The 70,485-nt window shown below is 39.6% G+C and overlaps 7 protein-coding genes across 12 annotated transcripts in view; 6 read left to right on the plus strand and 1 right to left on the minus strand.

Annotated features, from left to right (window-relative positions):
- The first annotated feature begins 9,348 nt into the window (after positions 1-9,348).
- LOC111603826 (odorant receptor 59a-like) lies at positions 9,349-10,560 on the plus strand. Its single transcript, XM_023321586.2, has 2 exons — positions 9,349-10,088; positions 10,146-10,560. Exons 1-2 carry the CDS (start codon positions 9,349-9,351, stop codon positions 10,558-10,560), a joined length of 1,155 nt encoding a protein of 384 aa, XP_023177354.2.
- An 813-nt stretch (positions 10,561-11,373) lies between these two features.
- LOC111603824 (odorant receptor 59a-like) lies at positions 11,374-12,562 on the plus strand. The gene is made up of 2 exons (XM_030225509.1): positions 11,374-12,086; positions 12,148-12,562. The coding sequence occupies exons 1-2, from the start codon at positions 11,374-11,376 to the stop codon at positions 12,560-12,562; spliced, it is 1,128 nt and encodes a 375-aa protein (XP_030081369.1).
- Positions 12,563-22,655: 10,093 nt separating this feature from the next.
- Positions 22,656-37,891, plus strand: LOC111603818. 3 transcript variants are annotated; one of them, XM_023321578.2, is made up of 4 exons: positions 22,656-22,912; positions 36,371-36,502; positions 37,022-37,261; positions 37,326-37,891. In XM_023321578.2, the coding sequence occupies exons 1-4, from the start codon at positions 22,883-22,885 to the stop codon at positions 37,536-37,538; spliced, it is 615 nt and encodes a 204-aa protein (XP_023177346.2). In that variant the 5' UTR covers positions 22,656-22,882; the 3' UTR covers positions 37,539-37,891. The 3 variants fall into 3 exon arrangements, with proteins under 3 accessions (XP_023177346.2, XP_023177345.2, XP_023177347.2); XM_023321577.2 differs by lacking the exon at positions 22,656-22,912 and adding an exon at positions 30,525-30,696; XM_023321579.2 differs by lacking the exon at positions 22,656-22,912 and adding an exon at positions 36,255-36,287.
- A 1,866-nt stretch (positions 37,892-39,757) lies between these two features.
- Positions 39,758-49,833, plus strand: LOC111603815. Of its 2 annotated transcripts, XM_023321572.2 has the most exons (7): positions 39,758-40,027; positions 40,409-40,478; positions 47,743-47,911; positions 47,969-48,246; positions 48,769-49,002; positions 49,454-49,579; positions 49,663-49,833. In XM_023321572.2, the coding sequence occupies exons 2-7, from the start codon at positions 40,416-40,418 to the stop codon at positions 49,762-49,764; spliced, it is 972 nt and encodes a 323-aa protein (XP_023177340.2). In that variant the 5' UTR covers positions 39,758-40,027; positions 40,409-40,415; the 3' UTR covers positions 49,765-49,833. The 2 variants fall into 2 exon arrangements, with proteins under 2 accessions (XP_023177340.2, XP_023177341.2); XM_023321573.2 differs by lacking the exon at positions 48,769-49,002 and having other exon boundaries at positions 39,759-40,027.
- LOC111603816 lies at positions 44,108-46,276 on the minus strand. Its single transcript, XM_023321574.2, has 3 exons — positions 45,700-46,276; positions 45,440-45,639; positions 44,108-45,322 (listed from the first exon to the last, which is right to left on the minus strand). Exons 1-2 carry the CDS (start codon positions 45,952-45,954, stop codon positions 45,442-45,444), a joined length of 453 nt encoding a protein of 150 aa, XP_023177342.2. The 5' UTR covers positions 45,955-46,276; the 3' UTR covers positions 44,108-45,322; positions 45,440-45,441.
- Positions 49,834-57,363: 7,530 nt separating the features above from the next.
- Positions 57,364-63,433, plus strand: LOC111603836 (focadhesin). Of its 2 annotated transcripts, none has more exons than XM_023321601.2 (8): positions 57,364-57,576; positions 57,849-58,136; positions 59,655-59,873; positions 59,937-60,975; positions 61,040-61,251; positions 61,315-62,387; positions 62,447-63,105; positions 63,162-63,433. In XM_023321601.2, the coding sequence occupies exons 2-8, from the start codon at positions 57,865-57,867 to the stop codon at positions 63,309-63,311; spliced, it is 3,624 nt and encodes a 1,207-aa protein (XP_023177369.2). In that variant the 5' UTR covers positions 57,364-57,576; positions 57,849-57,864; the 3' UTR covers positions 63,312-63,433. The 2 variants fall into 2 exon arrangements, with proteins under 2 accessions (XP_023177369.2, XP_023177370.2); XM_023321602.2 differs by lacking the exon at positions 57,364-57,576 and adding an exon at positions 57,661-57,686.
- Positions 63,434-63,538: 105 nt separating this feature from the next.
- LOC111603837 (myotubularin-related protein 6) overlaps positions 63,539-70,485 on the plus strand; it is a 15,240-nt gene continuing 8,293 nt past the window's right edge. Inside the window, exons 1-2 of one of the 2 annotated variants that reach the window (XM_023321604.2) lie at positions 63,539-63,827; positions 67,701-67,817. In XM_023321604.2, the coding sequence (XP_023177372.1) occupies positions 63,804-63,827; positions 67,701-67,817 (141 nt within the window). In that variant the 5' untranslated portion in view covers positions 63,539-63,803. Of the gene's footprint in view, positions 63,828-65,442; positions 65,933-67,700; positions 67,818-70,485 lie in introns of those variants that run through there. The other variant, XM_023321603.2, reaches the window with a different exon arrangement.

The following is a 70,485-nucleotide window of genomic DNA, read 5'->3' on the forward strand; positions in this document are numbered from 1 at the left end:
CTTTTTGGGCATGGACATTTTCTTTTATGTGTTGATGGAAATACTTAGAAAATTAACGTAAATGCGACAAAACGAAAATTCGCTTCAATTAAATGGAATGATTTTCTTTTATTAATGTCAATTTAATTAAATGTCTTTTTTCATTTGCGACCTAATAAAGTGGATTGCTAAGCTTGAATTTGATAAAAGATTCTTATCCATTTTATGCTCATATGTTATATACCTCACCGCCCGCCTTTCCGCTTCAGTTTGTTAACTTAAGCCAAGGCTAATCAAGAGCCAATTAAATTACCGCACCAGTGCCCATTACGTAACACTCTACACTGATCGATGAGCTACGATCTCTTTAAATGATGCGTGTAATTGGAGGAAGTGTCCACAGTTAAAGCTGTTTGGCAAGTGGGCTATAGGCCAGAGTGGCGGCCTCCTGTTGCTGTTGCCGGCCCATCGAGTGGGCATTTAGGTCCGCTTAATAATAGATATGTTTCAGCAAGCCGCAATCAACCAGGTTAATTAATGATTAACACGCAGCAGTCATAACTAATTTACTGTGAAACCAAAGAGCAGCCAATTGCACCCGCCCGTCCACACCCACCTTAGGCAGGCATGGCGTGTTGGGGGCGTAAACTGGCTGAACGATAAAATAACTAAATCGTTTAACAAACGGGCGTGGCGCCAGCTGACCTCCGAGCCAGCTCTTGATGACTGTTTAACAGAAATTTCGCTTTTTAATTGGACGCTCGAGGCTTCTAACTGAAGGACTACACGATAGAAGTACGCAGTCAATTAGATTGATTGGCTGACGGGTCTCTGCGAACGAGGCCAATACAGGTAATGCTCTTATGGCCCAAATGAGCCATAAACAGTTCCTAATTAATTGGCCACCCTTTTCAACTCTTCAACGAGCGCTACTCGTTGCCAGTTTGTACTTCATTTCTAAAAACGCGACGCCCACACACACACGTGCAATTTGTTACCTGGCTTTAGCTCAAATTATATTTCCACAAACTTAATTTTCAGCGTGCGTACGGAAGCTGCGTCTCCATAATTAGTGGGCATTACGTTAATTGCAAAATGTTTTGCGGCAGGTTCGAATTGAATTAAATAGTTGCCCATTTTTTTACTCGTGATTTACCTGGATTTTTAATTACATTTGCTTACGCAAACAATTTGACGTATAAAGCGCTTATATAAAATAATAATTAAGTTGAGCGGCCACACGGCGTATACGTAACACGGCTGCCGATTAAGTAGTTATGAAATAATTATGCAAATTCTCAGCTGACACCCGGACGGCCCCAAAAACCAAATAAGCATTGAGCAGATCGCAAAACTTTGCATAGGTAAGGGCCAGCAGGTAAATATCTAATCCGAATATAACAGAAGATTGAGTGAGCGAAGGCAAAAGTTTTTGAGCGTACTAAAGCGTAGCATTAGCTCCGCTAGCAGCAGCTCGGCTTAGCTGGGCAAAAACTTAAAACAATTTCTTGGCCAACAACAACGACTGCCAAGTGGCACGGGTCATGTTCAGGCATTTGCTCAACTTCTGTTGAAAGCTGTTCGCTGTTCGCTGTCCGCTGTGCTCGCCAGGGCCCAGCTGTCAGGCAGGTGGCGAGCGTGTGAATGGGTCAGCCAGAAAGTTGACTTCATTTGCATGCACAAAGCATGGGGCCTTGTCTGTCTGCCTAGCTGTGTGTGGTAGGTGCCACATAGTTCTCATGCGAATTCATGCAATTGTGCGTGCAACAAAGCGCTCGCAATTAAAACCATAATCAGAATCAGCGTCGGAAACAATTAAACCGAATGAAGCATATAATTATTTATTCTGTGTGTGCCTGCGAATGTTCTCGCTCTTCTGCACGAGCGAACAAACACACAGACACACTCACAAAGAGGCACACACACAGACACACACATGCGCGTAGTCATTAAACGCAAGTTAGACAAATCTTCTTAATGGCATTAAATATGACCATTTCCTGGCTGCCTTGTTGCTCTCTGTTCGCTCATTTCTCTTATGCAGCAGGAGATGGCCTGAGTGGCTGCGGCCGCTGCGACAACTGATGAAAGAAATTTGCGAAATTAATTAGGCGTTAATTGTAATTTCGAGCAAACAAAAAGAGTTTAATTAATTTACCTAACAACGGAATGGAACGGAATGTTGAGCCACAAAAGTGTAAGCTAAACTTGGCAACGCACTCAACTTTAGCCAAACACAATTTCACACTTCGTCTGACGCGCAGCATTCAGGCCAGTCCCGGCCCGGCCTACGAGTCGTATGAGCCATTTTGGTGGCATCTGCCAACGCCTGCTTCGAGCGCCTACGCCACGCTTTGACTTTAATGTTGGCTTGACTCATGTTCACTTTTCGACTGGCTCCTCTAGCCGCCCTTTTGTGTCCGGGCCAGTTTAATTAATTGAGCCGCAGCCAGTATCTGGCCTGACTGCTGCTTGAAAATTAACTCTCTGCGTTGTCAGTTCGCTTTGTGCGTGCTCTGCCTGCTGCCCTGTTGTTGATCTGTCCGTTTCCCATTTTCCCTTTGCTTCTTTGAGGGCGTGGCACCGAGTGCAACTGCCAATTGGCCACACAAACGTGTCAAATCCGTGTTTCCCAACTTCGAAATGGAAAAAATTCTTTGGCTTACAATGCACAGATGTCAGCAAAGCATATATAGTATTGCAACATATACATATATATATATATATATATATATATATATATATACATATATATAAACAGTTGCATTTCATTTAATTAAACGCACAAACAAATTGTTTTTTTTTTCATCTTATTCGACTGAGGAGCTCAGAGCGAAACGCTGCGCATGGCTTCGCATTTTATACAATTATTTGATTAAGAATCCAATTAATTAAAAGCTTTAATGCTGTACGTTCAAAGTTAAAATTTTTTAAATATTATTATTTATTTTGAGCAGTTCATTAAGATGAGAGCCAAGTGTTGGCACACCAGCCATGAGAGCTCAAACTCTACTCTATTACTCTGAGCTTTGCACTCTACTCTACTCGCAGAATTTTAAAAAATATATTTTTCATTTATTTTCTTTGCATTTAATTAATATATGATAAAAATTTAATAATTGTTCAAAATCTAGTCTAATCTGAATCGCTCCAATGTCTTTAATATGAATATTCCTAAAGCAATTTTACTCTTAGTTTATTTCTTAAGCTAAAGATCGATTTGCTTTACAACTGAAAAACCTACGATGTCTTCTATCTGACACGCCCCCAGTAAATGTAATTCCAACACTTTAAGTTAATCTTAAGAGGATGCTTATACTAAATTAACTGTCAAACTTTGGTTCGCTAGAAATGTGATGGATAAATCTGCTATTTTGACATGCCCACAAGTAGCGTATAAATATTATAAACAAAATTATATATATTTAAATATGTATATATATTTTGTATAAGATTTCATATATATATTTCACTTTTTTATTTCATAGCAATATATTTCATTATATTGCCAAGACCAAACTTCACTTCCTGCAATTGCCAATTGCCATTTGACTGCAATTTGGTATTATGGAAATAATTAGTTATATTAACAAACTATGGCATTTGTAAGTTCATTTGTTAGCTGTGGCTTGAAAGTTTTAGTCATTATAAAAACTTTTGCTTTGTCATATATCGTGCTTAATTAAAACTTCAAATATATATAAATCAAAAGTGAAAGTGAACAACAAAAAGTTTAAGTTGCCTCAACTTATGCCAACTAATTTGCATTCAAGTTTTTTCTTATTAAAAATATAGATAATATAGATATGTAAATATTCCTCTCGAATAGCTCTGCCAACATTTGCAGGAGAACTTTTAATTAAAACCATTTTTTCACCAACTCAAAATACAAGGAAAACTCCTCATTTAATATGCGATATTTCTTTACTTAACCTTTTTTGTTATAACGGGTGTGATTAATTGGAAAGTGTTGAGTTCATGTGGCTACAGCGTTGACCCGCTTTTGTATTTGTTTAAACGGAAGCTCTCAGCTCTAAGTGAATTGAATGGAGACCTGTTTGCACCATGTAAGGCACTATTCAATAGCACTCCGTGGGGCGTCCTGAGAGATGTGCAACAAAATGGCGACGTGCAGCAGCCATTGTTTGGGGCAATAACAGCGAACTGCGTCGCCTTCAAGAAGCGTATTATTTCCTAATGAGTCGCAACGCGTGTCCTGTTCTCAATTCAGGGAATAATCTGCTGCATGTCAATATTCATAAATTCCATTTGCTGCCATTGTTTGTCTATGTAAATGAATCAATCAATTGCAAGCCGCTTAACAAGGTCAAAAAGCCGTAGCCGTAGCCGTAGCCTGCACAGTCCTTTAAGGCTTAAGTGAACGCGGCGCTATTGAGGCGGATCGGCTTAAATCTTATCAACGTTTGCCCTTTATAAATATTTTTTTAAAGACATTTTTATTATAATTAATCAATTACTTTTCTTCCCACAGATATTTACTCACCGTTCAATATAGTTTTTTTTTTAGTTATAAAGCACAAATTTCTTTAGTTTATTTTCAGAGATTTTTAGCTTAATTTTATTTTAATATTTTTTGGGCATAACGATACATATTTGTTTTTTTTTTTTTTTCTTTTAAAAGAATCTTTGAATATTTTTTAAAAATATTTTTTCACTTTCACTGCGTTTTGGAAATTTGGTTTTTAAAGTCTCGCGCCTTTGAAGTAGTCCGTGAGGGTCTGAGCCTCTGGCTGTTTGTCAGTTCCACGCTGGATGCTCCAGCTGCCACACAACTACGAACCGCCGCGTTTCAAAGCGTACTGCACATCGTTGGCCGGAGTCCAAGTCCGAGATTCGTTTGCGCCAGACTCGTGCACGGAAATTCACCACGGCAAAGCCGAAACGCCACGAACGCATCGACGGCTCGGCTGTGGGTCTGTGGAGCAATGGGGCAGGCTGAAAGCCGAAAAGTGAAAGCAGTTGCACGGATTGTTATTGAGGCAGGTTAGTAAGCTCGTCGAATCACGCTCCCTCTCTCTCTCTCTCACTCGCTCTCGCTGGCGATGTTTTTGATTACACTGGAAGTGCGATGTTATTGGCCAGTGATAAGAAGTTGCTGGCTTAAAACTAAACTGTTGCGTGCATCGGCTTAAAGGATTGAGAATATCGGCTTACTGCTAAGTCTTTGCATGTCATGTCTTGTTTTTAGGCATCAATCTGAAGGAAAACATGTCAAAGTTATTTGTGCCATTTTATAACTATGCAAAGTCCACATTCAGCCAAAGACAGCCAACGTCGGCTTGTCGCTTTTAATATATTTCATAGCCACATGAGGTTTTGATAGGGTTTGGATATGCAATTTGATTCTTGCTTGGTAAATTTAAATAGACTTTATTGGCCTATGCAATCGAGACTGAGCTATGTACAGTGATAACCGTCTACGGAGTATGAAAGAAATAATCATTTGAAATCGATTGCATCTGAGCTGACAGATTCAGACATCATCTGGAAATTGTTTCTAAAACAAAATGCTTGCCTTTGACAAGCTGACAAGTTTGTCTAATTGTATTTCAGGCTTAAGTTGAGCTCAGCCCTTAATCTGACTATAACTAGACTCTGAACCTTACATAAGAACCAACTTCCTTTTACAAGGGTCTGATTCTGTCAGCTCAGATGCAAATGATTATTATAGACAAAGATGAGGCCTGGTGAACTAACTAAGAAATTCAGTTTAGCTCTTAATGAAACTAAAAACATAAGAGGAGACTCTTAGGTATACATGCTTGTTGTACAAACTTGACTCAACTGAGTGTTTTCTCTGACTTTCTCGTTTCATGCCTCAACTGAACATAAACCAAACTAAACTTGAAAGCATTTAAGAACGGAGTTAAAATATAAAATAATACTTGGGCCAACACTCCCTTACCTCTTTATTCAATATATACACATACATATTAAATCTTTTCATATCTACAAAATCCTATTTAACTCTCCATAACCATCAAATTTAAAATACAAGAATTCGAATTCAAATCATTCCAGTCAGTGAAATGCTATGTTTTATTGTTTATTTGAAATGCTTTGATTCCAGGGCATGCGCAGCGCCGTCGATGGGAGAGGCTCAGCTGTTGAGCAGGGTGTCCGGCGTGGTGAGTATTGATCCCACTGATAAGAGCTGATAAGAAGTTAATGCAAGCGCAGCAGCTGCCGCATCAACAATGACGAGCTGGCGCTCATTGCAACTGCAATAAGTGGATTATGATTTAATCAGCGTGACTGCCTCAAGTCCAATAAGACAGTGCAACTCGGGCTGAAGGTAGCATCGAGTATGTCGAGGGCTGCGAGGGTGCCAGTGTGGCTGCAGGGCGCCCAAATGGGGCAGTGGGGCCGAGCAAGCAAACTACTAAATGAGCTTCGTTACAGACGCAATTAATGAGCAGCGTTCCACAATTAGGGAACTGCCTCAATTATGCACTCAGCAGCAGTCGTCGGCGGCCCTCCCTCTTCCACTGCCCGCCCAAGCTGTTGTTGTTGCTGTTGCATGCGATGGGGCCGCCTTTAATAGCGAATTTGTGGCCGCTGTGACCGTTTTTTGGCGCTGGTTAGACAAGGCCAGCTAAGGACAGGGGCAGCCTTTTAATTATGATAATTACATTGTTGTCGAGCTCATTTGCTGACAGCAAACGCTGCCCACTTTGCCCACTAGGCCAGCTGCTGTCTCCGCTTAGACATGCATCCTGCAGCTGCCCCACCTGCTTGCTAAGCTATAAAATCGTGTTCTGCATTATTTGTTATTGTAGAAAATGCAGAGTGTAAAATATATTCTGCATGCTTAGGCAACTAATATAAATTTCTATTAATATAAAGTAAGGTAATAGAGAGATATTTTACGTATGCTGAGACACGTGTAATGAGAATATGTTTAATGAGTTATATATAAGTTATATTAAGGTAAAGGAATGAAGAAGAATTTTCCAATTAGATAAGAAGCAGAGCGTCGAAGAGCTCTTCATAACTTGTTGTAGCTCATCGATCCGCTCTGCGTATACCTGTGGGGGGTTACTCAGTGCAGTGCAGCATAGATCACCGTAGCTCACTCATTTCAGTGCAGCTCAAATCTTTTTTCTTATCTAATATAATATTATAATTATTTTGTGTTAAGCTATAGTTAAGTTTGAAAACGATGAAAGCAAAAGCAATTACAATTTTAATGAGAGTTTCAAGTTTTAAAATTTATTCATATTAAATAAAAGTCTTAATTTTTAAAATAAATAAATTTGTATAAAAATATAGAAATAGAATATAGAATTCTGAACAGTTTACTGAATTACAGTTCATTACATCACAGTTCATAAAATCTTCTATAATCTAGATCTAGATCGTTATATATATATTATGTATGTCGGACAGTAGTTGACTTTAATGCATTCTCTACAGGCAAATGAGATTTCATTCTATGTTCTGTTATTTAATCATGCTCAGCACGCAGCAAGTCGCCGCTTCTCTTATCATACGCAGACTCAGGCTCGCTGCCCTCTGTGTTCGTGCAATATCTTCAGTTCGATCGAACATCATCACACTTACTAGAAGCAACTCTCGCACTTACAATACTAGCAGACTTCCATATGCATTTCTCACTCATTTCCCTGATATAACATTTAAGGTTTATCAAATAAATTGCTGCCAACTATGTGAATGTATACTTCAAGAGATCGAAAACATCGACTTCGAAGCATCTCAAATTCTTTGAACATATCTTTAAACTTTAGTTGACATAGTTCTATGAATTCATTTCCATTTTAAGAATAAGTATTTTAAGTGTAACATTGTCGATGCAATTCATTTGTAACTTTTTTCTGTTTAAAATTCCCTCTTAGTTCTTTGTTAGTTTTTAAGTATAAATTCAATGCAGTGCTATGCTTGTTTCAATTGTGAGTTTTTATGACAAAGAAAGGCCACTGAGTGGAATTGTATTTCTGCTGAAAATTGATACAATTTCAGTTGTTGCAGCAGGCAAGCAAAACAAACAAACTCTTTGGCACTGACACACTGTAAATGGCTTTAAGCCAAGTTTAAAACGGCCAAAACGTAAAGGAAGTGACGTGTCGCACTAATTAAGAACACGCTTTGGCAATCGGGCAGCGCGAAATATAAATATGTATATAAATATAAATATAAATATACATATATATATATATATATATATATATGTGTGTATATAAATATATATGTATTTATGTGTATGTTTGTCTATAACATATAGTATTTATTTATTTTGTATTTTTTTATTACTGGCGAACTGCCATTTTGAACTGCATGCAACAATTTATTGCGTCCGCCAACCAAATGTTGCAACATGCTTTTGGTTGACACAACTGTGACTGCATAAATGCGTGTGTGTGTCAGTGTATTCGTGTTTGTCTGCAACATGCTAATTGCATATGCCATCAACGCAATTGCAGAGCCAGCCGGAACTTTGCATACTTTAGTTTTTCAAATTCAACCGTCAAATTATCAAAAGGGACAGAACTTTTGCCGTAGTGAAAATGGGAAATGACATGCGAAAATCGACAATGAGCGCATGTTAATTGTGTAGCATAGTTTTGAGCGCAGCACAGACTCTAAATGTGACAGGCGCCACAACCGCTGACAATGGCAGCACAACATAAACAAGCCTTTGTGCGTTGTCACAATGTAAACTTGTCATTCGAAACTCTGAACTCTATGAATTCCAAATTGTTTGAGTGGAATAAGCGTCTAGCTCAAAGCGTTGATAATAGGCTTAACGCATTGCGCACTTTCTGCCTTTATTCAATTTGAATTCGTAGTTCCGCGTTATAGTCCATTCAGTAATCTACTAAAAAAGCAGTTCTAGTTAAGCTCACAACTCAACTCGCTAAGCACTGCTTCATGAATAAAACTTGTATAACATAATAAAGCCTCTTTACCTCAACTCTTGACTATTTGGACGTAGGCGAGTTTAATTATAGTTCAAGTCAATTAACATAATATAACAATTATCGGTTCAGGGAAGGAGCTTCTAAATTATAAATAAGAAAAGAAAAAAGAATAATTACTTAAGTGTAAAACCATCGACTAAGAAATACCCTAGAATTAAAGCCATATGATTAGGTGAGAAAAAGAAATAAGCTCAAGCAGCAGACGAGGCTACTTCACTATACAATTTTTTTATCACATAGCGCTTCATATACTCTTCATTACAAGGCCAGTTCAGAGAGTATTTGAAAAACTCATGCCAGCTCCAAATATAATAATATTTATAATTATATAATTACCTCATAGTTTTCTAAAACCTTCTTAACATACATATAAAAGGGAACTACAAAATGACAGCTCAATCAAAAGACTATGAATCGAAGCGTCGCCAAGTCGGACAATCTCATCAATAGCTTGAGTTTCTTCAGAAGCCACTGGGCCATATGGAAGTTAGTTGGAGCTACACATGCACAGGTGGATTGGAAGTGGCTCTACATTGCCTATAGTCTGATCTTGAACCTTTTGGTAACCGTCTGGTATCCGCTGCATCTGGGCTTGTTACTGTTTCGAAATAAAAGCCTCTCGGATGACATAACGAACCTTTCAATTTTCGCAACCTGTCTAGCTTGTTCGTTAAAGTTCTCCATTTATGTGTACAAATTCAAAAAGGTCGAGCAAATGGAACAACTTCTTAAGCAACTCGACTCGAGAGTGGAAACCGTGGAAGAGAAGCTCATCTACAGCCAGCTGAAAAAACAGCTGAGAGGCATTCTCTTTGTCTTCATAGGCATCTATCTGCCAGTTGGAGTTTTGGCCGAAATGGGCTTCCTCTTTCAGAAAAGACGTGCCCTCATGTATCCTGGCTGGTTTCCCTTTGACTGGGTGAACTCATCGCGTAACTATTACATCGCCCACGTATATCAGATTGTGGGAATCGGCATCCAAATAATGCAAAATTATGTGAACGATTGTTTTCCCGCGATGATGCTATGCCTGATCTCAGCTCACATTCAGATGCTGTATGTACGCCTTCAAAAAGTCGGAGAGGACAAGAGTCTGTATGCTGAGCAGCAACTGGAGGCGTGTATAACAGATCACAAGTGCTTGCTGGAGTAGGTGACGGTCGAGTGTGGCTCGAGCAGAGTTCGATTAACTTCATTTACTTGCAGACTCTTTCAAACTGTGGAGTCCTTCATGTCGCTGCCCATGCTCATCCAGTTCGCTGTGACCGGCGTGAATGTATGCACGAGTATAGCAGCGCTACTCTTCTTTGTCAGCGAGCCATTCACTATCGCATATTTCGTATTTTATACCTTCGGTCTTCCGCTGCAAATCTTTCCCACCTGCTACTATGGCACGGATGTGGAGCTCTGGTTTGGAAAGCTGCACTATGCGGCCTTCAGCTGCAACTGGCTGACGCAGGCACGCAGCTTCAAGAAGAAGCTGATGCTGTTTGTGGAGCGCTCACTGAAGCGAACAGCGCCTATGGCCGGTGGCATGCTAGCCATACACGTGAGCACCTTCTTCTCAACGCTGAGGTTCGCCTACTCGCTGTTCGCCATTCTGCTCCGCATGAGGAAATAATAGCTATCAATGCACATCAACTACAAATCAAGCTCGAGACAAAGATTAGCTTGTTGAACTTTTCACACTTTTTACCTTGGACTGTTGACGCAATGTGAAGTTGTCATCTGTGTAACTCTTTGCATTCAAATGGACTAAAATAAATGCTCGCAAAGCATTCATAATAGGCTTAAACTCTTGCGCACTTTTTGCATTAACTCATTTAGAATTCGATGTTCAAACCAACAAAAATGCAGCTTTAGATTAAAGCTATTCGAGAGCATTGTCAGACAAAGCCAGTTTGTTTAGTTAACTAAGCAAAAATGTGAAAAAAATATCTCATTTACCTATCATTTTATCTGCTCATTAGAGTAAAACACATTTCACTTTGCATATTCCAGCTAAAGCTGGACTAAAAGATAGCAGAAAAAAGGGCAAACATTGCGAATAATAGAGAAATGTAAAGTTAAATTGAATAGAAATGAAAGTTGCTTTTATTTGGCAAATAGATGAACATTTGGATAGATAGAAAGATATACAGGGCTATAGTTACGTTGCTAATGATTCTGATCAGGAATATATAGATAAGCTTTATAGAGTCGTGTATCCTTCTGCCTGGTTTATGCACTCAATTGAAGGCTATCAATGAATTCAGGGTATAACAACATTGGCACCTGTCCAAAAATAAGCATTGAATATTAATTGTAATTATTATAATTGGTGTTCGTGTGATTCTCATTAAGTAATCATAGCAGTAATTACCAGAAACTTTATAAAAGGGAAACGAAGGCAAATGACTCAATCAGAAACGGAGAGTCGCAGGAGCACAGCGCGATGCTCGTCAACAGCGTGAGTTTCTTCCGAAGTCACTGGACAGTGTGGACAGTGCTTGGAGTTACCCACAAGCAAACGAACTGGAAGAGGCTCTACCTCGTCTATAGCCTGATCCTGAATCTGTCTGTGACTGTCTGGTATCCGCTGCATCTGGGCTTGACGCTGTTTCGGAATGCCAACCTCTCGGATGATATTCTGAATCTGACGACATTTGCCACCTGCCTGGCCTGCTCACTGAAATACGCTCTTTACGCCTACAACTTTGAGAAGGTTGAGCGAATCGAGGAACTACTCGGCCAACTGGATAGGAGGGTCCAGCGACCGGAGGAGAAAGCTATTTATAGCCGACTGAGAACACAGCTGAGAAACATTCTCTATGTGTTCATTGGCATCTATCTGCCAGTCGGCGTTTTTGCCGAAATGGCCTTCCTCTTTCAGGATGAACGGGGTCTCATGTATCCCGGCTGGTTTCCCTTTGACTGGGTTAACTCATCGCCGAGCTTCTATGCTGCGCACGTTTACCAGATTGTGGGCATCGGCTTTCAGCTGATGCAGAACTATGTCAGCGATTGTTTTCCCGCCGTCGTGTTGTGCCTCGTCTCAGCTCACATTCAGATGCTCTATGTGCGCTTTGAGCATGTCGGAGTGGACGATGCTGCCGGCGCTGAGCACCAACTGGAGGCCTGCATAACGGATCACAAGCGTCTGCTGGAGTAGGCTACATTGAGAGATATCTCTATGGCTGATTAAAATAATGGCTTTATCTATTTCCAGCCTATATCAGACAATCGAGTCATTCATGTCGCTGCCCATGCTCATCCAGTTTGCTGTGACTGGCTTGAATATCTGCGTCAGCATCGCTGGATTTCTCTTCTTCGTTACCGAGCCCATGCTGCGCACATACTTCTTCTTCTACGCCATGTCCATGCCACTGGAGATCTTTCCCATTTGCTACTATGGCACGGACTGTGAGTTCTGGTTTGGCAAGCTTCATTATTCAGCCTTTAGCTCCAACTGGACGACTCAGCAGCGCAACTTCAAGAAGAAGCTGATGCTCTTTGTGGAGCGCTCCTTGAAGAAGAGCACAGCTCTAGCTGGTGGCATGCTACGCATTCATGTTGACACATTCTTCTCCACAGTCAAGTTTGCTTACTCGCTTTTTACAATTATAATACGCATGCGAAAATAATTGTAATTGCTATTGGAACTCTCATTAGATATTCTTTTACTTTTTTTGATCATAATTCAATATGAAAATATTTTATTAAATTATAATTTATATCAAATATTGAGACAGCTGCTGAAAATTATATATAAATATTCTATAAAATTCTCATTAATTCCAGTGTGATTTACTATTAATATTTTTTTGCTCCTATAAATGCTTTTTAGATTATTTATTCGCTCTTCTCACATATACAGATAAATAGACTCGCTTGGACTCACAAATCAAATAATGAGTAAAACTCTCATAATATGATATGTCCTCTTACCTCTTAAATTCTCGACTAATTAAGTAAATGTCACCTAAGTGCAGTTCGTTTCGATTAACATAATTGGCTTTTAAATTATTAATGCTTAAAGAAATAAAAAATAATAATTTAAACAAAGAGCTATCGACTAAGAAATGCCCTAGAAATAGAACAGCTTAAGTCAATTATACATAAGAGTGGTATTTGGAGTTGGAATTGTAAGAACGGAAACATGACTTAAATGCGTAATAAAGACATAAGTAAATGGAAATCAAAAGCGGTCAGGAAATTAAGCATTTTCTTGTAAGCCTAAAAAAATAAATATATAAAAAAATCATTATTTGAATATTTCTTCACTATTTATTCTATCTATTTAAATATACTCTTAATGTTTATACCGTTCTTTATGGGTATACTAATGATAAGCAACCGATAATATATATGGAAGCTGATGCTGTTTGTGGAGCGCTCACTGAAGCGAACAGCGCCTATGGCCGGTGGCATGCTAGCCATACACGTGAGCACCTTCTTCTCAACGCTGAGGTTCGCCTACTCGCTGTTCGCCATTTTGATTCGCATGCGGAAATATTAACTGTAAAATGAGAATACATAGTCAGTAATGGCATTGCGCCGCGGGAGATGAGTGCACTTCAAATACAAATCGTAGTCGGGCCGAAAGTTTGCTTGTTAAGCTTCGAACAGAGGCGCAGCGGAAGTGACTCAGAGTCCGGCGGTAGCACCGGAAGCGACGTGTATTTTGTGTGGAGAACATGGCCAGGTTTATGTTAAATTAGATTTGGAATCAGCTTCGTGTTTTGCGGCTGGCTTAACCAATACACAGATCCGACTGCAAGTGGACGAGCTAGCTAATTGAAGCGTGTATGCAAATTTATATGAGGGATTGGGAGTTTCATCTGGCTGCTGGCTGCTGGCGCTCGTTTATTTATTTGCACACAGAGATAAGACATTAAAAGACTTTCTGGGCTTTGGAAGGGCCTAATGCGCTTAAGTCGGCACTAAGTCATGTTGAATCTGCAAAGCCAACATTGTAACATTGTAAAGAGCTGGCCACGCGCCGCTGCTCTAAAGCGAAATGGCCAACCCAGCGGCAAAAAAGGGCCGAACTACCAATTTATAGCGTGGCTAAAGGTCAGCGCGGAGGCGAGCTGAGGGAGGGGCAGTCTGGGCCAAATCGATTTGATGATGTCGAACGGCACAAGCAGCAGCCGACGCAGCAGGCACTAAGTTGATTTGAATTTATAACAACACGCATTTAGCTCACACACAGCACATCTCAAACTGTTTAGTTACGCATTCGGATGCATGCAAAGCACGTAGCTTGCCACGCCCACTCCGTGCTTGAATTCATTTCGAGCAGAAATACTAAATCGCTCACAAAATTATGAGAGCTGCTTTAATTTTTAATCAAGGGAAGCCGCGTACTTTTCGAAACTCAACAAATTTGCCATGAAACTACTTTTGTGCTTCCATCCACCAGGACAGATGCCCAACGTTAAGCAGACTCAGCTGTTTCCTGCTGGCAGTCAGAAATTATATTTCGCATTTGTTCTTGGCTTGCAACAGTGTCGCCATGCTGTCGAGACCATCATCATTGCCACCATCATTGGGCAGCATCTTTATCCCTCGCTCCCTGTCTCTCTGCAAACTCTAACTCGACAAAGTCCAGCAAGTCGGTTTATTTAGTTTTTGCTGAAACTTATTCAGCTCAAGTGGCCCCTGCCATTGACTCCCTGTGCAGTGAAGACGTCCTGCCCGACGGCGCTTGCTCTGCTTATTTAGATTTTGTTGCCCAGCTTCTGCTGCACGATGCCTGCCACTGCTGCTGCTGTCGCCTCCTGCTGCCGCGCTCTTGCTGCTGGCCATTTGCAATTTGTTGCCAAGGAATATACACTTGCTGCTGCTGCAAGTGGCAGTTGCTGCTGCTTTGGCAGCTACAAGTGGCTGCTACACCTGATGAAGCTTAACTTAGTCATGAGGTTGTTTATTCACATACGCCTCGTACGTGCCCCAATCGCTGGCAACAGGTAAACAACAATCATTTCGAGCCAGCTTTAAAGGCTTTCGGCTTGAATTAAATTAGCTGCGGCCACGTTGCAAATATTTAAGAAGAAATTTACAACTTAGCTGGGAGTGAATAGTTTCCCCTTGACAGTAGGACGGAACCGAAAAGTTTTTGCGCATATTGTCAAATTTCAAGCAAATCGAAAAATACGCAACTATGCATTTGGCCGGAAAACTTTTATGCCACGCCCCAAACGCCTAGACGCCCTCTCACTTGCCATTTCCTTACCATTCATTGGCGGCCTTCGCCAGGGCCGTTGTCGTCCTCGTTGCTCTGCCATGTACTCAACTAAATTACTGGCTTTCATAGTCTGAAAATATTTGGCATTTACGTATGCTACACACACACGCACACGCACACTTGAAGGGTTTCCATATAAAGCAAGAAATTTTACAACCAGCATAAGAAAGTCACTTAACGTAGCCGTTGGCGATGGCAATGGCACATTATGTGGCCGAGCTCTAAATGTGGCGAGTGAAAGTTAATTTCTGTCGCAAAAATGTAAGAGGGCGAGAATGTTAGATATAGAGCAAACTATATACGAAATATGTACGCAACATACGGATCTTCTTAGGGCACAGCATGTGATGCGGGGACGCCAGTGAAAACATTTGCCTAAACTATGCCATTAACATGTTAAACTTTCCGGGCTGCCTGGTTATGTGGCTCGTCTGCGTCAGGCTCTGTCGCGCTCTCTCTCTCTCTCTCTCTAACTGTCTTAGTCTCGCCATCTCAGTCTCATTCCCTGGCAAATGGATGGTCTTGGGGCACGTAAATACTTGCCAGAAACTTGAGCGAATTAACAACAAAAGTTCGTCCTGCTGCTGTGACGAAAAACTTTGGCTAAAATAACTGAAACTGCTGTTGGCAAGTGACAATAACAGGAGGCAAAGTGAAAGGCTTGACAGCCAATGCCAGTGCCAAATGTCAAACAATTTGTGGCGCCCTCCCACACCCCAGCCGGATGCTGGGATCTATTTAAAGCGCCCAGTCGTGGGCCGCTGGCCAAGTATTAATAGCTGAAAACTTAACGTTCGCTGCGCTGGAGCAATAAAAAGCAAAACACCATCCGCATAATGGCCGCTAAAGAGTCATCTAAATGTAGTCCGAGCGACGAGTATAACTCATTATGGCTAATGAGTGTTATTTGTGCCTGCCGCATAACAAACTCAATTTTGCATGAGAGTCGACTTACGCTACACGGCTCCATAAGTCGAAATTAGTTTGACTTGACTTGACTTGCTGCAGACAACTTCCTCCAGCCACACATCCAAACACCCACACACCCACACGCAGTGGCAGTAATCGTAATCCGCTGGCAAAGCAAAAGTTGACATTCATTTGCCACAAGTGCGAAGTGTGTGTGTGGGGCGTGACTGAGACAAACATAATTACGTCCCACATTTAAGAGCTTTTATCTGAGCTTGTTTTTCTCAAAAACTTTGCAAACAGATTTACACAATGTTGAGTTAAACGATTGCCATAAATATACCCCTGATTAAATGTGCTGATTACAAGGCGGCTGCAATTGACTTTAATCACATGGAACAAAGGAAGAATAAGAAGAAGAAGAAACAATGAACGCAGCCCAAGGCATATGCAAATGTCAATAACAAATAAATAAAACACGACTTATGCTCGCCTCGGCGTCGCGCTTCACGCTTGCTTACATTAGCATACGTTGCGTATACGCAACGTTTGCCGCCGCTGCCACATGGGGCAATTATTGCACGTGGCCAAGCTTTGGGGGGGGGGGGGGCGTGGCTGTTCGTTACACGCACACGCCTCAATGAAACGGGATTTGCGTAAGGCAAACGTTACAATTGAAATTTCAAATGCGTTGCCGGCGTTGACAGCCGTTTATGTTGACGATGAAGATTCGGGCTGCGGAGTAGCTGTGAAGCTGGCTTAGACGGCTTTAACGTATTGTCGACCTGATACCAATAGCTCTGCATGACACACACTCTCACACACACGCACACACGTTCAGTGGCATGAAATTGATAACGTGTGATTTAATGTGTTTTTAACGCGTTTTCATGTGATTTCTAGTTAAATGAGGCGTAGCATTTTGAAAGGCCTTCGGCCTGGCCCTTTAAAGGGCCAAAGCGCCATAGGCGACCCGGCTATTGATTTGTGAGGCCCATATATATTCCACTGCCATGGCGCTTATCCGGTGTTAAAGTAACTTTTATAATTTGATTGCGCAAACAAAAACACGCGCAGCCCAAAAGTATGCAACACTTTCTATAGCGCCCGAAGGCTTAGCTTAGGACAAAACAAAAGCAATGCAGGCGGCTTAAATACACAGTTTTGGCTGCCAGAAGACTGAATACGCCAGTGGACGTATATATATATATATATATATATATATATATGTATGTATATATATATATATGCATGTATGTGTGTATAGCTGTGACTTAAGCTAGGCTATTCAAGATTTTACTTGTCTCCAATGAAAGAATGGTGAATTCAAAGCACTTTTATACATTTTCATGCTGTGGTGAGGTGTCAAAAGTGTTGCTTTATAGTTAAAGCATTATATTTTCATTTAATTACTTGACTTTTCTATTAAGATATTGATACATGAGGAGAGCATGAGGTCATTTTATAGATAGCTCATAGTTTTGGGCAGAAAAAATAAGCAAGAAAAGTACATGAAAAGTTAACTTACGAAGGCCTGAAAATATATATAAAAATACATTTATTCTTGAGTTTTCAATGCTGCCTCGACAATAAAGCGCAATCTTCTTTATGATGCCAGGGGAGATTGTAGCTGAGCTTCAAGATTTTATGTGGACTGTTTTGTAACTGGCTTATATGACATTTGGCTATATCTGCCTAAACGCAACTCTGTTATCTAGTGGAATGTTCTAATCTAGTACCTGACATTCACCTCCCACCTTATGTTCTGGACTTAGTTGTCCCAGCTTTTGTTGCTTCTGGGCAAACTAAACATTTCTACACAATCATATGCTTCTTAAAGGCTCCTAGTTATATCTGCAGAGCTTAGGCCAGAGCAGAGTATAGCTGTATCATTTACAAATATATATATAAATATATATACACATATATATTTGCTGTGCTATAGAAGACAAGACAAGTCTTGTTGCCATTATAATCATTTAAGGCAACAGCTGAGTAAACAAACAAATTTTTCAATTTTAATAGTTATCAATCAACAATTTGCTATGGAACTCTATTGAGTCATGCAACATGGCACAGCACATTTTTATATAAAAATAAAATACATTTAATGGCTGCATTTTTTCACTATTTCTGCAAGATATAAATTTGAAAATATTGTATTAAAATGCGTCGGCATTCGGCACTCGGCAATGCAATAAATAAATGCCTGCAAATCACACACAATAAATTCCGATTACAATTTCAGCTGGTCCAATGGCTCGTTAAGTTTTTTACACACAATCGGCTCAAAGGGCGGCAAATAGTGCTACGAAATTTATGAGACAATATGGGAGCAGTCGAACTGAATGCTTTCCCTCATTTGGCACACACACACATAACCAATTGGATTCAATAGGTAATCAAAGCTGGCGAAAATGCTTCCTATTTCGCACTGCATATCGATTGCAAATGCGCACAATGAATGCTCAGCTGAACCGTAAAGCATATGTGGGCAGCATAAAAAAAGAACATTTAATCGTATGCCGTTGTTATTTAATCAATTGAATTCGTGTTACATTTGCAGCAACTGAACTGAATGCACTAAATGGATATTTCATTTGTTTCGCCTAATAATTGCAATCGCTCAAATGCACGAATATAAATTTCATTTTAGTTTTATATATTTATGCATGTTTCAATGACGCCGCCCCAGCCTTGGCACTGTTGTCGCCCGTCTGCAAACCCAACCACGCGCACCCCACATAGATAAGCAGTCGTCACAATTACGCTTAATTACACGAGTGAGCGACGGGCAAGCAATTTAAAAGCAATTCCACGATCATCAAATGACACCAGCAGACGAGCTCTTCTTGCCTGCCCAAGCGTTAAAAGACCAGGTGCGCAAGCACTACAAAGCCATATTTTTAGACCACAAATTTGGATTGACAGATTAGCATCTTAAAAGACAGCCTAACAACAGCTGAGCTTGTTGTGTTTTGGCTGTTCTTTGCTTTATGGCTTTGCCAATTGCAAGTGCTTAAATGAGCTATATTGCCTTTGTTCAAATGTGGAAGGCTTTATGAGAGTTATATATTATACTTGTGTATATATATTATATATTATATATATATATATATATATATAGATAAGTAGCAACATATGTTCATAATCTGCATCACACGACGAGTTAAGAGGTGTTTCTCTTAGGCTCTGTTTACCTTTATATTCCTCTATTCGTCGTATAAATGTATTGATCTTGACATATAGTGAATTCTATATTTTTTATACTCATAGACTCTTATCTGCCTCTATGTTCTATTCAGCCACTTTGAACAAACTTTTAGCTTTACTGTTTACTATTTTGCTACCAATTAGCTGCTTCTGCTTGCCAACTTCTTAGAATGACCTTGAAAATATGCCTAAATTATTGAGTTCTTGACGGCTTTAGCTATAAGAATATGGCTTTCTTTTAATATATATACATACATTTATACATATAACTATTCTACATATTTCACATGTCATAATTAGCAAATTTTGATTAACGCCAAATTGGAAATCCCCGTCCCCGTCCCCGTCCCCGTCATGAATATTTGCTCAGAGTCGCATATTATATACATACCCCTTAGCAACTCAACTGCAAGACAAATTCCTTTAAATATAGTAGAGTAGTTCGATTGTATTTGTAGCTGGTGAAGCAGTTGTGATTGTTGCTTGATTGAAGTCTGAAAGCTGATAGACTTGTTTGAAAGGCAGAACGAGGCAGAGACAGAGGCAGAGGCAGGCTGTGGAGGAGCGAACACACAAATGAACAGTTATAGAAACAAAGGCTATATAAACTAGGCTATAATATAGCAAATGCATGAGCTGGCAGCAGCCTCTTCTTATATAAATATCAAACATGAACTGCTTTAATCCATTACTTAAACTTATGCCACAATGAAAACACAAACTAATAAAGTTCAACAAATTTGTGGAGTTAAATAAATTTGCATTTTCATTAGCATTTGCAGGTGATGGAGTCGTGCTGTGCTAGCGCTTTCCATTGCAGTGCCACAGCCCTTTGATCACAAGTTCATTGAAAATTGATTGCTAATTATTTTGGCTAATTGCAAATTGCAGCTGACATGGCCTTAGCTTTTGCCGCACCTATTCGCCCGACTGTCAGCGGCAGACTGCAAAGCCGCAACCACATATTGCCGAGGTCAGTGCGAGAAAAATATAAAAATTGCGTGAAAATCTGAAAATGTGAAATTCTGAAAATCTGAAAATGTGAAAATCTGAAATAAGAAATCAACTTGCGCTGTGCACTTGAAGTACACAGAGCAGCGGAGTCAGCTGTCAGCTAGTCAATGATGTATGCAAACTCTGTCTCAGTTGCCTCAGTCGACGCTTATCGTGTCAAGACGTTTGGGTCAAATTGTTAGCCAGCTGAGCGGAGCTGAGCTGAGCTGTTGTAATGCCATGTTGATTGTGGCTAACACACACAAGTGACCACAATTCAAATGCCCAAATGGCTACACGTGTGCTCGTTGTAGTTGCCTCTCCAAGCACCTCGGCATGTGGCACCCACCCACACACGCACACATTCATCTGCGTTTGCAATTTAGTTCCTGGAAATCATTCCTTTATTCATACAATTCAGGCCCAGGCCGAGCACAGCTCGTCCTTTGCCCAAATAGTATCACGTACGCTTTCAAACAATTATTGTCCTTGGCCACCCGTCCAACCAGCCACCCACCCACACATTGGCATTTATTATGCAGGATGGTCTTGAGATAAACTCAAATTTGATTTGAGTTGTCGTCGCTATAAATTGAAGCTTGCAACTTTAATCAGCCACGCGCATCATCGATAGCTTCTAGATTTATCCATAAATATTTTGTTCCGCTCTGCAGCGCTTTAATGGCCACGCAATTAAGACAAATCGCTATTCAAATGACCCAAATAGATTCGAATATTTTCGTTGCTGCTGTGCAATAAATAAACACACGCATCTGGATGCCGCTGCCAGTTAAGCAAGGTTTCTAGACCAGTGAGCAGTTCAATACCGAAGCACAAAAAAAACAACAGAATTTATTATTCATATTTGTGGCTCTCTTAGTGGATTAGTACTGTGGCACGAGGGCAGACAAGCGGAAAACCAATTGCAAACAGGTAAACTATAAATGCAAATATTTGCAGCATGCAGCGTCACACGCGGCGTATGAGTGATGCAGCCAGCGCTAATAATGATTCATCTGGTCGTAAATCGTTGCGGGTGCCGCTGCGGCTGTAACAGTAACAAGTCAACAAGTTCACTATTTATGGCTACGGTGTGAAAATTGACGCATTTGTTTGGCCAGCGAAAGTTGCTAATTGTTTGCACTGTTCGAGTTGCAGCATTAGCTAACCGATCTATTGCCGCATATGCGGAAAAGAAAGTCACAGCCAGTCAATGGCCAATGGCCAATGGCCAATGGCCGTCCCATCAATCTGCCATGGCAAATACATTAATCGGTCAAGCGGCACAACTCACGTACACAATCCACCGGGCACAGGCAGCTAATCAGCATGTCAGGCGGCCACTCATGCGTGGCTATTTCTGTAGCCAAAGCAGTTGCTGTTGCTCTTAATGCTCTGTGCAGATTGCAAATGGCTAAGATGAGGTATATCGAGTTGGGTTAAGCTGAAAGATAATCACTTGACTTGACAGTTCATTTCATATCTAACAGTTTAGCTCTGCTTCAACAAGTTATTTTGCTGCTCAGAATTTCTCAGTCTTATCATAAGCCAACTTTGCTCTCTTTAGATTACGAATTCTATTCGAGAATTATATAGTTTTTTTCTTCAAGTGTCAGAGCAAGTGCAGCCAGCGTTCATAATCTGTGTGTTTAATCTGATGCTAGATAATGCTAAACTTAGAAAACATTCCTCTGCCACAGCTCAACAGCTGACATAGACTTGGCATGTCTTCAAAAATTCTGTAAGAATTTAATTATATAGATCAAAAGTGAAGAGAAGAAAATTTCTAAAGTAAAATACTAAACAATCAGATATATTAGATATATGGAATATGTGCCTCATCAGCCTAAAAGCTGTTGACAACTCAAATCGAAATTTCGCTAACTATAAAACACCTCGCCACAGCTTGCAGCGCATCCGTTAGTCTATCAAACTCGCTTCAAGCACTCTCAACACTCAACACTTAAAGTCATAGTCCCCTAGTTGAGTACACAGTGCGAAATGGTTGCGAAAAGGCAACAGTAGAGCCAACTGCGCACGCGCAAAGCCCAAGTATCTCACGGATGCTTGCTTAGCCAAAACAGCTGAGAGACGCGCTGAGCGCTGCGCTCTGTGTACTGAAGCCCAATGCCCCACCCCACCGCAGCTCGTCTGGGGCCCATGGCAAACGTGTTAGGCGGCGCCGAGTGCGAAACCCCAAACCGAAACTTAGACTGAAATCGAAAACCCGCCAAGCGACCCGCGCCCGCTGCGAGAGTCGCTTCGTTTCGGTGTGCTGTGCGCTGATTGCTGTTTGCTGTGCCGGCTTTGGCGTTGACCAGACTTATTTGAGTACCTGTAAGAGCCTCTCGAATACTCAGTTGCGAATTTCATACAAGCCGAAACGGTCGTGTGTGTAGGAGTCAGAATTTCGGCACATCAATTCGACTGATAAGCCGCAGATCCAAGCCAACAAACAGCAGCGAGTTAAGTGTTAAGAAGATTCACATTTAAATGGAAATTAGTCGAGTCAATATCACGTGAAGTTCTGTGAGCAACTCAGCGTGGAGTCAAGAATTGAACATAATCAAATAAATAGTTTACACAAATAGACGCAAAGATGATCGAGCGACGCAGTCAACTGGATAAGGTAGGCAAAAGTAAATGAATTTTCGGATTGAAGCTGAGCTAAGTACGGCCGAAACGCTCTAGGCTTAATTTTATAAAGCATATTTTAAGATATCTCAGATCTAACTTTTAACATTTGACTTCTGACTAAGGTCAGGATCGTAATTAATTAAAACCAAACCAACAAAAAGAAATCAATTTATCATAAAGCCAAAAAAAGACAATTTAAATACGACCTCAGCTATGATATATTGTATATGTGGAGATAAGGAAATTGGAATATTTAGATATATATACATTTTTGTATATTTTTTTGAACTTCTTACATTCAGCACTACTATTTTTATGAACAGCCGGTTTTCAATGCAGCTCTCTAAAACTATCAAAGGCAAATGAATTCTGGCCCAATGCAACGGAATTTCTTTGCAAGTGCCTTAATTGCTTTCGATTCTAAGCAAAAAGTGTGCAACTTTTTATTTCTAAACTGAAAAAGTACCGTTCAATTTAGCTTAAAAATTTGCGTAGTGCAGCACTACTATTTTTATGAACAAATGTGTATAAAACTAATTAAATTTGATTTAGGTTTAACAATTTTGATATTTGTTAATTATATTTAAAGACTGCTTTAAGTATGCAAAACAGTTTTAATTGCGCTCAGCAAAGTGATTCGTCTTTTTGCTTTATGCATACTTCATTTAGGCATCTTCACTGTACTGCCTGCTGATAAGCCGGTTTCGTATTATTAACAGTGTATATTTATTTTTTTGTTGTATACATAGTGAGATCATGAGACAAGAATTATGTTTCTCTTTCCTCTGTATCTTAATCTATAGCCGAGTCTGTACTTGGCGTGGCTTGGCTTGGCATGATTCAGTTTTCAGTTTTTCGTCTCTGACGGAGTTTTGAGCCATTTGCATTAGCTCATGATAATATTTCAAGACTGTGATAACTTTTGCTTTTGCTTTTGGTTTTACTCTTGCTTTTGCTGGATTCATCTGCAGGTGTAGAATGCTTTGAAATTCTAATTAATGACGTGCTCTGCTCTAGAGTTGCGTAACTTTGTGGCGAATCGCAGCAGCTGGCTGATATGAATAATTAATGGAACTCTGAGTTGATACGAGTATATATGATTAATTTGGCTATGCCCCTGCCCACCCCAGCTACAATGTATTAGGCCAGCTTATTTATACAAGCCCAACATTTATAATTATAAATAGCCGCCAGCTGAGCTCATTGAGAAGCCCGAAACGAATTTAAATTCTGTGCAGCGTCTTCACTTTACGACTTTTTTTTTTTTGCTGATCGATATTTATAAGCAAGATACTTTTTTATATCGATCTGTACTCAATGGACGTCAGCACGCGCGTCACTTTTCGCCATTATATTTTTTTTTTTCTACTTTTTTTGGACGCTGCCATTCACTTGGCTCTGACTGCCACTGTGAGCCATGTCACGTAAGCGTATGCACTCGATTTAGCTACAGCGCTAGGTAGCTAGGCAACAATTACTGCAAAGCCAGCCAATTGGAAGTTAGCATAAGTGGCTGCTGCCTGCTGGCTGCTTGAGGAATGCACGTGCCAAGCGTACGGGCTGGAGTATTCCACTTGATGCTCGCCCAAGCACTCGTCTTTGGTTTGTTTGCCCAGTTTGTTGATTTTAAATGAACGCCCGGCGTACTTTGCACAATTAAGCTAATAGGAAATAATCAGAGCCAGAGTCAGAGTCAGAGCCAGACCCAGACCCAGACCCAGAGCCCCGAGATGTAGAAAAGTCTGTCCAACAGCACGAATAGACACAGTGTGTGAGAGATGTGCGTACTTATAAGTGAGGGTACAGGCAAATTGAGTGGGAGGAAATTAGATCAGGCTAGTTGAAAGTCGCTGCTAGCTGATACCCTGCAACCAGCGGAGAGATGTCAAGGAAAGAGTATGTAATTCTATACATGTATATACATGTATTAGATTAGGGAGAGAATGTCACTTAAAGATGCCCTGCAGCCGGGGCCAAGCATAGATATATATTGTTTGAGAGAGATAGATATCTATATACTAAAGGTAATGGCAAATGGAGTGGGAAGGAAATAGATAAATATAGCTTGCAAGTCCGACTAAGAGATACCCTATGGTAAGAAGTAACATTGTATTATATGGTGTTAGAGGGGAAAACTTCCATAAGAAAGAAGATAGGAAAAGGTTAGCTTAAGATTGCTGAGGTTTGAGACAAACATATACCAGGGCATATGTTTGTCTCGAACCTCAATCATCAAGAAAATGCCAATAGATTTTTATCGATTTTGATGGCATAACAAACGAAGCTTGAACTCAGCTTAATTTTGCTCTTCAATGCCGACCCGAAACCTAAGCTTTAAATGGATCTATATTTGTGTTTAGAATATATGCTCATTTACCCCTGCTCAACGTCTATCATCTAGGGTATATGAAGAGCAACATTACAAGCACTGAGAGCTCTCCTTAAGATAGTCCAAAACGTACGCAGCTAGTAGACAAAGTTCATTAACCAAGCGCAAAGCAATTAAACAAGTCACACAACTAGATGATTGACAGACAGGCAGACAGACAGGCAGAAAGACAAGCTGGCCTAATCCCATCAGAGAAGTTGGCCAACGGCTTTTGATCAGATCTGAAGTTGATTTTATGAGAGGCCCGCAAAACAATGTATTGCTACACATTGATTGTTGGCCTGGCTACTTGTGTTTCGACTGCGGTAAAAACTTGTTCTACATAGTCTTTAAACTAAGCTCTATTAAAGCCATTTCAAAAGATATAATTATTATTTCATGTTTTTTTGTTGCCCAGCGTAAAGTTGTCTAAAGGCAAATTATGGAAAAACAATTGTTCTTAATGAAAAACATTTAAATTGAAACTTTGTTTATTAATTTCGAATAGCTTTCAATAATTAAATTCAAAAATATATCAAGTGGACGCATTAATTTATAAATATTTTACTGACATATTTATCACGTTTTAATGAGTTTTTTATATAGAAAATAAAAAAATAAAATGCATAATTAATTTGTATTAAAACATTTATTGATTTATTTTGCACGTGCCGCATATTAAACATTAAGCAAATTACTTCTTTTGTTTTTCCCCAGTCTTTATTTTACATATAGAACTCACTTGTTAGGCTCCTAGATTATTGGCTTTATACAAAAAAAATAAGAGATATATATATACAAATAATCGTTTGATATATTAATATTATTGGGTATATAGTCAAGGCAGCCCAATGTCGGTGTGAAGTCAAGCAGAAATTCTCTTGGAACTTATATTGCTTAGGCGAGCATCACGCAGTCGGCTACTAATTTGTTAGCTAATTCCTGATCGGGTTTATTTAAATATGCACATTAATTACGGTCTGACTGAGAAAAGTTGTACATAAAAGAATGTTTATGTAGACTTTACTATTGCCGGTGTACCTACAAATTGTTTTTTATAGCAATCTTTGTGTGTATATGTGTCTGTGTGTGTGAGTGTACAATTAAATTATTGCAAATTAATTACATTGATTATTTGGGTATTAAGTGGCTGTCATTTCTGTGGCTGTTGCGGCAAATTACGGCGTGTGCACATCAATCTATCTGCCAGAGGGCTGTACACACACACACAAGCACTCACACTGACACACATGTGCCTGTGTGTGGGGCGCATTTGATTGCTACTGAATACTATTAATTAGCTGCTTGATTTACGATACATTGATCCGCCTCCCTCTGCTAAAATTAACTTGGCGTAATTGTAGTTTCACTTTTTATTGAGCGCACTTCATCTTCATCGTACGCCCGTGCGATTAAAGATACTTAATGAAGTCTTTAAGTAGCAGCAATTAAGTGGTCTAAGTTAATTGAATCTAAACTCATTGTTGTTGTTATTTTATTTGAATGTCTGGCAACTCCACCCCGAATTAGAGCATTCCAAACAAAAGTGCAAAGTCGAGAAAGAAAAGCAAAACAAAAAACATAATCTAAAAATAACGAATATGTGCTTAAAGCAAAGACAAGTAAAGCCAGCAAAGGCAAACAAATGATGCAAAACAAATTACGAAAGTTACTTCGATCTCAACATTTTACAAGTTAAAGAAAACGAAGGGAACGCTAATAATAATAGAAATCAACATGTTCTACAGGCATTATACTCATATACATACTTACACACACACTGATAGATACATAGCTAAACACATAATCATTTATCTTCAAACAATTGCGCCGTGTTTCTTGCACGTGTTCGAGTTCAGGTTCAGGGCTTTGTAGAGTCTTTGCTGTTGGGCGGCTGAGCTGTTGGAGGAGTGGCAGTCAAAAACAAATCTGACTATCTGAGTTACAGTTCGCGTTTTTCCGCAAAAAGTTCACGTTCTGCGACCGCTGGAAAAAAGTATATGAAAAAAAAAACAACAAAAAGAACAGTATAAGTAAATCAAAAATAAACGCGAAAGAAAATAGCACCAAAGCAATGACAACAATACAAGAAACCGAAATGGCAACTGTGAAGTGCCAGCGGCAACGGAAGAGGGAGAGGAAGAGGGAGAAACTGAGCAGAGCTATGTAGAAGCAGACGCGGAGGCAGAGGCAGCTGCAGAAGTAGAGAGGCACCAGCGGCATAAGTAGAGAGGCAGCGGCAAAGCAATGAAGAGTCAGAGAGGCAACAGCAAAGCGCAAATGAAATAAAAGCAAAACAGGTAATAAAATATAAAAAGCTGACCGTGAGCAATGTCAGGGGCTCATGGCGCTTAGGCGCCGTTCATTTGTTTGTTGCCTTTGGCCTGGGACTGCGCGTAAGTGTGACCAGAGTTACGGTGCAAAACCGTTCGACGAGCGTTGGTACAAATTTATGCATTGTCAGCAAACGACGGCGGACAGACAGAGCTAGCAAGCGCATTAGAAACAATAGCAGCACGAGCAACTGAAACAGCAACAGCAGCCGGTTGAGTCAAATTCAATTTTACGCTCTATGCCGCTTTGTTATTTGGTTTCTAGTTCAAGTTTAGGGTCAATAACTGTCGATTGCATTTTAACTCACTTGGTTCGGTCAGCAGCTGCTACTGCTGTTGCTGTTGCTATTGCGGCTACTGTTGATTTACAATTTGTAAAATTGGCAAACAAACAGTTTACGAATATACATAGAAAATGAAATAGCGTTAAGCTGACTGAAGCTCAACAACGAAACTTATATACTCTTTCCATAGCTGCATAGTTTACAGTCAGGTTTTAAGATTCTCCCATAGTACATGTAGTTGTGTATGCTGTAGCCACTTCATCTTTACATGCAAATTGTTGTCAACAAAAAAAATACTCAAGAGTTTGTCGATCTATTCGTCAGCCTGTTTATCTTTATCTGTGTGCACGTAAGAGTGCGCTTTTGTTTATCTTTTTTGAGAAAAGGGCGCGCTAAGTGAATCACGAGTAAAGAAAATGCTTTACAATAGCAACAACAACAGACAGTTCAATGGGATTTACGATTTACGAGCATCTTTATTGCAGGTTCAATGCATCATCTATCTCTGTTTGCCAGAAATAAAACTGATGGAGATGCAGGTTAAAGGTTTGAAGCAAGTGGTTATATCTAGCTAGGCAACTTATTCTTTGAGTAGAATTGAGATATGCATGTATAAATATACAATATATGACAACAAAGGCACAAAAACCCGAAGATTTTTGAATAAGCATAGCAAGACTTAGAAAAAATATTTACAAAAATTCTTAAATTTACATATTCAAAAAAACTTAGATGATAAATGATAGACGCATAGAAATATAATTAATTGAATAGTGGATATTCCGCTTTTATTTCGCTTACATGTAAAGCTAGTCTTACTCTTAGTCTTAGTATGTTGTTTCTATCTATAGTAATCTTAACTATTTAGAATAGATGAACTTTAATCTTGTATAGTTGGAGAATGGAATTGAAAGAATATATAAATACCAGAGTTTACAAACTGAAAACTTTTCGTCTAATCAAGTTTGACGTCTTCATGAAATTTCATTACAATATTCTTAACGTTTATTTATGGCCGATGACGTAATTGGCACACAGCCATTTCCGTAATTTAAACAATTTCCCACCAATATGCTTTTTTCTCTTCGTTTTCGGTCCCATTTATAAGGTTGATGTCCTTTTTTGCCTAACTGGCTTAGCTGGCTTTCAGCTGTTTCCGGCCTTTATTATGCTTATTGAATTAAATTTGTGTGCACAACCTTTTCGCTTACTTTGTATTCGAATCCGTCCCACAAAATATGCTTGAAAAGGTTCTAGTAAACTTTCCCAAATAAATGTCATGAACAGATATCCCACAAGGAATATAACTTTATATATAAATAGGTGTTAAAAGATTCTTAATTTTTAAATTAGTGACAAAAGTCTATTAAGTATTGTTATAAATACTCTAAAATATCTTTTGATTTTGTTTGTATTAACGGTGCTATCGATAACTTTAAATATATCGAAATCGAATCTGTTAGAGTTCAGCAAAGTTTTATAGCAAAGCTTGAAATAAACTTGTGTAACTTTCTATAAATATAGTTATCTTTAACGATAGCCAATAATTATCCACTCGTTATAGATAGCTTTTAAGATTAACAAGCATTGCCTCAAGTATCTCTCTTAAATTATGATAATTCTCTGAAGTCATCAAAGCTCTCTTAAATAACTCTCTTTAATTATTAACACAGGGCATTTCCTAGTCGACTCCTTATAGGGTTTCTCGCTCATTTTGCTTTAGCCCCGTTCGCAACCTTTTTTAGGTCTGCTTCGATTATCGCATCGCATAATTAAATATGCAGCTACGCTCGAGTTCAAGGTAGTTCCGGTATGATGATGGTAGGCAACGTAAACTTACCTTGCTGCATATATATACATACATATATGTGTGTGTATATAGTAACTGTGGCATTAATTGTCGACCTCATCTGCAGCTTAATGATGGAGTAGCGTCGAGCGTAGAATGCGACTGACAATCTGATATTATCGGCTGGCTCTAGCTCAGGCTGTGGGCATTGGCTGTTTGGCATTGTGGGCGCCGAAAACTCGGTCAGTCGGGAGCTTTCAGCTTTCAAACGTAAGGTGAGCAACTGCGATCTGTAAACGGGTTCAGTGAACTTAGCCGACTTACAGATCCATTTCGAGTCACTCGCCTGTGGCACTGAAATTTATACAGACAAGCTGTAACCGAGAGCTGATTGTAGATATTAAGTAGCCGTCATGTTGTCTGTGTTTATTTTTTTCGAGGCTTAGTAGAGAAATTATAGATCCGATTTCATTAAATCGAATCCAGTAAGTGTGTCAGCCCAGTCGACGCCAATTGCGCGGAAAGCAGCCAATCCACTTTTTGTATAGCGCCCGCTGCCCGCGCTGCTAGCGCAGTATAACGGCTGTTAAACCAGTTATCTGCGGCGCTGAGAAAGCGGCTCAAAGAAATTCTCTGCGTCGACGTCGCTGCCACGCTCAATTTCCATGTGCAAGCAGCAGCTCTATGACTGTAGTGCAGTCGAGTCGAGTGTGTCTGTGATCAGCTGTCGCTTGAGCAGCTGCAGCAGCAGCAGCAACAGCAGCAGCTTCGGCTTCAGCTTCAGCTCCAGAACTGTGCTACGTGCTGAATATATGTAAGCAGCGCATGCGCTGCCCGACGTCAGTTGCTGCGCAGACGCGTTCATGTGCACTTCACGTTCACAATCGCCAGTTGACGTTATCGCCAAAGCTGTATCGGTGTCGATAGTGCCATTTGTACATTTACATATTGAGTAGCTGAATTGGCAAAATGGCAGCTCGCAGCGCCTATATCACAAACGAGGTGAGTTCTTCCTGCTTTGCCAAAAAAAAAGCAAAAACAAAAAAAAAGATAAAGCAAGAGCATTAAATATTTTATAGGTGGCCCCCTTAAAGGGGGGCTGCCTGTCAAGAGACACTCAAGAGGCAACCGCTAATTAGTGCTGGCTCATTAAGAGCCAGACACTGTTGAGCTAACTGAGCACTCGGCTCAAAAGCCAGCGAACAGAAATTGTCGGTAACTGGAGTATGCTCAACAGAACAGATGGACAGGCTTTGAGGCGCGCCAAATTCTTTATATTATGCATAATTAATATAGAACAAATGCAAACAACAGCTGAAGTCGCAGCTTCGCTCTTTGCTCTTCCCTCGTGCCCAAGCCCGTTTTAACACTTTTGCTTTTTTGGCTGCTCTGCTGCTGGCTGGGAAAACTTTTACCCCCAGCAGTCAAACGGCAAAAGTTAGCTTTATCTTAATAATTTGTACGAAATTAGTATTAATTTTGCAACAGCAAAACATAAACAGCTGCAGGCCAAGACAGCAACAACAAAATCAATAGCAATAGAAATGAAAATGAAAATGAAAATAGAAAGTAGCAAAAAACGTTGAAAACGAAAACGAAAATGGAAATGGAGCTCGAGGTGTTTGTTTTCCCTGCAGCAGAAAATATTAAATTCAAATTTCATTGAAATCACAATTAAGACGTTGCTGAAATGTTATCTAAATTGATTAGATTTAAGTGAAACAGCCCTAAAATATTAGATAGACAAACAAATTCTTTGGTCTGCTGACTGAGCCACGAGCAATAATTAATTTCTCTCTAATATTTTATCTATTGAACATTGAAGCGCTTGAAGTGGAATTGACTGTATTTCTCAAAAATATAATCAGCAACATTTATAAAAATACTTTAAGTTTAATTACCTAATAAACTCGCCGTTTTTGTTATTTTTCGTTGAACTTGAACTTCGTGAACTTTTGTCTGAACTGGAATCGTGCTTGCTTTTTAACTTTAAGTGAAATAATTTTATTTTACATTTATGCAGGTATATGTATATTAAATATACATGTTCATATGCATATATACATACATATATATACATACAATGCCACTCAGCTGAATAGGCTTGTCTTCTTCTAAAACTTTGAAACATTCTTACGAAAACTCCAATTTGATTAAAAAAAATTTGTTATGTTAAAAAATTAATCAGTTATGACAAAGAAAAGTTTCTGGGATATAAATTTAAATTTTATGTTTTATTAATTTTTATAAGAACATATAAAAAATTACTCTGCTGAAAATATTTTTAAAAAATCATATAAAGAATAATTTTTCTGCAGAATTTATGTAGTCTAGGTTAGATAAGATTAATTTTTAATGCCAATCAAAGTTGAGTTTCAACTTGGTTTTGCTCTTTGCGTTGACCTAAAGTTTGGCTCATGATTAAATAATAATTCTGCTTAAAGTTGTTTAACATAAGTTTCGCTTTGTATCGAAAGAGCGCGACGGGCTTAACTATCTAAACTAGCTTCTTCTAGTCTATAAGCCATCAATTCAGGTAAATCTAGAAATTTATAACATTTAGAGCAAATTAAATTTTCTATCATCAGCAGCAGAGTGTCAAACTGTAGCTATGTCTCTATTAATATCTAAGAACTTTATTATAGTTTCTTCGTCTCTATTTCTGAGAACTATAACTGTGGCAATAATGCAACTTTTCACACCTGCCGCATGCATATTCATATTAACTTAATAATAGATATTATGAATTGACTAAAGATTAGTTTAAGCTACGATACTGTAAATACCAATGAACACAAAGTCACGACTTCTACAGTTCATATAGCTTATCATATACGTAGACGATTAGTCATTATATCAGGCATGTCTCAATAGTAGAAGCACGTTGAGAAACTAGATTAAAGTGAATGAAATGTTGCCGAAATAATATTCGAGCTAACACGCGCATAAATACAAGAAATAAACATAAATTTGCCATGGGTTGCAAGTTTAATTGCCAAGTTCCGAAAATAACACTGGCCAACAAAATTGTGATGAAGTTTAGTTTTTTTTTTTTTACACTTACCCAAAGAGTTTCTCATATCTTAAGGAGATATGCCCGACTAAAGCTATTTAGTATAATCTTATGCTTGCTTGCCAGCCTTTGTTGGCTAGTGTAACTTGTGTTTGCCAACGTGTTTCCTCAGAGCTGCCCGAAAGCAAACGAGATTAAATTGATTTTTATGAGTTTCGCACCTAAACAAAACAAAATTTCGCTGATTGTTATTTAAAAATGCCTTAAAGCGTTTGCTGTTCTATGTGTGTGTGTGTGTGTGTGCGTGTGTATGCAATATAATTAACATTTATTGACAGTCGGCAAATAAAGATGAAACTTTTGCTGCCGCCACAATTTCTTTGATGAAAATTTATTCGCATAAATATGTGACAGAAATAATAGCCAAGCTATAGACGCAATAGATGAGCGGTGTGCCTGTTGCACATCCTAGCAGATCAGACTAAATAACGTGCCAGACAGCTATCTATCCACTTTGCATTATGTGTTTACCACGCGATTTTGGCTCTGTTTGCACTTTGAATATTTGCCAAAGTTTTTTGAGAAAGAATAACAAAAGATTTTTTGCGCGTTATGTAAACAAAATGTCACGCTGCCATAGCCAAGTAAACAGTAAACAACAGCAACAAAAAAGAACACAAATATAAAAACTCACACGCTGAAGTTGGAACAGTTGAAGAGTTGAACAGCTGCCCCCGACCACAACACTGCGTATGCGTTTCATATTACGTATACGCCCGCTGCAGCAAAATCATAAACGAAAACACTTTGAGCTTAGCCAAAATTTAATTTGCCCAACTCACAATAAATTGAATCTAAATACGAGAGAGACAAAAGCAACTCAAATGGACTTATATTTATGCCTGTGCTTGTGCCTGAGCTGTTTGGTTGAATAGTTTAGCAAAACAATTCCTCAGTGGCCAAGCCAACTGCAAGTTGCTTGCAGTTTTGTGAAGCTTTCTACAAATTCCGTTTGCTCGAACAAGCTGCAACGCCCTGGAAATGCCATTTAAATCAAACACAAAAGCTTTTTAATTAGACAAAACAGGAGACTTTTTCCACAATTGAGGATTGTTGAGCGAAAAAAGGGCATACGACTGCCTGCTCAACTGATTGAGCTCTATTATTTATGAATAATACTTGGTTATGCCTCGCACACATGAGCTGCAATCGTATGGCATAAATGCGATGCCAAATGCAGTCTTTGATTTCTTTTGCAACGTGTTCGAGTTGGCAGAGCCGAGCCCCAACTTTGTTGCCCACTTAAAATGTGCATAATAATAACAGAAAGCATGGAAAAACGCAGAGAACTTTAACACAAATGACAGACCCAGTGCTCAGAGGCAGACCACGCCCAACACCAGCAACTAACTCAATTTAGTCTTAAGCTCGCATACACAAATGTCAGCTGTGTTTGCTGTCTTCTGCTCGTTCATGAAATGCGTTGTGGAGTATATGGGCTGGGGGCAATGGTTTCTGCAGTTAGTTGAACTGTGGAGCAGTAGAGTTTTTAAGCATAGTCGTGCATACCCACTCGGGCATCTAGATCAGATATAGACTTTATAGATGCATGAGTTTTAAGAACATTTTAAAGGTGAACTCAATTAGCTGAAGTTGCTTTTCATCAATTTCATTGAATTACAAAAGTTATTGAAACTGAAAATTAACTTGAGCTAAAACTTGTAAAATTTTAAGTATTTAATTCTGAGAAGTGAAGAAGGAAAGATATGCAAACGGCTAGGGCTAAGACTCGATCAACTCGACCATTGCTGCTGGAAGAAATAAACAGAGCTTATGGGCTCAGTGCAATGTCCTTCTGCAGCTGACATAGCTTAAGTTATTATATATAAAAGCCACTTTAATACTGCTGCTATATTTAAACTTAGGTTTGAGTTGCATAAAGAGTAATGCAACCATATAAATATTTATATATTTATATATAATTTATACAATTTCTCTAAGTTTCTAAATTTTGTCCATATCAACTCTTTCCTTATGGCTTATAAAATTAAAGTTATAAAACAAATGAAACATCTAATATATTAATATACTCAGTCTGCCTACTCAAAAAGCTGTTAGCGAGCGAGCATACAGCAGTCGTGTATAGCCGACTTCAAAGTGTTTACAACTTTGTTGTGGTTATCACTTTTCTGTGTTAGCCCTGGTCAAGCATTGTCGCTTGAGTGAATCACACATTTTGTTTTCTCTCTCTTGACTTATGCAATTCCTAAATTAATGTTAATAATTTTCCCATTTAATAACTGTTCAATGCTCGTTTTTTCGCATTTATTTTGGGCTGTTTCGCTTTTGATTTGTTTTTAGTTTTTTTTTTTTGGCATTTTGTTTTGAAGCCAGCAGAATCTTTTGAACCAGCCAAGTCAAGGGTCAGGGCTGGCGCCAACATTTGCCTAATTATTTATTTAATTACCCGGCTAGAGCTTATGCTTTATTGTTTTTGTTTATGCGCCCGACGATTCATGTCAAGGCTGCGACAGAATCTTCAGAAACAACTTAAACAATTGTACAATTAGACTTGGCACACTTAGCCACGGCTTAGGCTGGGAAGGTCCAACATGACGAACTATGCAAAGTCAGTGCCGCTTGACAAATGCTCCATGCCACAGCGCGTGTAGTTGCAGCTGATGTTGCAAACACAATCAGTCAAATAAACTGCGACAAGAGTTAACAAACATAAACAAAAAGGCGTCCAAGCGTGAAATACTTATGTATATATGCAGATATACATATATATGTATGTTTGTTTTTTATATATATTATTATTTGACTGACTGCTATTGCATTAGATGGACCTATGAACTTGCTGTTGGCTTAAGCTGTTGCCTATGTATGTAAACAAATGTTGATACATTAAGGTGGCAACCACTAAAAATACTTAAAAAAGGCTAAAACATGTTTAAAAAAAATATAAAAAAAATATAAAAAAAATAGTAAAAAACATAAATAAACATACATAAATAGAACATAAAAATATAAACATTTTCGCTGGCTGGTTTATCGTATAGAAGCTGCTGCAGCGTGTTATTGCTCATACGCCGCTTGGTCACTCGCCTTGGCCGAGCGTCTGCTGTTGCTTTGGGACGGCTTTCGAAATAGATTTAAGTGCGCGGAAAATGTGCGGGCTGTGGAAAAACTTGCTGCTTGATACACATGAAGCAGCAGCAGCCGTAGCAGTCGCAGCAGCAGAGAAACAAAACTGGTTACGCCTGGCAAACGCCACGCGGCAAGTTGGCCTTGTGCTAATCCACATTTCAGAGTCCCAGCAGCAGTCAGCAATCGCAACAGCTGAAAAACTTTGCAACTGCGAATTCTCCACTGAAAACGTGCACACAAAATCATTTGGCTCACAGAACGTGGTTGACGGCTCAGTCGCAAAGTTGCGATCGGCATCAACTTGACTTTGAGTTTTTGTTATTTTGGTAATTGCAATTGCAGATCTTGTGCAAATCTAATTGCAAGATCAATGTGCCAGCTGACAAATTAAACGACAATTTAATTGCCGCCAATGACTTTCGACAATGATGTACGTTGAAGTGTATAAACATCCTTAATGGATATGCCAAATTAATCAAGCTGTTTACTTTTCCCTTCTAACGACTCTTGCAGATAATTATCACAGCCATGGACCGTTTTGTATGGTTTGTGTTGCTGGTGGTCATGACGCACCTGGTGACGGAATTTACACGTGTCACCGGCTATGCGAGAGGACAACGCCAGGAGCTGGTGCTAATCAACGATGTAAGTAGGAAGCTTCCATTCAAATGTTTCTAAAGACGCCGAGGGAAGTGCAATTTTTTGTAGCATACTTTTGAGCGCAAATAAAAATAAATCTAGAAATGTTTTATAGGGTATTAAACTTTGTAATTAAGAACATTTAAACAAGTGCAACCTCGACTTGAATTATGTGTTCTTTGCAATTATTAAAGTTTATATTAACTAATTGAGAGCTTTAAATATTTATGTAAATAATTTAGTAGGCCTTCATAAATAATACCTAAACAAATTTTGCAATTTAAATGCATTATGGCAATATATATATATCTACATATATATATTTATAAATAATTCTAAAATAAATTAATTGAGTTGCATTGAGAATAGCAATTAAGTGAGCTAATTATTCATTTATATTAATTGATTAATTAGAAAAACAAAACTGTTTTAATTGTGTTGCTATGAACCGTTTCTGCTTAACCAGAAATTCCCCAAACGCAGTTTCTATGATTTAATTAAAGTCTTAATTGTTGCTTATTTCAGACGCTGCTGCAGCCGATGCCTGTGCAGAATATGCTGCTCTATCCGAGCTACGATTATGCACACTCTGAAAGACCTCAGTCCGCAGTTAGCAGCGGCAATAGCATACAACAGAATGCCGCATTGGTACTGGGGAATTTGGGCGGCGGTGCGGCGAGTGGTGCCAGCGTTGCAGGCAGCAATGCAGCTGAAACGAGCTTCCCATTCTTCAGCCTGCGACCCTTAATCGACAGCATTTTCGAGGTAAGCTAACTGCTCGATCCAAGTGCGAATCGTAACCTAAACAACTGTTTGCCGTTCACTGCAGATTCCCATATCCACTTTGCGAGCCGTCAACAATATGGTGGGTCGCCTCACAGGCAGCTATCGCCAGGCGGATGCTGTGGAGAAATCGGTAACTATCGTCGCGGAGGAGCCACTACGTCTGCCAGCGGCTCATCCGGCAGCGGTGCCCAGCAAGTTTCGACTGTCCAGCACTGGCGCCGCTGAGCGTCATCAAATGCGCGAGGAGCTGGCGTAGTTGACGAGCCAAGCACAGCGCTTCACATTTAAATTTACGTTTTCGTTTACGTTTACGTTTACATTTATTCGTAATTAGTTCGTAATTCAACTTTGACCTTCGGCCAAACAAAGGGCAAGGCGCACACGTTTCTCAATGTTGTGAATGTTGTGTTTAATGGGCATTTCTATGTGTTAGCTACGACTCTTAAGTGTGTGTGAGTGTTTTTATGTGTATGTGCATGTGTGAATGTATGTGTGTTCTTCTTTTAGAGCTTAGCTTTTAGATGTTTTCGTTGTGATATATGTAAAGTCGTTGTAAGTCTAATTTAACTGTATTTATAAAAGAAACAAGTATAAAAAATATATGTAAAAAATGTTTATATAATGGAGTTTTTATGCGGCTTAAAAGTGTGTTCATAACGCGTTTTAACTGAAAAGTATTGTTGAAAATAAAATAATTTTCAACTTAACTGACGTTAATTCCATATCCAATTCAAATATTTAACATTAAAGTTAATTCCATATCCAATTCAAATATTTAACATTAAAGCTTCCTTTAAATTGCTGTACTAGATAACAAATTTGACGTAGAAAGTCTAATGAATATATATAAATTTATATATATTAAATGTAAAATATGTATACACATATACACGCATACAAGTATATACATACATACACAAAAGCCTTGCCTAATAATTCAATGGAAATTGTTGCCCATTATTTTGCGTGGCCATTTTCAGGGGCCGCCTAAGTGTAGGCAACGCTTTTTGTTTGTATAATTAATTCATGCAGAGTGTGGAGTAAAAAGCGTAGCATACTTTTGCGCGTCGCATAAAAATGTCAACAGCTTTTACACTGGAGAAAACACGAACAAAACGAAATTGGCGCAGCAAAAATGTCAACAGCCTACGCCTGTCCATATCAGCAGGGCGCCTGTCAGTCATCATGAAATCAATGTTTAAACATTTCCGAGAAGCCAATTTACTAATAACACCTAAAAGATTAAAGGCGTTGTCACAAAAATATATAGGAAATTCATTGAATACATTTTTAATGAGCTTTCATCTTCGGAAATATTATATTTTATATTTTATTTTTAATAATAATTGACGACAAATTGTGTGAAGAAGTGCTCTTTAAAAGATTAGACGAAAGCTGAGATGATTTCGTCCATTATCAAGCTTGTTTACAGATCTAATCAAAAACAGATCAAATAGTAATTATATATAAACAAATATATATATATATATATATATATATATATATATATATAAAAGCTTAAACTTGAATCAATTAAGCAAACACGTTTCACAAATTTACCAATGTCGTAGACTAACGATTAGAATTAAGTTGGGGTCGCACAGTTCAAACAACTGGAATTAATATAGAGAAATTAAGCTTAAATCAAATAGCAATTCAGGGAATACACGCGCCAATGAATCATGCGCCCAGCTTGAGCCTTTGTTGGCTGGTAAAATGGAAAGGAATTGGCTGCCGTCAAATTTGGCGCATTTAATTAGAATTATTTTTTGACTTCGGCCCTTTTCTAGGCATTTGATTTCGCTCACGCATTTAAATTTATCCAGCACGTGCTCCCACGCTGCGTGGTCAGTCGAATCGAACAAAAGCCAAGCAAAAGCTGTCATTTGAATATTTAATGAGCGCTTATTAGGACAAGAAGGCAACAACCACGAAAATGAATAAAGAACGTTTCACCAACTTAACAAAGCCCGCTTGCTGCTGCCGAAAGAGAAATAGCCATTTGCCTATTTGATTTGTTATCTGGCAGGGCAAGGCTTAAAGGGCAGAGTCCGTCAGCAAGTGGCACACATACATTAAAAAGTCCATCAGCCACACAAGTACATTGCCATGCGAGTCTGCAAAAACTTCAATGCGACCGCAATGGAAACTGAAGCGAAGCGCATTAAGCGACAACCGCTTCTTTATGGTCAACTGCAGTCAGGCCAGTTGGCTCGAACCGAAATAAAAGCTCTGTGTTCAAGTGATATAATGGAGTCGCAACCGGTCTGCACTACGGCACTGGGGCGTATGCGCAATTGTAGCAGAAGACCAGCCGAAATGCAAGAGTTCGTATATTATATGGACTTAAATGTTTACTGCTTTGCTTTTATAGCTTACTCATGCATCATATGCTGGCGCTTATCTGTGGCATTCTACTTGCCGCTTATGAATTCATCAGAGACATTGAACATATAAATTCCTATATAAAGAGACGTTTGCATTTCAATTGCGACTCAAATCCAGTTGAACAGACAGACGTCCAGTTTCAGTAGCTGCCGCCGTAGGCTATTTCGCATTTCTCACTTCAAGTTTGAGCCCCGCTCATAGCCAGACAGAGTCGCTGCGACACAGACTCTGAATCAGTGCTAATCGACATCGCGTCGCGTGTGGACGAGTCTCTTGCTGTCTGTGATTTATGTGTGTGCAAGAAACGTAGCTCAAATTAAAAACAAAAACCAACAGCTAAAAAAAAACAGTGTTCAGGTACAAATTGTATTATGCAATCAAGCAAGAAGCATTCTACATAATAAGCAGATGCTATGTACTTGACTTGAGATATTGCCAGGCTGCCTGAGGGCGAGCGTTAACCAGTTCGCTCACAACGAGCTCAGCGTCGCCCCTGTGCTCCGAGCTAGTTGGGACTGGGCTAGGCAGCTTCTGTTCTGTGCTGGCTTCAAGAATTCACATTCTCGAATGTCCGGCAGAACGCGTTGTGCATACAGAAACAGTCGAGTCTTTTGTTTTTATCCACAAACTACGCTGGGCCGGCAAACTCTGAAATGTTGCAAGCAAACCTGCTCTGGGCTGTTTGGCGGAGCACTGTTAGCCAAGCAAGAAATTAATTTTGTTTCACCTGTTTTTCAGCCGCAAAATGTTTGCGCTATTCGGTGCTGCTTTACTGCTGCTGCTGCAGGCCACACTGGCACCAGCTCAGGTAAGTTTTTATTTCTTTCTACAGCCAACAACTGAAAACTAGGCACTAAGTCTAACTACGAACTCAAATTTCTTGTTTGTACTTTCGCAAACACTTACCATAGCTATGCACTCATGTGTGCCGTTGCCCAACTTTCTGATTAAGCCAAGCCAAAGCCAAAGTGCGGCCCAACAGCCCAACAGCCCAACTGCCCTTGCCACACAGCTTAATTCTTTCGGCGCTTGTGCAACGCAAATATTTCAATTATTTCCTGAACTACCTCAAATTGTTTTATTTATCTACAACCTCAGCAAATCAAACAAAATCAACCGCAGCCAGCAAAAGGTTCATGCGGCAGGCGAAGCTTTTCATGAATTTCCTTTGAAATCAACTCGCATTAAATGCCGTTTGTCGTTTTCAACAATTTTCCACGCAAATAGTAAATGACATGAGCATGTGACCCTAGGGCCTACAAAGTAATACCTTTGCTAATTGTGACGAATTCTTAAAAAATAATTTCATTTCAAATGAGCTTAAGAAAAATCATAAAAATAAAAAAAGCCAATTTTTTATTGCCTAAAACTCTTCATTAACAAACAAATAATGGGCTCAAATTTGAAATGCCCTTTTTGAAATCCTTTCAATAACAGTAAAATAAACAAGTAAGCGTGCTGTAGGTGGGGAATGCCCAACTAGAAGATACCCTTGAAGCAAATCAAGTCTCTGGCTGTGCTCATTTGTGCAGGCAGGCAGACTGACAGGCGGACGGATAGACAGACAGAAGAACTGATGAACATGTCTGAATCAGCTCAGCTCGGCGTCTTGGTCAACAATATATATACCCCATGGTGTCTGCCAGTCTTCCTTCTGTCTGTTACAATCATTTAAACAAAATCAATTTACTCAGAATTCTATCTGCCAACCAATGTTGCTATAGCAGCCACATGAAGTACTAGACAGATATTGATAAGTTGGGTATTATATGTTGAAGCAGCTCATAGTTTGGTTAAAGTATTTTGATATAAGCAAATACTGTATAATTATGTATTATGTAGGAATTCTTATAAAGCCTTGCTCAGTGCTCGAAGTCCATCTTATCGCTTCTTAAGACAAGGCTTCAGTCGTGTATATATTCCAAAATATGACTCTCCAGCTCTCACACTCTCTCTCTGGCTTTGATCTGTCTCTCTAGATCACTCTCTATCTATAGCTCTCTCTCTGTGCTACATCGCCATCTCTCTCTAGCTCTCTTCTCTATCTCTCCATGCTAGCTTTCAAACTCTCTCCAGCTCCCTCTCTATCCCAATCTTGCTCTCTTTTCCACTCTCAAGCTTCCTCTTGCATTCTCTCTAAGTCTCCTGCAAGCTCTCCCTCTCTCGCTCTCTCTTGCTGTCCCGCTCTCTGCTAGCTCACCCTCTCTCTCTCTCCCTAGCTCTAACAGCAACTTGTTTTCCTTTCACATCGTGTATAAGCATAAAAAGAATCTTTAGTTTCAGTTTCAGCTCATTTCATTTCAAGTTTAATGCGAATTATGTGTAGCTACAAACCCAACTCTACAGCACAACAGATATTAGAACAAATTATTGAAAATACTTTGTTTACATTAATTATATATTTATATGTCTGATGTGAGATTTAAGATTTTCAACATGACACAGCAAAAATAGCTCACGAAAGGCAATAATAAAGCACAAACATATCTGAAACGTGAGCTCATTTGTGTTGATTGAAACACCAATTATAGATATGGTAGTGTATAGTATATACTATATAGATACTATAGTATATAGTATATGTGCTATAAAGATACTAATGTATATACTTTATACTATATGCTCTTTACTCTACTTCTGCCTAGTGCTCCAACTTAAGTTTACCTACTCTGATTTCGCGTTTAGAGTTTCCGCATAAACTTCATTCTGGCCGCACAAATTGTTGGCCAATGTTGCAGTATGTTGCGAAATTTGCGCAAATGTTGGTGTTGATTTTATTTGCGGTTTGCTGCACAAACGCTAACAGCCCAAATGGTCGAACACTTGATTTTGCGCCATGTGGCTGCCAGCGGGTGGCAGCTGCGACAGGTGTGGCAGGCGGAAAGTGTCCGGCAATGTGAACATTGGGCTCATTAAAGTGTTGCGCAATGCAACGGCTATTAAATGTGGCAATGAAGAACTTTAGTGCGGCCCGGGCTATTCGGCAGCTCGCCGTATAATTATATGTGCGCCAAGGTACAAACTGGTAATTACCTATGAGCAGCGGATAACCCGTTAACCCATGAGCTGGTGCCTGTGTTTGTGTCTGTGTGCGCTCCTTGGCTGCGTAGCGAACGATTATATATCATTTTAATAACACAGCATCTACCTTGAACTTTCAACCGGCCTATGTGTCATCTGATATGCCGCCGCGCCGACACGAGCACAAATGAAGCGTAATTTTTAGCTAATTACGCATACGCCGCATTGTGCAAGTGCGCCCGCAAATGCGACAAATATTTTCACTGCAATTTACATGCAGCAGCCGCGTGCTGGTGTGTGTTCGTGTGTTGTTGTTTGTGCTTCACCGCATAGCAGCAGCATTTTGTCGCGTATGCTGTCAGTTTTGGGTGTTAGCTGCGTGTTGCCTGTCAGCTGCTGGGCTCAGGTGGCAAAGGGCCGACGTGCCCCATTTTGCCTGCTGGGCGTTGCTCACGCTGTCTGCTGCACTTCTTTTACATTTACCCTTTCCCAACTTGGCACAAAGTTTTCGGTCCGCCGCAGCTGTAACAATTCCAAGCACCTTGCACGCCTTCCAAAAATCTCGGAGTTGGTTTATTTCTATTTGTTTACGGTTTCGGGTCGCTTGCGGCCAACTAGAATTTAGATTTTAATCAACGCATGCATGAAATTTGCATTTGCCAGCGCTAACCAAATTGTTGTGAGCTCGTGGGAATTGTACACAATTGAAATTGAAATTAAGCCTCGCGTAATGGCACCCGGGCAAGGGTTTCCCAGCTAGATTTAGAATCTCCATTGCTTGGATCTTTTTCTTTTTGGGTTATTCATGCAAATTTCTGCGCTCTGCGGGCATATAACAAAACGAAAAAGTTTCCGACTGAATTAAAAGTTATTAAGCTTAAAGGACCACTGCAATCAGATATCAGCCATCTGCAATCTGCAACGTAAATTAGCCGAACTCATTGTCTGCTGAATGTTGTTTATGTTGCCGCTGATGGTTATCAGCAAATTATGGCAGCCAGCCCCAAACAGTGCAAATAAACGCATTTGTAAGCAAGCTGACAATGGACTCTGAATCTGCTTCTATCAGCACAATTCAATGGATTCGTGCAAATATTTAACATGGCAAACAAAGCACAAACAGCTATTAATAATATTGCAGCAGTTCAAACAGTTTGCACAGAGCGAATGTCCTTTTTCGAAACTTTTGTCCAGAATGAGCTTTATAAATTATTGAAATAAAAAAAGACAACTTTAGCAAACTTCTCAAAGAAGTTTTCAAGCATTTAACACAGAGATGCAAGCTAAGTGCGGGGTGACCAGGCAAGAGTGATACTATTTTCGATAACTATTGCTTGATAGCTGTTTAAGTTATTGATTAGTTTTAAATGCTAAAATATTTAATAATATTTGCCATTTAATTAATAAGTAATGAAAAATTTGAAAATAAATATTTATTAAAATTTTAGGTTGTTTTTTAATATGCAATTTGACTTGCATTGTGTAGTGCTTCGTCAGTTGCCGCCTTGCAAAGCTTTAGCAGGCTTTTACTCTATTGCATCTTGGATACTTATCCACTTCCACTATCAGCACTACTACTATATATAATGTCATAATCTTCTCTTCAAAATAACACCAAAAACAACATCATATTTGAAATAGTTTTTGTTGTATTGCAATTCCTTTTGCTATGCTCTTAATTGGTAAGCCTCTTTTAAGAGCTTGGCATTTCCTTTATAAAAAAATACTTGTTGTTGATTAGCATATAAAAACTTAATCTGAATATACTGAATAAATCTCTAGACTAGTTTTATTCCACATACCCGATGCAGCTTAATTATATATCTCACCTATCGTACTCATGACTAATTCAATTATTTTGCTTTAGGCTTAAGTTTGCTTTAATATTTCAAGCTCAAGTTAATAACTATTTAACGATGCATATGATTCATATCTTATGCAAGCTACGCTCTCTGATAGATTAAGACGAGGCTCTGATTGAACACATTAAGGTAATCGCCAGGTAGCGTCAACAAGGCAAGAACAGGTGCAAAAGCAAAGCGTAAATTCAATTGCTGAGCTATTGAATGATGCGAGTGCGCACAGCGCACACATAAATTATTTCTTAATCGGCCTAAAGCCTCTTACGTGCCATATTGTATTTTGAGTGGGCGCATGCGAAAAAAGGGGCGTGGCTGAATTAAACTGCATTTATCGGGCGCTTAAAGCGACTTACGCCTGCAAAACCAAACCGCTAAGCGGGTTTGTGTGTGTGAGAGTGTGTGTGTGTGTGTGTGAGTGTGGGTGGGTAGGTGGTTGGGTGGTTGGTTAAGTGTACATTTGCATCTCATTACGAGTAGCTGCAACAGCAGCAACATCCGCAGCTACTGCTCAGATGTCGCACAATATTAATTTCCGACGCTGCTGAAGTCTCACACGTTCGAGGTGTGCGTGTGTGTGTGTGTGTGTGTGTCTATGTGTGCGTTAACTTATAATGGAATTTTCACATTTTTCACTGTTAATAAGCGCAACTCATGCTCTTAATTATGACATTATAAAAACTTAGTTAGCTTTGCCGTCTGTCGAGCAGGAAGTTGGCAACATCGAACTCAAAGTTTAATTGCAACTTAATCAAGTTGCAGCGACATTTGACTAGAAAAATAGAGAGAGAGAGAGAGAGAGAGAAAGCAAGTTGTAAAAACTTAGTTAAACTGAGCAGCGAGTGTAGCTATCTGTAACGACTAGGAGATAAGAGTTATTTGCACTCACACCTATCCCAAGGCGACGCCGTAGATGACCAACTGAAAGTGCGCCGTGGGCACCTGTTCGTAGCGCTGGAAACGCAAGGCGGCATGCTGTTGACCCACGCCGCCGCTGAGCAAACGCACCTGGCCGCCGTTGCCGCCCGGCAAGGTCATGTCGTAAGCGTGCACAGCCGTTATCGTGTAGCCATCGAATGCACTGGAATTCTGCGCCAGATAAATGTCATGTTACGCATGTTATTTACATAAACTTGTTTGTTGAGCTACCTGTGAGCCATATGCAACGTCGCGAACATCCACACTGGCAGCTGTGGCAACCACAGCCACATCCACATCCGCATTCGCATCCGTACTGTTAACCTGCCCCAGGTAAACATCTTGTGCATGCAGCGTGCTGGCATATTTGTTGACATGTCCCCAGGTAACAGTGGCGCCATCGCCGTGCCGCGCCAACAGCAGCAGCAGCAGCAGCAATAGGCTGATAAGCGTTACTTTTGTTAACATAGCGGACACATGCGGCATGCGCACACACAGAGCGTCTCGCGTTCGATTCGTGCAACGCGCAAGGTGTGAAACTCAAATGAGTCGCGGCCAAGTGACCAAGTTAAATATTAACGTTTTGTCTACCTTCAAATGTCTTATCAGCTAGCAGGTGTATTTTTGTTGTTCTGCTGCTGAGTTCGCTCTCACTTATCGCTCTCGCTGTCCAACAACCTCCACTCAGACTGTTCTGCTGTTGCTGTTGTCTTTTGTTCCATGTTGTCTACCCTCGGCTCTCCATCCAATGGGAACGGCATTAATTACTCTAATATGGGAAAAACACAATGTTCGAACTCTCCGCCAGTCGAGCTGCGACTGTCGCTTATCAGCTTATCATTCACTTTGATATAGATTTTAGTGGCAGCGACGCCCGCCGTTACGTAAATGGGCTCAGTCAATATGTATCGACAGCAAACTGTGCAAATGCTGAGCATATTTTGAAATATGTTCTAGGCTAACATAAAATGAAGAACATTGTGAAACATGAAACTGATATGCCTCACTGTAGAGTCTACAGTACAGAGCGGCATAGTTGAAAATTAATGAGGGTTGAAATATATAATATAATAAATAATATATAATCAATAAATTTATATAATAAATTATAAAATAAATCAATTTATTATACTAATTTAAAAAAAAATTATAAGTATATTATAAGTTTTAAAATATAAAACACAAAAAAATGATTAAAAAATGTTAAGAAATCAAGACCTTGATCACATTTGTTAGCGCTTTTTATGACTCCCTCTAAATTTAACAAAGTTCTTAAAACAACAAATTTTATTTGCTTTCTTTTAAGCACAAAGACGAAAGCTAAAGAGCAAACAGTCAAAAACAAAGACTTGAGATGGAGCGATAAATAAACAAGTTTACTATTTTTTACATAGCATTGACAACTTTTGGTCTTCAGCCAGTACATATACGAGGTCTGCTCAAAAAGTATCAAGAATGGAATTTATTTATTTATTAATTCAGATATACTTTACACATTTGTGTGAATTTTTTTTTTTTATTAATTATCAAAACACAAAAAAATGATTTTATTCTGATCTGACTTCGCTGCTGTCTTTAGTTGTTCAATCACAGCGTTGTGTCGTACTTCCCTAGGCATATTCAGTTCAAATAACAATGAAAAGTAATAGATAAGAGTTGGCGCCACAGAAGAATCGAAAATCGAGTATACGTAATGCGGAAATTAAGCATTCGCAATACAACACAACTTCGTTTCGTGATTCAGTCCTTACAACATTCAAAACGAAAACTTTTCAAAAAAAAAAAAACTTTTCGAAAATAGAATTAAAACAGAAAATGTGTTTCTGAAACACGTGTGGCGCTCAGGGCTTGGGTAATTGAAATTTATGATTTGAGGTCAGGTGTGGTTGATGCGGCCCTCTTTCTGTGTAAATGCAGCCAAGTCAGCCATTCAATCGAATTCCATTCGCAGTTCCGTTTTATTAGAAAGTTGGCAAACTTAATTTAAATTGATTGACGCTTTTTGGGCACTAGCCGTTGGTCGGGTCGAGGGAAACTTGTTGCCTACCTGCGCCTTTCGGCTAATATCTTTAGGTGTTCGCTGGAAGTTTCCTTTTTGGGCGCAAAACTTTTACTATTTGTGAAAAATGGCGTCGGCATCTGATGCCAAAGTTTTGCATGCCTAAACAAAGAGCGCAACTTTCAATGGCATTAAGTATACGCAGCGTAAAACTAACTTTGGCCAACTCACTGCTAACTCATCTCTCTAATCTGTAACGTCTCTCGTTTCTGCAGCTGATTACATTGCGCGACGGGAAGGTGGGCGTCAACTTTGCCGGCTTCCATGCCGACGCCGGACTGGGCGGCCTGCTCACGGGCAACACGGCCCACGGCGGCCTCAGCGCCTCGGCTGGCACGCCCTGGGGATCGCGTGCCGCCGCTGGTCTTGGCGGCGGTCTCAACGGTATTTACCACATTAATTTCTGTGATTTTCATCTCGATATACGCTACATCCACACAGGTCGCACCGCTGGCGGTGCATATGCAGCGGCTCAGGCCAACGATGAGGTTGGCGCCAGCGCGCTGCTTGGCGGCAGCGTGGGCGAACACGGCTACATTGGCTCCGAGGCACACGCACCCGGCCGCAAGGCTGTCCACTCTATAAGTCATGGCCAGCAGCATGTAACCTTGGGCCCCGCAACTGTTGAAGACACGCCCCCAGTGGTGCCAACAGCCGGCCCGCCTACCTATGTGCAAAAGGTCAAGCCGCCCAAGAAGTATTCGCTGATCGCACAGAATGTAAGTAAAGGGAGCAGCTATGAAGTTAATTAAGATCTCCAGTATGTACCTAGAGAAGTAACTAGATAGCATTCCAACTGTCTGCAAATAATCGTAGATAGCAAGCGACTTTGTTGACTTGCCAAACGGCAATTGTTGCCTACTAAAGAGTGAAATATTGTTTTTTGCTTTGTCTGACGTGTGCAGGTCTTTGTCTGTTATCTTAAGTGCATATCTGCGATGTAACAAGCTGCAGCTTCCGTTTTTATTTGTGTCAAAATGATAAGCCTTTGAGGCACTGAGAAACGTTTCTCTCGTTAGGCAGCTATCAAGAGACTGAGATCTAATATATAGAAAATGTTCCTTCATTAACATGTTACTAATTGATCAATTCTGTCTGTCTGCCTTGAAGTTCTCTCTACACTTAAGCCACTCATTAAGTGTTTAACTCTATGTAAGCTCGTGCATATATATATTTATACATATGTTTTTATGGTGTCTGTGTATGTGTTTTCCATGCCCCTCATAATTTATACATGTTAGTCAGACCACAGAGCGACCAGTCAAATCAATGAAAATCATGCTGAAACGGCCGCAGTGCCGGCCACAGAGCAAGCGCCAAGCCCACTAATAATTGTCAAGCGGCCACGCCTACATGTAAAACGTCTACGTCAACGCCAACGCAACGTATACATAACGCAAGCGGCACAGGAGGAGCAGCAACCACATGAGCCGGAGACTGTCGCCACCGCCTCGCATGCCGATGAGCCGGCGAAGGTAACAGTCAAACACAAAAACAAACAACTGGGCAGCTGTGTGGTAAAGGATATATATAGATGCACAGCTACACCCGCACCCACACCCACACACATGCACACCCACACAGAAAGAGAGAGAGAGAGAAACTGTCCAAATGTTGGCAGCAGCAACAGCTTTTGGCTTTTGGCTGCAACTTTCGCTTTTGGGTCAAAATATTTGACCAGCGTTTGCTGTAAATTTATTTAAATTGTGGTTTATTTTGGGGCAGCGAGTTGCCAACTTGTTGAAATATTTTCAATAATTTTTTGCATGTGTTTTCATTACGTTTTCGGTGGCAGCTAAAAATAACTTTTGCATTTATTAAGCTTTCGGTTAGCCGATGTTTTTGTTTGTTCTTGTTGTCTGCCATTTGTTATTATATTTTCGTAGCCAACTGATTGTTTTCTTTCGCTCACCCACCCACGCACAGGCGTCGCCCAAGAATGAAGCCAAGGTGGTGCACAAATACGCACAGGTCGCCAACCAGAGACCACAGGGCGTCAGCCATCACGTCGTAGCACCGCAGGCACAAGGAGTCGTTGGCCAGGCACTCGATGTGAGTCATTCCACGTTCAGCTGATGCGACTTAATTGTTTGACCCTTGTGCCATGCACCCCTCTCTCTCCCGCTCTCCAACAGATTCCTATTGGCATATTGCGCTCCCTGCAGCAGAGCCTGGGCGGCTTGATTGGTGGACAATCGGCAGTGATCCAGCCCAATGGCCAGCCTCTACAGGGCTGAGTTCACGCAACGAATATGTTTATAACTGTAAAATGTCTTATAATCAATAAATCTAATTAAGAGATAAAACTATATTTTATAGGGTATATTAAGAGCATGCCTGATATGGCAAATGGGGTGTAAGTGTTCTATCTTATCTAGATAATAAAAATATTTGTTAAATGTGAGTTTAATTGAGTATTTACACACTAATGCGAATATCTTTGTCACGAACTCTTAAAAGCTACAAGAAATTTCCGCAATCTGTTCGTAGGTTCCTACAGACTTGTCTAGTCTTGTCGACTGTCGTCTTAGCAGGTGTTAATTAAGTTAAACTGAGATTATTACTTTTTACAGCCTTAGAACTCGACATATTTCTAATGCAAACCTGTCCAAGCTGAAGTATATTAAAATTATACAAAAAATGTTAAAAGCCATAAATAAATCAGATAAAACTTAATGTATATTTGACAAACAGCACGTAGTTTACCAGGTGACTCAGTATGAAGCTTCACTCATAAATGGATATAAATGGTAAGTAGAGATCGTATAGATATATCGGGAATCATCATATATTATATCATCATATAACACTGTCATATATAATCATATCATCATATCATCATATCATCATATCATCATATCATCATATCATCATATCATCATATCATCATATCATCATATCATCATATCATCATATCATCATATCATCATATCATCATATCATCATATCATCATATCATCATATCATCATATCATCATATCATCATATCATCATATCATCATATCATCATATCATCATATCATCATATCATCATATCATCATATCATCATATCATCATATCATCATATCATCATATCATCATATCATCATATCATCATATCATCATATCATCATATCATCATATCATCATATCATCATATCATCATATCATCATATCATCATATCATCATATCATCATATCATCATATCATCATATCATCATATCATCATATCATCATATCATCATATCATCATATCATCATATCATCATATCATCATATCATCATATCATCATATCATCATATCATCATATCATCATATCATCATATCATCATATCATCATATCATCATATCATCATATCATCATATCATCATATCATCATATCATCATATCATCATATCATCATATCATCATAGCTCGACTGCAACTATTATCTTTGCCCTTTTTGTTCTCTGTCTGCTTCTTTTAATTCTCTCATTTTATAATATCATATTAAATACTTTCCTTGCTAAGAGCACAAAATACTCAACATTCACCTAACTTTAAGTTTTATATGAGGTTTGTTTTGTTCATTTAACTGATTTAACTGACTCTATCTCACTCTCTGTTTCTTTCTTGCTCTTGCTCTCTCGCGCTGGCACTCATTTCTCTTAATTTATTTCACAAACTTTTTGCGGCTTTTCATGACATCTTTGAGTTGAAGAGTCTAACTTCTTTGTAAATATATGGCATTAAAATAGAAGTGTGCCATGTGAAAATAAGTTAATTAAGTCACAGATACCAACAAAAATATATATTTTAAGACAATTTTTAAACTTAATCCTAGTTCATGTTATAAAAGCTTTCTAAGCAGATGGCAGGCTACTGAAAATAATAAATATATATTGTTGAATAGTTAAAATACATATTTGATATATATTGCTTATATATATTAAATATATTGTCAACTTTTCAACTTTTTCACTAATTAATTTCCAAGAATTTCTATTTTAGTTTCACGCCAATGTTAATATTTAATCTGTGCTCCACATTGCATTAGCCATTTAGTTATAAAATAATAAATAACCCCGTCGAATTAGAATTTGCATGAATAAATCGAAAACACAAAATGTTTGCACAATTTATGAGAAGTTGTCTCAGTGTGTGGCGCCTTTAATTTCATTTCATTTAAGGCGAGCCATTTTATTTGTGTTTTAGTTGGATGTGCTGAAAGGGTTCCTGCGTAAAGTCAAAAACCACAACAACAACAAGAACAACGACAAGAGCAATTCATTGAATAGTTTCGTTTGTTGTCTAAGTTGAGCCAGAGCTGTGGCTCTAGGGCACCATGGAGTGACTGGCACATGTATATCTACAAATGGGTTAGAGGAGTCCAAAAAAAAAAAAAGAATAGAAAAACGTATTGGCACGAGCAATGTGCTCGAAATTCAAGTTTAAAGCAGGAAATGCCACAGCGTCGGACTTGTTTATTTAGGAGCTGCTGGCCAGACCCTCAGACAAGATACGGCGGCACAAAAACGTACACATACAAGCGTGCATGTGTGTGTATGTGTGTGCATGTGTGTAGGATGTGGCAGAGCAAAATATTTCACACTCTGCAACCACAGGCACTTGTGCGGCGCATCGCAAAGGGGACAAAGTAGTGGGTAACGCTCCACACATGTTTGAATGTTTAACACATACACAAGAACACACATGTAGTGCACGTATTGTGTAAATATGCTTAAACACCTCGGGCTTTTATGCTTTTAACCCTTTGCCGCATAAAGTCGCCACTGCATAAGTGTGAATGCGCGCGTAACTACATATATATGAGTGTGTGAGTGTGTATCTGTGTGTGTTTGTGTACGCCAACTTCAGTTAGCTGGTAACAAAATGAATGTCCATGCGGCGCTCTGCGGCTGTTCTTTGAATTTCTTAATTAATGTTGCCCTCGCAATTTATTGACATTTAGCGAACTCCAAATTTGGCTACAGCTGCAAATTATTACTCGCTCAGCTAAGCCCAGCTAAGCCTGGCCCCGAGCCTGAACCTCGATTTGCTGAAGCTACTTGCATATCAAAACATAGATAAACATGGCAAAAACAATATCAACTTAAATAAACAAAGACGAGGGAAAAATTAGGAATTTTATTTATGTGGCCTTTAAGCTTTGGGAAATTGCTTAAAGGGTAAATAAATATCAGGCTATTTACCTTTATATATACTTAATATATGATTATATACATATATTTGTATATTATAATGTTCAAGCATGACGCCCACCTCATGATGCCTACAAGTCCACTGCGCGAGACTCTTGAGTAGATTATGACCTTCCTCAAAGTAAAAATGATCAAGTATAGTAAGAAAAGAAAATCACAAAAGTCAAGAAAAAATAATAATTGTAATAATATTAGTTTATACTTAACACTTTTATGCCATAAGTACACAAAAATTAAACGCAGGCTTCACTGGCATTTGACAACTTTACAAAAACATCAACTACACAATGCTCAAATAGTAAGAGCTTATCACTAATAGTTAGTAGAGTACCAAGAGAAAGCAACAAGCCAGACGGAGATAAAGAGTCTGCTGATAATAGAACCCGAAGGTGCCTGAAATACCCAGACAACTTGATCACCTATCTATGATTTAAGCCTTGTTAATTTGTTGTTGACAAGTTCTCAAATCACAGCTATTTTTATACATTTTTACACAGGCCAGCAGAGATTTATTCAAAACTCAAAAGCAGAAACATTTAAAAGAAATTTCTTAAGCTTCTAAAAGAAATTATTCTATGAAGCTTTAAATTTACTTTTCGTAAGATGGAATTATTTTTGTAGCATGTATAACTTGTAAATTTATGTTGTTAATATTTCGCATACATATAAATATTTTTCAAAATGTATAATACTTATAAATATTTTAAAATATTTAATTTTCTTTATAAATATTTTGTTTGTAAAAATTTTTCTTCTGCCTTTTTTTGTTCAGGAATCTAAAATGTTCAGATATAAAATTTTTTTTTAATTTTTAACGCAAAAATTATCATTTCATTTAATTAAAAGTTGGTGCACTACTATTTTTAATAAAACAGGTGTCTATATTAATAAATAAATATTAAACACAAATTATTTTCTTCTTGTTTGAGTCCAGGGTGTCTTAAAGTTATCTAACACATTTTGATATGAAAATATAAAAATGCATGAAATCAACATAAATGTTGAATCGAAACCGAAATCAAAATACAGCAGCCAACCATAACAAGTTTATATAGCATATATAATAGATACGTATGTATGTATGCGATAGAGTAGTTATGTATTCAGTGCATTCGCAGCATATTGAGCTTGAGTCAACACATAATTGTTTGGCTGAGTTGGTTTTGGAGGCAACAAGGGTTAACAGCGGGTCGCAGAATTCACAATTTGTAGGTCGTTCGCAGGCGCCGCATTAAATTTTACGCACGTGCCGCACAAATTATATTTACAGTACATTTGTATATATGTGTTAGACTCTATATGTATTTATATTCGTATATATATGTAAGCAATTTCTAATTTAGAAAATAAATAGCCAGTTGAAAATTGAAAAGGTTTTTTGGCTTTGTTTCGTGTTGCCAACCGTTAAACAATTTCCTTTTTTTTGCTATTTCTTTATACATACGTGGGCGCTGGGTGAAAATTTGAAAAGAAATAAAGCAAAGGCGCATTTCAGCACCTACACACACACACCTACACTCGTGTATCCAATTTGTGTGCGCTAAAAGGTAGGCAACAGAATCTGCTTGTACTCCATGGCGTATGCGTAATACGCTGGCCAACACACGCATCGAGCTTGTAAAGTGCTAGGTCTTTACACAAGGTGACAAAAAGATGCCTAAAATCCGATTATCAAAGCATTTTTGTTTCATTTCTAGCAACATTTGAACTTTGTGAGCAAATTACTAAAAGAGAGAGAGAGAGATACTGATGACTGGACACTGTGGTTGTAGTTGCTCTGAATTTAATCCAATTAGCAACTTGTCGGGAACTAATTGCAAGATGAGCAGATAGTTTTCGGCAAGACATATGCATTTCTAACTGAATCTATATATATATATATATATATGTGTTGCAGATTGCTTTTAAGGAAGTAACATTAAAAAGCCTGTTGGCGGCTTAGCTGAGAGGCCGACGCAGCACATAATGAATATTCATTGCTCGAGTTTGTGGAAATTGAGTGCAAACAGGTGAATATAAATATTCATGTTTGCTATGAACATACGCCCCACTGCAATATTATGAACTTTGCCAGCTCGAAGTAATTTAAGTTCAGTCTTCGCTTTGCTTTGCTTTAATCTTGAACTTGTTGTATAATTATAATTATATAACTAATGTCGGCAGTGCTGAGAGCATATTAAGTCGAAATAAGGTAAATTTGTGCATAATTAATAAGTCGACACCATTTAATTGGGGCAATGTGATTTTAGCCCCCCAGCTAAACTCTACGGACTGTTGCCATATGCAAATTTCTATTGCGACGTGCTAACCGAAAAGGTCTTAGTCTTAATCAACACCAACATAAACAGTTCATGAAACATACGCACACATATATATATAATATATATGTATATATGTATGTACATACATTGTGTACATGTGGCTACTGCTTCATGATATTTTACATGCGTGTAACAGATTTTATGCAAATGCATATGGATATGTAAATGAGTTATTTGGTGACAACGAGCCCATAATACTGCAAATAACAATTAAAATAAGCTTTTAATATAACTGTATAAAGTGTGCTAAGGCGTGACGTTATGCTGATTGAAATGCCTGCATTAAGTATATATTTGATCTGAAATTAAGATAATACAAATAACATAATTAACACGAAGCTTGGCTAAACAGAAGCAAATCCAATATATTCTCATATAAATTTATTCAATTTAGTTTAGTCACAAAACTTTTCATAGACTTTAAATAAAACCTAGTTCGGATCGATTTGATAATCTAGTTCAACTCTAATTTCACCCATTTCTCTTTGAATAATGATTTAATGTAAAGTAAGTAAATATGTAAATAATTCCTGGAATACGAAAGCAATTAAAATCTCATCTAACAATTTCCATGAAGCTCATTTAATTGCAAGCTAAAAATAAATAGTACAAATGTTGTCTTCACCTCAACAGCTTTAATGAGCATAAATATATACTTAATATTTATTAAGCAATAAAAAAAGCTGACCTCATTAATGTAGCATATTAATTGTACATTAAATACGCAACCCTAACAAGGATTAGCAGCTGGACTCTGGACAACATCATCAGATAGCCAAGCAGAATCAGTCAGAAGGAACTTATATGTATATAAAAATTAAAAAAAAAAAAGAAAACTTTTTGCCCAGATGAATGGCGATGATAGTGATGCAAGCAAATCGGCGCTGGCTTTGTTCCTTTGATGACTCTGGCTACTCACGATGAGATGTAAAAAGTTCAGCAACAAAAAAACCGCACAAAAAGCAAGTAGACAGCGTGTGGTGGGGAGTGAACAACTAGCTAATACCCTGCTCTCAGAACACATTCAAATTTGTAACTTCGGCTTTTAAAATATATCAGATAAACTCAAACAATTGATTTCATTGACATCAAAAGTTACTTTTATTTGGCTACTATAGACCCTGACTTTTATACTTACCTTTGTATTTTTGGACAGACAACCCGCAAACAGGACAGCATTAATTTGACTGTTAATTACTCCCAAGAATATAGATACCTTATTGTGTCTTTCATCTGCCTGTTACATACACTTTAATCAACTCAATATACCCTATTTCACCACTTTCAATGGTTTCAGCGCATAAAAACTCTAAAGGAAAAAAGCAAAAACTTTCACGGCGTATTTCACAGGTTCAGGCTGAGCTATGCATCGCGATGCCGTAATAAAATTATAAGTCCACGGCCAAGCCGACGTGAGGTTAAGGCCAAACATGGCTGACTAAAACAACACAAAAAAAAGCCATTTTGTAACTGAGTTTTGGCAGGAAGCGGAAACGATGTTGGGCTCTCTTCGTTTAAGGCTTTGTTATCTCAGCCTTTGCTTTGGCTGCGAGCTGACCGATTGCAGTCCACATTTTGCCGTACTTGTTTTATTCGCTAAGTTAGTACATAGAATTCTTTAGGGTCACAGTAACTTTCTGGTTTTTTTAGTGCTTGACTCTCATTTATGAGATTTGCTTACCTTTTGCTCATTCAGCTTTGAGTCTTCGTCTTTTTTAGCTGGCTTCAATTTTTATGGCTGCAGGAGGATAATTAATTTTATTTTACGCCAGGGCGCTTTGCAGAAATGCATAAACTCAATTAACTGAAAGAGCACGAAAAAGTTGAAGCAGCTTAACTAAGCGTGATATAAATCAACTCTGGCATAAAGTAGACGCGGCGTTGCAGCGACTCGCAGCTTATTACAAACATAACAACATAAATTTGTATAAAGTACAAAATTCTTGTGTAGCAAAAATATTCTTTATGAAAAAAAAATTAAAAAAGATAATCAAATAAATATGATAAATTAGTTTAGACTGAGAAAAACATTTTACAAGATTTTTAAATATTAAGTTATTACTTGCCAAGGTAATTATGAAGCTACTAACCTTCATTTACTTATTATTAAATTTTAAAATTTGTTTACATAAGTATTAAATTTGAAGTTATTTAAATTCCAATAATTTCCCGTATTTTGAATAACCGCTATTAAGTGCATTTAAATGCTACGTTAATTGTTACGTGCTTACGTCGCTGCTTTTGCGTTTACGTCACTGCCACAGCTGTTTTTTTGGCGTTGAAAGCTCAACGCGGCGCTTACGTTGCTCTCTTCTGCGTTTGTGTTGCTCATTTTGCGTTCGTCACAAAGTTTGTTTACAATTGATATCGTGCCGCATGAATTCAGTTTAATAAACAAAGAAATTGATAAAAACAAACTTACATGCTTAAAATTAATTTTGATCAACATTATTGTTAGATGAGCTGCGTGCAGAGCAACCAACACATTTGATAACACGCGCAAGGCGCCCACACTGCTAACAGAAGGCGAAGGTGCATGTGAAGGTGGGCAACGTGGAAATTGTTTTGTTTTTTTATGTGTTCAAAAAAGGCCGCGCCGTCATTCGAGTGTTGACCGAGCACACGAAAGGACACGCGCGTTGCAGTATTTGAAAGTGGGATACTTGTAGTGCCCAAACAAACAATAAATCCCGTTACTGTTCTCTGTGTTTGTGTGTGTGTGTTTGTTCGAGGAAGTCAAATTCACATACGAATTAGTAGCTTATAAAGTTGTCCCGTTTAACTGACATTTTGTCGTTCCCGTTTTGCCGTTTCAGCTTCGACGGTGCTGCCATGGAGGACTTCAATAGCATAAAATCCAATACGTCGGTGGTGAAGCTAGCCGCTTGTTTGGAGAAGATCTACAATAAAATTGTCGAGTCCAAGGAGAAGCAAGTGGCCGAGCACCAAATCAAGGAAATCGAATTCCTTAAAACTCAATGCAAGCACGAGCACATGCAGCTCAGTCTGATGAGCTGTCAGACGCTGGTCCGCCTAGTCGACGAGGGTGTCCTAGATGCCAACAGTGTACAGAACACACTGCTATCAATGCTGCCCAATGCAGGGTAAGTTCACACACACACTCATACTCCTATGTACCCACACATACTCATATCATATGGGCGCGCCCTGAGCGAGCACTTCCGTTGAAGTTAGTCTGCCTATTGGCATTGTAAAGCAGCACAGGCGAATGCACTTCTAAAATTGTTTAACAATGAAGCATATATTACCATGCTGACTGCATAGGCGCATTCCAGGCAATTGGATATTTGATTAGCTAGCAGCTGGGGGCTCGCCTCTGTCAGGGCCCCATGCAAAGAAGAGTATCCCCTAATTAATTGGCCTGTGCTTAATATGCGAAAATGAAATACGAGGCATGCCAACTAGGAAATCTACGTTGTTAACGCTTTTACGCGCACATTGGCATTGACTTACGACCTGGTCTGTGCGTGAGCAATTTACATAGCTTCCTGCCGCTGACCCAATGGCCGCAATCTCGACAAGCAACAGTAACATCTGCAGCAACAACAGTGACACGAAAGAATGGAAATATACGCATTATGTATGCAGGACGCCAAAAAATCTATTAGCCATTTCCGTAACGCGACCACACTCCCAGAGGAAGCCGTTCATCAAGGACAGCGTCTCGGCCTTGCGACTACCACTGACCACTGAAATGGCCAAACAGCCAAATGACCAAATGGCCAACTGGCCATATTCAAATTACGCGCCAGCTACTTGCCAAGCAAATATTTGATATGCAAGCCGAAAGAGTGAAGCGTGCGGCATTGAACTTGAAATATTTTCTACATTTGAAGGACGCTCGCCCCCAAGCCCAACACAAACAACAGCTGCAGCAGCAGGTGCAGTCGGCAGCAACAAAAAATCACGGGAAAAGTAAACAGCATGTAATACAGAAATTAACCTTGATAAGAGCCAAGGTGCAGGTGCAAGTGCCAGTAAAAAGGATTGCATATTAATTGCCCCTTGTGCAACAGAAACAGCAATTACTGCGAGCAGCCAATGTGGACGCCGTGTGAAATGTAATTATCGCGTCAAACGCAAAACGATTTGCCTGCAAGTGCCAGGAGCAGCAACTGCTCCAGCCGCACCTCTGCAGAGGTGTGTGTGTGTGTGTGTGTGTGAGGTGGTGTGACGGAAGTGGGTGCTAAACGCTAGTTAAGTCAGTCCAACCCTAATGGCATCTAGCAACTGATATTCATCTACCCCACTCTACCCACCTGATAGCGAGCAAGTGCAAGTGCAATTGCAATTTCTATCCACACGCAGCACACTCTGCCCCCAAACACTCTGGTGCTCTGCTTCCTAGACACGCACAGGTAATCAGAGACTAGCTGAGAGTCTTTATGATTACCTGTAAATTATAGGTTTCTTTTTTTGGCCCGTAGTTAACTTGTTCATAGTAGTTAACTTTTTAAGTACTTTGGGTTACGTTTCTGAAAGAATGATGCTCTTGAGGTAAAAGACTTTAACACCTTAGCAAAGCTCTTAGATAAACCTAATAGTGAGTGCTACTCATAAGTTATAAATGAAATTTTAACAATTATTTCCTATTACTGCAGACAAATGCATTTTGCTATTATAACGGAGACCATTCTGGGCCTGCAGCTGTTGAGTCTGAAGCGCAAGACTTCGCTACTTAAGAATAAGGAACTGTATCAGTGTCCGTATGGCTTGAAGACGCAGCTGCATCCGCTGATATCATTGCTGCAGCACACCAGCGCCAACATGAACGATGTCAGCCACAAGATTATTGGCATCTGTCAGCATCACGACCAGAAGTAAGGAAAATCAACTAATCTATATACTGACTTTACTGACATATGATTTGTGTGCACTTCCAGTATTCGAAATTACAGCATCGAGTTTCTGCGTCCCGTGTTCCTCTATGTGCTCTGCAATCCCCAGACACTGCAGGACGTCAAGCCCATTTGGACGTGTCTGCTGGGTCTGAGCCACAGCCGGCCAGAGGCACGTGCACTCATGCAGGAGTTGCTGTCTTGGAGCAAGTTCAACAATGCCAGCACCTGCTTGTGCACCAGCATTCTGGTCATTGAGGCACTCGACTACTTTTTGCAGCAATCAGATCACGCACAGTCGGTCGATCTTTGCATCTATCAGGCGCAGCTCGTCAAGCAGTTGGCCCATTTTGGCATAGATCCGCGTCCCAGCCTGCAGTGTCTGCTGCGTGTGTTGCATGCCACGCGGGAGCACACGCGACATCACTACCATGTGCTGCTGGTGCTGCTCGCTGAGTGCCTGCACGTGCTGTCACCCTTCTATCTGGCTGATCTGCTGCGCATTATTGTGTTTGTGGTGGTGCAGGAGCGCTGTGGCCATGAATACATTCTGAACATGTGTCTGGACGGCATCATTCAGTGGATGTCTCAGACTGCATTCATACCCGCAGAGGGCCTGGCGCTAGCCCATCAAATTGTTGACCGTGTGCTCGAGCAGCAAAAGCCGCCGCAGGATGGCAACGTGGAGTTTGTATCGCCCATCTGTACCAAGGAATTGCAGCCGGCACACATACGCAACTATCATCCTGACATAGCCATTGCCTTTGATCTGGCCAATCTGGTGGAGTCATTTGACTCAGCTGAAAACAAGGACGTGTTTGCCTTTGTCGACGCCTTGAATGTCAAGGCAAACACGGCCTTTTGTCAACGTCTGCATTTATTTCTGCGCGCACTCTTTCTATCGCGAGAACCGCCCGTTGACTGCTGGTTCAAGATCTACGAGGTCATTCTGCAGATCATCAAGGTTAACGAGAGCATTGCCTATGACTTCCTCATGACGTACATCTTTAAGCTCGCCCACGAGCACAATCCGGAGCTGCAGCTGGAGCTGCTGCGCGGCCTGGCCAACTTTGCAGTGTCTAAGGTACGTAAAAATGGCAAATTCTTCTAATGATCTAATCGAATGATAAATTTCTATCGCTTGCCAGGATAACGTGCCCATGATACTGAATACAATTCGTAATCTCTCCACGGACAATGCCACCTTCTGTGTGGATTTGTATTTGCGACTCTGGCGCGTTGAGACACGCACGTATCCGTTTCTGCTAAAGCAAATCGCACAGCCGCTGCCAGACAACGATAAACGCTGGGAGCTGGAAATAGCTCGTACGCATGCCATGCGTGAAATCTGCCAGGAAAAGTAAATAGAGTCTAGTCGAAGCTTTTTATGTATGATTCCTAACTACATTTACTCATTTTACAGACCCACGCTGCATGGCTCTGAGCTGCTGCCACATTTAAGCAACACACTGAATAGCTGCACCGACGAATCGGGTGATCTTGCCACTTCGCTGGCCCTCGACGCTATCTATGCGCTGTGCGACAGCCACACAGTGAACATTGCCTCCACTTGGCAGGCGCTGGGTGCCAAGTTTCGTAATGAACAGCGTCCACAGACCCTGAAGTCGCTTTATCACTTGTTTGGACTGGTGCCGCTGCTGCAAACGCCGACGCTGGAGTACGAGAAGCTGGCCGATGATGCCCTGGAGCAGCTGTGGCAAGCTATTAGCCGCCCCAATACAGATGCCCCACAAGTGCGACAAGCACTTATAGCGCTCAAAAACTATGAGCCGGGAAACACGCTAAGCCTGCGCCACATCCCGCCGCAGTTTTGCTTTGATATTGCTTTGAGTGGACCTGCAGGCGGTCATGATGTGATGAACTTTCAGCAGCAGCCGGAGCCTATTCCAGGTGAGGTATGGGTGCAACTATTGCAAAAGATACGACCCGAATGCGGTGATGCAGCTGCTGATCTGGTTGCTCATTACATTGGCAACGAGATCAGCGGCTTTCGCAGCGGCGTCTATCGTCTTCCCGAGGGCAAGCCGGAGCCACGCAAGCTGGTTGGTCTCTTTGCTACCAGTGCACTACGTGCGGTCAGCAATTACCTGGTGAATCAGTCTCGGTTTGGCGACTACGTGCCAGAACCATACGCCGTCACCTATGCTTTGCGTGCACTGTCCAAACGGTTCGCTAAGCCCATACCACCAATGGACTGGAGCTGCCTGACCAGCTTCTTCCACTTGTCTTTTGATGCTCGAAAATATTGCATAATGATAGCTAAAAACCAAGCGCTGCACAGCGGCACAGCTCGACGACTGCTGGAGAATTTCCTAGCTGATTTTGAGCCCAATTGCTTTGAGGAGGATCTGCTGCTATTGTTCTCCTTGCTGCCCGAAATAGGAAACAGCGTCAGCCTGCAAATACTGAAGAACTTTGCCGAGAAAGTAGCTGTCTACTGCTTCAAGGAATCGCAACTGAATAACTTTGTAGAAGGTAAGAAAATTTACCATGTTTTGTATTTGGAAACAAGACTAAAGATTAATTTGCTGCAGGCTGCCTGTTTGAAAAGTTCTTGGACAGCGTGAGATATATATACACCGACAAATGTGAGATACCCGAGGTTCTCGACGTATTTACGCTTATTGTGGAGCGCTACATGGACTCAATGGATCTAGATTCCCGATTGTTTGAGCGGTATACCGAAGTAGTGGCCGTGCTGTCTCCTAATGCCATCGATGGATTAACCACACCAGCAAATTGGTGGGAAACACCTGTGGGAAAACTAAAGAAGGCAACGATAATACGCTGCTATCTAGTCTTATATAACGACAAACTTCCAAATCCCCTAAAATGGCTAACGCCCATAATCGATGCTTACGAACGTCGATTGGATGAACGTCCCTTTTTCTATCGTCATCTGGCCACCACACTGTACGCCTTTGCGAGCGATGAGCATGCATGCAACTGGATTATTGAAATCTTTCTGGAAATACAAATGATGCTCGCTGAGTCTTCCAACAAAGAGAAACTCAACAGAGCGCTGTATTTACTGGACATTTTTATATTGGCTGTGGATGTTTTGTCAGGTTGTGCTGTGCTGCTAGGCACTGTAGATGTGGTGGCCACAGATGATAAGGAACGATTTGCATTGTTCCCAGAAAGCTTACAGTATCTATGTGATCACATATTTTGGAAGGATCAGGAGGCAAAGGTGAGCAGTTATCTGATATTGTCCATCATAATAATTTCATAAACTCCTTATTTCAGATTTACGAATTCCTGTATAATCTGTATAAGCATGCGTCCATACCGCTAGCATACGCTGCCATTTTTAAAGAAGCAATTATTTGTTCGCGGAACAAGCCGTACTTTGATAACAAAGGTGTTTGGACCAAATACGTAGGCTTGCGTAAATGAGAATAATTCACACACTACACCGACAATTACAAATGTGGCCCACAGCAGAAAGTGCACTTATTGTTATAGTTGAAACAACTTAAATCCATTTTTATAGCTTGTGCGATATTTGTTGAGTTTATTAAAAGAAATTTTAGCACTATTCAAATTTAAATTAATGGAATGCAGTGCTGCCAGATGACTGTATATCCATAATAACTATCCTCCATTCAAGGTGGCAACACCAGATTTAAAACCTATCGCATTACCACCTTTTATTAGGGTGCAGCCTGAACGATAGTATTGTATCGAAATTAAAATATCGATAGCATATCAACAATCCCAATTTATAACTATAATAAACTGCAATATGTTTCAGTAAAATATGTTTAATAAAAATTAAATTGTTCGTGAGTAATTTATTAAATTCGCCGCGTAAGCAAAAGCACGGGCCGCCGAGAATCTGCTTAGTGTTTGAAGTTCATAGTGAAACCGACGAAAAAAACGTAAACAATGGACGATATCAAGCTGGCAAAGGTATGTAAATATATATTTTAGTTTAATCAGTGCGGATATAGTTAAGAATGTAGATATGCGTGAAGTAGACCATTTATCAGTCGCACCTGTCCTGTCGCCAGCTGTGAGCTGAGTCATGCAATTGGAAACTTTTATGTTTAATTCAAAATCGATGGTCAGGTGGAAACTGTTCTTCCTGTTCTCTCTCTAATAGAAGAACAGCAGCAGCAACAACAAACGTCTGTGTGACCCGGCGAGGGCCAACCCTTGCGCCGCCCACAATGAGGGTGGGGCCAAGGACGAGACAGCCTTACTGGCCGTGGCATGCCGCCCACACCTGTTCACAACTTATGTACATAAACATAACTGTAAATCATGCGCATTCGGGCGAACCATTAAAACGTGAACAAAAATCAAGTTCCCTTTTGATATTTACATTTTCAACCACATTCTACGGCATCTACGCGATCTTTTACACTAGCGCAAATAATTACGTTCATTAGTAACGCAAGTATATATGTGTATATATAAAAATATATATTTGTGTATAATTTGACTATGAAAATACCAGCCTTATCGCAGTTCACGAAGTCTTCGCTACTGTTTAACTGCTAGCCTCAATGCCTCAACGCCCTTTTTATTGAACAGCGAACTGTTGATCTATGAGCCAAATGGAAGATTTTATACAAACTCATTTGTTTATAATCACATTCCATGAATTCTTCAGCCATTTAACTTAAGTAAAAGCAATTTTTAAATTTAAATCTCAATCGAAAAATTTGCTGCCTCAGTCAAGTTCAACAAATTTGCATAGTCAACATTTTATATTTGTTGATATTGTTGTTGTTGTTGCTGCTGTCAATTTAAAATGTGTAAAAATTGCATGCAAAGTTCAAAAGAAAATCAATTAAATAGGTTTCTTGCGATAACTAAATGTATATCATTAAACTTGATTATTAGATTATTAGTCGATGTTGTTACTTAAGGTAAACTAACATGCGACGAGTATTACTGCCTGACTATGAAATACCCTATAGCCAAAATATGTATATTGAGTGATATTTAATACACAGATACATGGAAATATTTGGCTATGCGTTAGAGGATGATATAATGTGTTTTAAGTATGTTTTTTATAAGGTCAATATAAAGAGTTTAAAATTCGATACTCGTATAGGCATGGCATATATGTATAGAAATTAATATAAGTAAAATTACATATATAAAACCATATTTTCTTATTCAGCAATAATATTTGTATACCGTGTATATAGTATTAAATGTATGCACTGGCACAAAATTCCTTTAATACACACTTGCTCACATATCCCTAACCTAGGGTATTTAAATAGTACCTATTGCCCGGTGCTGCGAGAGAAAATTACCCAATCGGAAAAATTTCCCCAAAACAGAATTGTACCTATGGGCGCTCGTAGCATGCTTTTAAGCGCGCGCCTTTCACAGTCGTCGCAGAGTTAGCATCGGGAGCGGTCGTCAGTCTGTCCGAGCGCCGCCGCTTTGCTACACTCTTTACAAAGTTGATAACACAAGCTCACGCACACACAGACATATTGATGGGGAACCAGTGGCAGTGGTAGTGGCAGTGGCAGTGGCAGCAATAACAAAGTGGCACATGTAGTATATACATAAATAAATATGTAGGGTTACACGAATAAGTAGCGTACTCCGTCGGCTTGTGTGCTAAGCAAAAAAGTGAAAGTAGTAAAAGGGACCGACCGCCTCCCTAGTGATTCACGTGATTTGATTTAAAGCCAGGCACAGGCTGCTGGCGTTGCTTTTGATGTTGATTTAAAATCAATAAACATTTACCCAAAGCAAACAGTATCTCTGCCAGATATACAACGAGTCTATACTTTGGCACTGTGACAATGGATTTTACCAGATTCATGAATAAGTTTAATGAAATCGAACGACAATTGTCGCCAACGTCGGCGCTGCGCCTCAGCTTCGATAATATATCGCCGGAGACCGAGGAGCCGCCCGATGGCAAGCGCCTTTGGGGTGTACCAGTGCCGCCATTTGTCTCCGATAAGGTCGTCTCCTGGATCGAGGAGGAGTTCAACGAGGCGCCCGTCTACTACAACGGCAACACGGTCCTCAAAAAGGTGACCCGACCTAATTTCCTTTGTTTCATTAGGCAAATGTATGCAAGCAGAAGTAATCAAGCGATATTCAGCTAATTTTTCTCAACTTCTCGCATTCCCTTTGTTTCAAACGCCGCCGGCTGCTCTCGGCCGGAATATGCAAATTACTAACATGGCAGGCTATGCACAGAGCTCCCCTCCTCCCCGGGCACTTGCCAGCGGGCACGCACATACATATTTTATGTAGGTCGACTAGCCGAACGACCATCCATCGATGGTCTCATTCAGGCTCATCATGCCACTGCGCCATTGCGTTCCTTTCATCCTTAGACTGCAACAAATTGTCTGTGGCAAATTGTTGCCTTAGCTGCAACGCCACAAGACTTTGTTCTCAACTTGGCCAATTAAATAATTGTGGCTTCTTGTGCACTGATATGGCTTTAATCGCAGCGAAATTACTAGCTGCTATTTGAGACTAGATAATACAAGCCAACTTCTACATACAGATGATATACCTTTGAAATAGTCCCTTGTTCATAGTGACCTGTCGAATCAAATTTATGGCTGAGCTCTGGGACTTATAATCAAATATATTTATACAAGTATATAATAATCTCGTCTTAAATTGGAAGAACTTTTTTAATTCAAAATTTTCAAAGAGCACGAATAACTCTGACAGGAATGATTTAGATTTCCATCAAAATTGATTTTAATATTTCCAATATAATAATATTAAATGATACAATATATATGAAAACCTATTAAAGAAAAGTACAAAGTACTTGACTATCAAAGAAGAAATGTTAGTTGCCCAGCACAGCCAGCTGCACTGCTGGCCCTTTGCCCTTGCCAATCAATTTCAGTCAATAGTTGTTGATTCGTGTGCATTCCAAATGACGTCATAGAGGTCTACACGTAAATGGATTAATGCAATAAGCGCCTTTGTCTTCCGGAGTCTATTCTCTTAAACGTAATCAATCTGAAACGTCGTCGCAGTTGTTGCGGTTATTTGTGCATTCACTCTTTTATTCACTGGGGAAATTCATTTGATGTCACATAAATCTTCGTTATTCAATTTGTTTCATCTTATTTACAATTCAAAATGCGGTCAGATTGCATTTACCGCAGAGAGAAAGAAATGATGGGATAAAAGGGAATTTCCCTTTGTTTTCTGGTAAATGATCATTGGAGTGGGACCATAGCTTTCTACAATAAATAATCTATTTTATTTTTCATAGATCTGGCAACGTTGGCAGCTAGTTTGCTTTGCAAATTTCTGTGAATTGAATTATAAATTTAATTTAAAACTGCAAAAGGAAGCTTATGCGACTTTTAATAAAATGTGTTATTTACTAAAATGTCAATATTTTAATTAAAATTACAGAGCCAAATCTCAGCAGCACTAGAGTAGAAATACAGTCTTATGATTTATTTAATAGTATGAATAATAAAAATATATATTTTTTAAATTTCATTCACTTTTTTCTCAAATATATTTTTCAAGGACCAACTTTTGCACTTGACTGTCGGACAGTAAAATAATTTGCAACCATTTTGATGTTGTTTACTCAGATTTCGAGCTTCCTTTTACTTGTGTGTGTGGGTGGGTGGTGCTTGATGTGGGTTATGGGTGGTTGGGTGGCTGAGTAGTTGCAGCGCCACTTGTGTGTGGCTGACGTCAGCAACTGAAGCAAACAATAAATATAAAATGTTTTTATTGCGCTTCTACCTCGTAGTGATAGTTGTATTAAATATATTAAATGCATTTCTTTACCTTACTTATTTACAGGTGGAAAATGTGCGCATGATTGATCGCTACAATACGAAAAATCCCACAGTTGGCACTTTATATCTGACGGCCACCCATTTGATATTCGTGGAGCCTGACAGCAACAAGGAGACATGGGTAAGCAGACGCAGCTACCCTTATGACATCATCAATTACTTTATGGGCCAAGCGGTTCGAGTGCTCCTTCAACTTCTCTCACTCTCTTGTTGGAGTGGGTTCTTGCCAAGTTCAAGCAAAAAGTTTTTTGCAATTTCTTTTCCCAACATTTTCTGGGTTGATTTTCTTTTTATTTTTAGGCAACTGTCAGCACGCCACAATAAGTGTGTGTGTGTGTGTGTGTGCGTTGTCCTCTACTAACCGCAAAAGTATGTTACGGAAATAAAGTAGACCGCAGAGGCATGCCACATTTTTGGTGCGCTGTTTGTAGCAAGCCGCAAACATGTTGCTTTGCCATCCAAATGCCACATAAATTACTGCATTATGAATTTATTTTAAATATTTGAAAGGCAACAGTGTAATATATTTCATATTCTGCCCCTGAAGCACTTTCAATTATGATTTATTTATGAGGTACGAGAAAACATTTTATTTTACTTTGTCATGGGAATTATTAACATTAATATTATGATAGACTATAATTATTTATTTAATTGGATTGGCTTTAAAGAGGCAGACTAAAGCTTGGTCTACGATAATAAATATTACTTTAAAGGAATTACATGTTTGTATGTATATATTTTTGATCAGAAGGAAAAAAGACAATCGCGATCAGTCGTTCGACCTGTAAAGACGTGAATTCGAACAGCCTTCGCTTAAGCTCTACTGCTGCAGAGTTCTAAAAATAGAACTTTGCGGTGCATTCTTCAACGCAACAGCAACAAAAACCGCACACGCAGCGTTTTCTTATCGCTTGCTTCCGCGTAACTCAATTGCTTTAATTGCAATTTACGAAATTTCGTCGCTTGGCGCGAGTGCGCCTGCACTCAAAAGCACAATCCGCGATGACATCTAATGTCAATAACCTCGCTACAGCTGTAAAGGTAAATGCAGAAATGCAAGCCCAGCTTAACGTTGTGATGGCAAATAGGCAAGCCTCCATCATGCCAATAAACTCAAAAATAGATATCGCCTCCGTGCAAGGCATCACTAACAACAAAAACACGAAACGTAAACAGCCAAATTCACCAAAAACCATCAAGAAAAGGCTCATCTTCGACGAACCAAGCACCAGCAATGCAGCATTAATATCAGAAAATCGATTTTCACTGCTCGTAGAAGAAGATGAAGACTACAGCGAATCACCTGTAGCTCCAGAAGCCCCAGTATTGACCGACCAGCAAACTACTCCGAAACCTCGTCCGCCCCCCATATGGTGTCCAAACATCAAGTCTGTGGCCCTACTTCAACAGATAATAGATAAAGTAATTGATGCTAAATCATACGTAATTAAGCCAAAGAAGAATAACATAGGTGTATTAACCCAATGCAGTGAGGACTATCGCAGAGTTATAGACCACTTTACTAAGCTGGAATTGGAGTTCCACTGCTACCAGCTTAAGGAGGACAAACCATATAGAGTCGTGTTCAAAGGGCTTCACTCCAGCACTGATACAACACTAATTAAAAAGGAATTGGAAACCAAAGGCCACACAATTACAAATGTGCACAACCCACTGAGCCGTATGGACAAAACACCGCTAAATATATTTTTTGTTGACGTGGCTCAGGCCCCCAACAACAAAGAAATTTTGGACATTCGAGTTGTCTGCAGGCAACGCTGCACAGTGGAACTGCCAAGAAGATACAACGACCTGACACAATGCCATCGCTGTCAAGAATTTGGACACACACAACGCTACTGCCACAAAGCTCCCAGATGTGTGCGTTGCGCCGGGAAACACGCATCCAAAGACTGCACCCGCGAAAAGGACCAGGCACCAACTTGTGTGCACTGTGAGTTACAGCACCCAGCCAACTATAAGGGCTGCCAAGTATACAAGCGGTTGCGCAAATTGCAATCCCCAGCACAAAAAAGGAGTCCCACACAAACACCGTCTACGGGTCCGAGTACTGCTTCCGAAATTACAAGGCCCCGGAGCATTACCCAAGCCACGAGCTTTGCAACGCCTATTAGTGGTGTTTCTTACGCACAGGCCGCTAGAGGTGGACCGTCAAATAAGAATACCACAAGTGACACTTTGTTCACTGAAATGCTTCAGCAACAACAACGTCAGTTTGACGCAATTAATGCCGAGCTCAAAGCGATGCGAGAAGTACAATCCCAACAAGCAACCATGCTAAACAGTTTAATGGCCATCATAACCAAGCTTGCCTACAAATAATGGCTTTACGTGTGGGTATCTGGAACGCCAATGGCCTGAGAAACAAGACTCAGGAACTGGCTGCGTTTCTCTCACAAGAAAACATAGATATAATGTTAATAACAGAAACTCATGAGTGCCCCACTACACAAATTTTCGGATACGAACACTATCAGGCTCATGGTGAAGGAGCAAACTGCTTTGGTGGATCCTCAATCCTCATACGAGCAACAATACCGCATACACCTTTACTGCCAATTTGCAACGCAACAATGCAGGTCTCAGCCATCACCCTGCCTACGTCTATTGGAGCGATCGAAGTTGCGTCAATTTATCTTCCGCCAAACACTGGTCTGTGTGATCATCACATGGAACAGGTTCTAGGCCAAAGGTTGAATAAGACCCTCATCGGCGGCGACTGGAATGGATGGCACCCATTTTGGGGAAGCAATAGTGCGAATCGT

This window comes from Drosophila hydei, unplaced genomic scaffold (assembly GCF_003285905.1).
Source record: "Drosophila hydei strain 15085-1641.00,03,60 unplaced genomic scaffold, DhydRS2 tig00008134-arrow-pilon, whole genome shotgun sequence".
NCBI classification, from domain to species: domain Eukaryota; kingdom Metazoa; phylum Arthropoda; class Insecta; order Diptera; family Drosophilidae; genus Drosophila; species Drosophila hydei.

What these genes read in the sequence shown, in the direction of transcription:
- LOC111603836 (XM_023321601.2), top strand. Translation starts at nt 57,865, where the DNA reads ATGGAGGACTTCAATAGCATAAAATCCAATACGTCGGTGGTGAAGCTA. An exon ending in ACTGAATAACTTTGTAGAAG is followed by an intron (nt 62,388 to 62,446) that starts GTAAGAAAATTT and finishes AATTTGCTGCAG; the next exon opens with GCTGCCTGTTTGAAAAGTTC. An exon ending in GGAAGGATCAGGAGGCAAAG is followed by an intron (nt 63,106 to 63,161) that starts GTGAGCAGTTAT and finishes TCCTTATTTCAG; the next exon opens with ATTTACGAATTCCTGTATAA.
- LOC111603816 (XM_023321574.2), bottom strand. Translation starts at nt 45,954, where the DNA reads ATGCCGCATGTGTCCGCTATGTTAACAAAAGTAACGCTTATCAGCCTA. An exon ending in ACGTTGCATATGGCTCACAG is followed by an intron (nt 45,640 to 45,699) that starts GTAGCTCAACAA and finishes TATCTGGCGCAG; the next exon opens with AATTCCAGTGCATTCGATGG.
- LOC111603818 (XM_023321577.2), top strand. Translation starts at nt 30,664, where the DNA reads ATGGCAGCTCGCAGCGCCTATATCACAAACGAG. An exon ending in AGCTGGTGCTAATCAACGAT is followed by an intron (nt 36,503 to 37,021) that starts GTAAGTAGGAAG and finishes TGCTTATTTCAG; the next exon opens with ACGCTGCTGCAGCCGATGCC. An exon ending in TAATCGACAGCATTTTCGAG is followed by an intron (nt 37,262 to 37,325) that starts GTAAGCTAACTG and finishes CGTTCACTGCAG; the next exon opens with ATTCCCATATCCACTTTGCG.
- LOC111603824 (XM_030225509.1), top strand. Translation starts at nt 11,374, where the DNA reads ATGCTCGTCAACAGCGTGAGTTTCTTCCGAAGTCACTGGACAGTGTGG. An exon ending in GATCACAAGCGTCTGCTGGA is followed by an intron (nt 12,087 to 12,147) that starts GTAGGCTACATT and finishes ATCTATTTCCAG; the next exon opens with CCTATATCAGACAATCGAGT.
- LOC111603815 (XM_023321572.2), top strand. Translation starts at nt 40,416, where the DNA reads ATGTTTGCGCTATTCGGTGCTGCTTTACTGCTGCTGCTGCAGGCCACA. An exon ending in CCACACTGGCACCAGCTCAG is followed by an intron (nt 40,479 to 47,742) that starts GTAAGTTTTTAT and finishes TCGTTTCTGCAG; the next exon opens with CTGATTACATTGCGCGACGG. An exon ending in ATTCGCTGATCGCACAGAAT is followed by an intron (nt 48,247 to 48,768) that starts GTAAGTAAAGGG and finishes TATACATGTTAG; the next exon opens with TCAGACCACAGAGCGACCAG.
- LOC111603826 (XM_023321586.2), top strand. Translation starts at nt 9,349, where the DNA reads ATGAATCGAAGCGTCGCCAAGTCGGACAATCTCATCAATAGCTTGAGT. An exon ending in GATCACAAGTGCTTGCTGGA is followed by an intron (nt 10,089 to 10,145) that starts GTAGGTGACGGT and finishes ATTTACTTGCAG; the next exon opens with ACTCTTTCAAACTGTGGAGT.